Here is a 72,089-nt window from a genome sequence, read left to right as displayed (position 1 = left end):
ATTCCCACAAATGTTTTAGTAGTTACTGATCTTGGATGGTTAAATTCTCAGTATGTTCCCGCAAATGTTGTTCCTACTATCTCTAATTCTGTTACACCATGTGACTCAGCCCAGGTAGTATGGGATAATGCTGAACCTGCCAATGATGTGACTTTGTGTAAAGAACCTGAACTGTTCTGTAATCATTTTGCATCTGGTGCTGTGCGAGTGAAATGTGATGATGAGAAGCTGATACGTGCCAGTGTTAACTCTGGCAATTATGATGATTCACGGGAAGAACCCGAGGTGCCAGGATGTGATAAGGAAAGAGAATGTCTTATTGGACCTACTGCCTATAATGAGGATAATGTCAATAACAGTATTGTGTTAGAATCCAAACCTGTTTTTACACTGACATCTTGTCATGGGATAGGGACAGCGGACATTGTTATTGCAGATGTTGGCATTAATACTGGTGTAGATAATATGCTTACTAGAAATGGGACAGATGACAATGTGATTAATTCTGTTGTGCTAGAGAAAGACAATGTTTCTACCCAGGTAATGTGCTCGGAAGATGCTGTACCAGGTAACTGGGAGGGAGGGCAGAGTGAAGATGTATATTCTGTGCCTGAACCAGCTGCATACAGAGCGATTGAGCATGTGGGGGAGACACATAGTCCTGACCAACGGGAAGTAGCGAGTGACAGCAATTCTTACTTTGTTGCTGGGACCTGTAGTTCGAATGTTCACCACTCAGATCTACATCTGAGTTCTGACCATTCGTCTGAGTTTTCCATAGAGACAGGGGGGTCAGTTGCTAGCCCACACTCACTTAGCCAGCCGTCTAACGGCTTAGAGGAGATAGATGAGGGGCCCATACTCCCGGCTACTCTACATCCCCAGATAGATGAGTCCAAGGGGGAGGGGAGTGTACTGTTATGTAGGCCCCAAGATAAGAAGTGCATAGGGTGTCCCACTGACAGGGAAGGTTGTAACTGGGGAGCAGGGCAGAGTGGAAGTAGGTATTCTGCTGTGCCAGCCTTAAGGGGTTCCCACTTAGAAGTACAGTATCAGGAATTCCTGGCCATTTTTCCCTCAGGCTTTCACTTAGAAGACATGAGGATTAGAGACAAAGTGCACACTGTAACAGGGTTGGTACATGAGAACGTGATGCAGGCCCAGACCAGCCAGAAGCAGTGGTATGATTCCCCTGCCAGGATGATAGAGAGAAATTTTCATGATAATCGGTTGAAGGCTCATAATGACAGTGAGAGCCAGCTAGCAGCTATTACAGTGGACCCAGGGGGAAATTAGATGAGATGATCTTGGGCACTGACCTGTCAGTCAATGCCCATGCCATCTCTTGAAGGGGGGAGATGTCAGGATAAAGCATAGATCTGATATGCTGAAATAGAATATTGGATGTCAGGACCCAAATAAATCTTTGCATGAATACCTAAATTCACCTGATGTTCAATTCAGATAAAGGTGTGACCGAATGAGCCCAGGAACAGGTAATTGAGTTAGGTAAACCCTTTGTGCAGAGACCAGCTTTAGATATGCAGATCAGACATCCATTGTATTTGATCATGTATTTCCCTAGCTAATTTACTTCCCTTCAATAGGTAGTATAAACACAAACTAACCCCTAGGTGTAAATTAGAGAGCTTGCAGTTATTTACAAGGGATAATTCATAACTGCAGGGTAAATAGGTTGTATCAAATGAATCCATTGATAAGCTAGTGTAACAGTAAAAGACGCAGAGTCTGATGTAATGGTGTTTGGAGGTTTTTACATCCCAGTGTGAGGAGATAAGCCTGCCACTTTTAGCAGCTTCCAGGACATAGCACTGTTTGCTTGTGACACTTGAATAGACTTGTAGGTACCGCTCAGCATGTGGCCTGGCTCAATGAGGCCAGGGGATAACATAGCCTATATGTAATACTGTATAGACAGAAAGAATTCCGTTTTAAAATATACCACTTAAAATCAATAAAAGCAGAGATCAACCACCTATTCCTCAATAGCATGAGGAAGGGCAGCTCATATGTTAAATTAAGAATTCTGCCCCACAGAAAAATGAAGAAAAGGAGTGGAAGCTCTGCGAATGCCCTGTACTTAGGCATGTTTGATATGAAAAGATGTACAAAGTCATAGGGGATTGGTTAATGATAAAATTGGATCGATGTAACGCTGTCCAGGACAAATATATCACATTGTAGAATTGGTTAATAAATCAGTCAACAGGTAAATTTGGTTTGAAAAGGTGTCCCAGGACACAACCCCGATTAGCATTAACCCTGCCCCTGTGAATGCCGCACCCATTTGAGGTTGCTTAAAAATCTGTGTTCTGAGGGAACAAATTGTCAGACTTTTGGGGATCAATCTAATTGAAGGACTGTCCATTATTTCTGCCTGCCCCAGGCATACAGATTATTATATGTAAGTAATGCTCTGTAGGTTATCTCTTTTATTTTAAACTGTTTTGCTTGTTATGTCAAATTTATTATTTGTTTATTCCTTATTTTTCTTTATATCTGAATGCCCTGTACCTTTTGTATATTAAATCTAAAATTTAATAAGTTGCGTCCTTGATACTCTAAATAATCCATAGCCTTTATAGAGGAGATTGCTCGTCCAGGTAAACCCTTGGAATGCCAGTGTGAGATTTGTTGATACATTTGATTAACAAGCTGTGTGTGCTTGTATGTACATTTGTGTAACAGTCTGGAGGTGTGAAGAGTTAACCCTGTGTGTGCTGGTGGGAGTCTTGCTAGTTTGTGGAACTAGGAGCCTGTGTGCCAGTGTGGGATAGTATATTGGGGTCCTATTGCCCGTACCCAATAGGTGGTGGCTGTACCTGAAGTGTCGGGGGGTGTGAGAGCGCTGTGTTTGGGGGCGATTCCGTAGGTCTAAGAACCTGTGTGATAGGTGAGAGAGACTGCGGGCTGAAATCGTGTGTGACCTCATACAGCAAACACCCCAACGTCACGGCAGCTGGGAGCGCGTTCGTGACAGTCATGAATTGAACTCATGACCCCCAGTGCTGTGAGGCAGAAGTACTAACCACTAAGCCACTGTGCTGCACCATGTAGTATGCTTCACCCACTTTCATCCTCCATCTCTCCCACTGCTTTGTGACCTCAAATCCCCTTGCATTGGCTCACCCACATGTCAACCATTTGTCTGAGGGCAGCAGACAAATGTAAGATTGTAGATTGTAAGATCTATTGAGGAGGGTCCTCTTCCTTCCTGTTCTCACATGCACCTCCTCCTTGGGCGCTCTGCCCATTAACTCCACTCTTCCATTGCTGTTGCACCACTATACCTGTTAGTTGCGCCCACACTAATGGGCAGAGGTTTTATGCGCTGAATATACCCTTTGCACCCCAGTAGCTGTGTTGATAGTTGTTTATTTTCTTATTGTATTGTTATACCATGTACTGTCTTGTTTTCCATCTGAACAGCACTGCGGGCCTCGTGGCACCCTATAAATAAAAGTTAATAAAAATATTATTAGTAATCCCTCTTTTCTCTTCTCCGTAGTTGCCAAGAATGCATTTCATTAAATAACATGGGATCATATCCCAATTCATTTTTTTAATTTTTAATTTATTTTTTTTTAAAAAAGTGAGAAAAATGGCTGCTTGTTTTTAATTTTAATAGGAAAATACATTTTGCAAATGTTGAGCACACTTTGTGCTTCCTTTGAATCAGGACACATGTTTGGATTTCTATTCCAAAACAAATATCTGCAATTTTAAAAATAAATGTTTTAGATTATATCCAGGACATAGAATAAGACAAGTTTGAAGTTAGTAATGTTTCCTTTTAGGGCAGTGTATACTATATATACCTGTTAGATGTGCCCACGGTAATGCTGCTATGATTCTCAAGGGTATATTTACTGCGAGTTTAAAAAAAGTGGAGATACCTATAGCAACCAATCAGATTTTAGCTATTTTGTAGAATGTACTAAATAATTGATAACTAGAATCTGGTTGCTATAGGCAACATCTTCACTTTTTCAAACCCGCAGTTTAGTAAATACACCCATCAGACGCTAATCCAGTGTGGTCTATATGGATGGTTGTGTGGCTTCAAGGCAATTTGGCTTGTTTGTGGTACTGTGTGTCTTTACCAGATCCAGAGAGGGTTTATTTTGCCAAGATATTTTTTTCCCCAAATGTGGAGCTATGTACGTAAAATAGATTTGTAATGGGATCAGAACATTTAAAAGGGAAACTCATGATTTTTTTCTTAATTCACATTATCCAAATTAAAATGATAGAAAATGTATTATTTTACTTTTCTGCTGCCCTTAGATAGGAAACATGTAACTGTATTAAAATTGTTCTTAACCTATCTAATTGTTAGCTGGAGACTTCAGTTGATATGTATCTATTCAGTTCTAGTCAAAGCTCTTAGACCCTGTCCTTTCATATACACTGCACTAGAACTTGACAGCCACTAGTTCTATTAGTTATTTTGTTTGTGCAATAGTGCTGTACCTCAGCAAAATTTTAAAATTATTCGTATTGGAGAGATGCTGATGTACTTAAATGTTATTTTTCTACCATAAATCTGCAGAAAAATAATATTGCGACTCGTTTTGAGTTCATATCTGCTTTGCTGTTCTCCTACCTGCCGAACCTGGCATGGAGAGATGCTAGAGATCTGATTTTCAATGCCTTATATTTAGCTAATAAATTAAACTTGATAAATAAGCCACAAGAAAATACTCCAGAGTTTATACATCTTATAGTATAACTTTATAATATAAAGACACAAATTGCTGCTATCCGGGGCTACATATTATTTGCAAAGCCAAGCAATGTTTGAGCTTTGTTTTTGTTTCATTTCCATGGTAACTGTTTGAAAAGTGCACTGATAAATTAATAGTTTAACAAAAGAAAGTAGGAACGCAAGGATTATCTTTACATTTTTCAGTTAATCTCTATAAAAGGTTGTGACTTTTGTATTCATATTAATTTAATTAATTTATTTAAAAATATTACTTGGTAGTTGTAAATAGTCTATTACCACTTTAAAACTACTGTACTCTGTAGTACTACAGAGTACAGTATACTACTATATTGCAACCTAGAGGGCAATGTGACCATGCAAATCCACCGAAATCTATGGACGTGGGTGGGAGGATGCTTTGTACACACTCCCGACCTCTGCAACCCTAGAATCACACAAATATATTAGCCATGTCGCTGATATTGATCCCAAGTCTCGTTCACTTTTCCCATACACACACATATATTTGAACTATAACGTAATCCGGCAACCCTCAAACACATCGCCTGTCTCCCCTCTCTTCCAAAGTCCTTTAAATGTGCCCTTTGGAATGCACATTCTGTAACAAACTTGGCTCCATACACAATCTCTTCTTCTCAAACAACCTCAACCTTCTGGCAATAACAGAAACATGGCTCACACAATCAAACACTGTCCCATCACTTAGGTTCTCTATATGTGATGCTGTGATATATCAACCCCCACCCCTCAGACCACACCAACAATTTCTTGAACAATTCTTTGCATGGCTCCTTCACTTCTAATCTTCCAACATCCCCACCATCATCATGGGTGATTTTAACATCCCCATTGCTAATCCATGTTCCATTGCCTCCAAACTACTCTCTCTGACCTCCTCTTTTGGCCTCTCCCAGTGAGTTGAATCCTCTACTCATCAAGATAGCGACTGCCTTGATATTGTTTTCTCTAGACTATGCTTAGTTTCTGATTTCCTTAACACTACTCTCCCCCTCTCAGATCATCACCTTATCAGCTATGCTCACCCCCAGGATTTTAACCTCTCAGCTGTCAAAGTCTACCAAGCCTCCTCATACTTGTAGAAATCAAAAAACGCTATTAATCTTCAACAGTTTTCCACCTCTCTCCAACACCTTTTTTCCCCATTTTATTCCACAAATGAAGATGACATATCTACTCTTTTCCTGCTCTACCTCCTGTCCTCTTGATCCTATTCCTTCACAAATCGATAGATCCCTGTCTCCTGTGCTCACTCCACCTCTAACTAAAATCTATAATTACTCTCTCGCTACTGGTAACTTTTCTAGAGAGAATTGCCTACACTCGCCTCACACAATTACTTTCTGCAAACAACCTATTGGATCCTCTTCAGTCAGGCTTTCATTTGCAACACTCACCAGAGACTGCATTGACTGAGGTTGTCAATGATTTAAACAGTGCTAAAACTACAGGTTATTGCTGTCTTCTAATTCTCCTGGATCTCTCTGCTCCATTTGACACGGTTGACCACTCTCTTCTTATATAAATGCTACAATCACCCTCTTATCCTCCCTAGGTTACCCTATTACCACTCTTTACATAGTTCACACAAGACTGATCCCTCTAAGCCCCTGAACAACATTGCTGTGTGACTATATGGCCCACCGTTTTTTCCAACTGGCAGACTCTATATCTCTTCTTTCTATACAAGAATGGGGCCCTGTAGTCAGGTTTTGGAGAGATATTTTTACATTCTGGGCAGGATAAGCAATAGCTTTTTACAGCCCTATGCATTCTTGGCCAATAACAGCATAGTAAAACTATTTCCCGAGTCTTATCCTCTCCTAAATGACCCCCACAAAGATGTGTGTGTTCAGTTTCCAATATTAAAAGGCACGTGTACCTGTGGAATTAACAGTTGTTCAACTTTCCTTCCCTGAACAACCTCTGCCCTATACAACAAATCCCCTTTAATAAAAAAAAAATACGGTACACATTCTGCCGGCCTGGCAGTTTTCACCATTAACTTTTACCACAGATCTAAAGGCAGTTTCTAGGTTAGCATCATTATGTTGATCCCTAGCAAAGTCCTGCAATGAAATGAGTCTTGGAACTGGGAATCAGTTCTCAACTTTCTCTGTTAACCCCAAAGTCTCCATGACAATGTCACTGGTAAATGATTGGCTCAATTTCCCCTTTTGTTTCCTTGGGTGAGACTTGGGATGAGTAGCGATTGTGTACCTGTATTCAGCATCCATAGGCGATAGTTCTGTTGTCTCTTTTCCCAGGCCCAGTGATTTGGACAGGTTCCTTTAAGATTGAACTTTCGGACAGTGTGTCAGTTACCTGTATTTCCAGCTGAATCCGGTCACTAAGAACCTCCTGGAACATGGGAAAGTCTCATCCCAGGATAAGGGGGTGCAGTAGTTTTAGGGCTATAGTAGCCACCACCTCAACCATTTGGCCTTTTAGGGTAATTGGAGTCTGCTTGTACTACACAGTAGCTTGATGAATGCACATCACCTTCCCTTTAGGTAACCTTGCAGACACGTCTTTTGGAACCAAAGGACTGGAGACTAATGTCAACTCGCTCCCCGAATCCACCAGGGCCGAAACGGCACTCCTGTTCACCAGGACAGGCACTTGGAATAATGGAAGGACTCCCCATGGAGGGAGACATAGTGCAGCAACTAGGAAAGGCTGATCTCCACCGAGCCATAGTACAGTCCATTGGTTCCAGTTGCTTTGGACATTCAGCACGGAAGTGCCCAGGTTCATTACATTCAAAAAACACAGGTGGAGAAACTTTTCTTACTGGCACCACCAGCCGTGGTGTCCACTTTGGCTTGAGCAATAGCTTTGGATTCTGCTCTGGAGCCTTAGACATGCGTTGCAGGGCTAAGTAACGGTCTCTCAGCTGCAAGCTATACAGTATGGGAGGGGTTGCACCTCAATGGGGAAGGTGCAGCTGTTTTGGGGGAGAATGTGGTTACATGTCTCTTGAAGATTTTAATCTAAAAGCTTGTGGGAGTGTGAAGATAAATGCACTATACAAGACAGGGAACAGGGCTTTGATAATAAGGAGAAACATGAAATTAAAAGTGTCCGTAATAATAATAAATGTATGGTCTAGAAATGTTGGGAGTCTTATTAGCAAAATAGGTGGCCTGGAATTAATGATATTTTAAGAGAATTATGACATAGTGAACACTATTTGGGTGGATGAAGACATGCATGCGCCGAGCCGCCAGAGATTGTGCATGTGGTTGCAGAGCAACCAGACGTGAGCGCGCCACAGGAGGCGGGCGCCCGTCCCTGTGTGGAAGTGAGCACACCGGGACGGCGCCTGACATATACTTTATGTGCACGATTGGGATTATCTGTCGAAAGTAGAGAGAAGACTGAGAAAGGTAATTGCTCTTTTAAAGATAAACAGTATTTGTTAACATCTATGATAATTTGGACAGCTTAACATATTGTGCAATTAACATTCCCTGTTTTAGTACTGCTTGAAGTAGCTAGAACAGCACCCCAGTTTTCATTTAATTTCATTACATTCATTAAATACATGTGGTTGAGCTCAATACTTTAGTCTTTCTATGTTAAAAACTGGTTTTGTGACGAAACCCTTAATTTTGGTCCCCTCCCTATCCAAATCATGTTGGGTAATTCTCTTGGGTCAGATTTCTACTAGCTGCTATTGCTTGGGGGGGTGATCAGGAGCAGGCTAGGCCGGTCCCATAGTGAGCTACCTTGGGCTGGGCCACCTATATTATTTTCATTTAAAATATTCCTAATAAGCTGCTGAGTCGAGTCTTGCCCCCCAGGCTAAAATTTGCCAGCCCTCCCCTGGGGATACTTGTCTTTAAAAGCTGAATGTAAGACTCAACTCATTTAGAAAGCATAATAATGATCATGTTAAAATTCATATTGAGTTCATGTTTATATTTAGTATAGGACTGTCAGGTAAGACTTTGTATTGGTCAGCTTAACATATATTGCAATGTGTGGAACTAACATTCGCTGAGTACAACTTGAAGTAGCTGGCAATAATAATGTATTTGGTGAGTGTGGGGATCTACTTTTTAATGTGTGTATTATAAATTTGATGTTACATTATAATATATGGTTATATTGTAATATAATGCATACTTGCCTACTTTCTCCTTGTTTTTTCAGAGAGAGGGGCATGTCTAGAGGACGGAATGGGGCGGGGAGGGGGGCGGGATGCTTCCAATCGAGTCATTTTGACCCCACCCCCGTGACAGAAATGCCGGTTTGTTGCGGGGCCAAAATGACACAATTCACAGCAAATCGCGTCATTTTGGGGTGCCAGGTGCGGGATGCGGGAAATTTTCCAGCTCTCCCGGGAGTCCGTGAGACTGACCCGAATTTCGGGAGTCTCCCGGACATTCCGGGAGAGTTGGCAAGTGTGATATAATATTAATACAAATTATCGGTTAGCATGTTGGGCAATTTAAAAAAAATCCTTCTCAAGAAAATATAACACAACACATCAAATAGGAATGTTCCATGACACTGGGGGATGGATTAGAAGCAAACAGCATTGGGTAATAAAAATTCAAGAGGAAAATTTACAGGAAGAGGTGTATGAACATACATAAATGTAGCAAGAAGACTTTCCTCTGGGGTTATACCATGCCTCAGCCAAGTATTTTGCTTTGTCAGTACAGGAAGCAGAAAGAACTCATCAAATGTGTTGACAGACATAGGAATAGGAATCTGCAAATAAATTATTGTCATATTTCCTGAGATTTATATCTCTAATAACGCCTTCTCTTCTAACTAAATTGTTCTCTGATTAAGCAGAGCTGCTACTGCTGTAACCTGAAAGATCAGATTGATGAGGACAGCGAACTCCATTTTCTCAGCAATGTGAGATATTGAATTGTGGGTAAAAATCTAGAATGCAATTTAATTGCATTTACAAACACTTATTAAATGCATCCAACCGTAGAATAAATGCATATTAAGTGCATACATAAACATACTGCAAATGCCAGTGCTTATCAAGTAGCCTAAAACAGGAGGAATTACACCTAAACAAGATTGACAGATACAGCAAATGGCCCAGCATCCATCCATGTGTACTAAAGGAATTAAGTTCACTAATTGCTATTTCTTATATTTATGGTGTCCCTCATAACTAGGTCGCCTCCACAAGATTGGAAGAAAGTAGATGTGATACTAATCCTTAAATGGGGAACAAAATCGGAACCTGGGAATTATACTGTGAGACTGACTTCAGTTCTGGGTAAATTATTTAAAGGAATTCTGAGGAATATGATTCTGAAATATATTGTAGAAACGAAGGATCAGTCATGCCTCACAAATATTAGTCATTTTTATGGGTAGGTAAGTTTTAAGATGAATCTTCGTAGTGCAACTGATTTCGACTTTACAAAAACGTTTGATACTGCTCCACATAACCAGAGTTGGATTAAGGCTCTGGGGGGCTGGGGTACATAAGACAGGGAGACACCTATGGCCTAATATGGCTATCATTTTAGACAAAATAGAGCAGTGTGAAGCAGGACATACCTCCCAACTGTAATTACAGTCGGACCAAATCCTGACTTAGCGAGACAGTCACCCAAATGTGGGACTGCCCCACCTGATTCAGGACAGTTGGCAGACTGTCCTACTTTCTCCTACCTGTTCTTGTCACTTTCACTCCCTGTGGCTGCTGGTGTCTTTAGCTCAGTTGGTGTTTGTTTGCATCCTGGAATGGAATTTGGAAAAAAGACCAGTACATGAAATTTAGAAAGCTCCAACCAGTCCTGACATTAAATAATTTAATAATTAAACCTCCCTCCCTGCAACCAGCCCCAACATTAAGTTAATAGTATTCCCATTTAATACATAACCCTATTTCCTCCCTCCAAACAGCCCCAGCAATAAATGAGCATTTACATTTAATAAATATAACTATTTCCCACAACCATCTCTGACATTAAATCATTTATATTCACATTTAATAAATAGCCTTCTTTCTCCCCAAACTCAGCCCCACATTCAATTAATAGCCCAAACCATGCCAGCATTAAATTAAAGATCTCAACACCCCACTTTAAATTAAGAGGCCCCACTATTAAATTAAACTAAATAGCCCCACCATCATCCCACAAATAAATTAATAGCACCCACCATTAAATAATTAGCTCCCAACCACTCTGCCTTTGGGCTACTTGGTTTAGCTTGTTGTAGTTTAAGGAATAAGCTGACTTTAAAGCATCCTTTGGCCCTCCGTCTCTAGCAGTTGGAGATGACGAATGACTCTTCACTTCAGGATTAAGTCTCTCAAGGGACGTGTTCTACCTGGTTTCCCAGATCACCCATTGCTTGCTACTAACTATATGATTTCACTTGGACTCTACCAATCCTGCTTACACCTAGTGACCCCCTTTCCAGCTCTCCTTCCTCTTTGTTGCCTTCACATTTGTTTATTTGTTCTAATATTAAAATGCAAATGTTTTGATATGGTCATTGTCTAGCTACATACTCTAAGGTATCATGTCAGATGATATCTTTTTTCATATGCCTTTCATGCTTTCTATGTAGCTTTGCATACATTTTGTTGATTTTGTACTCAGACATTTTTTCTCTCTAAATAATTTATAAAAGAAAACGTAATAAGCTCCCAACCACACGCCACCATTAAATAGCCCACCCCATCCCAGAAATAAATTAATAGCATTTACATTTAATAAATATAACTATTTCCCACAACCATCCCCGACATTAAAAATAAAATATTTCAATTTAATAAATAGCCCTTATTCTACCCAAACTCCCACACATTCGATTAAAAACCCCCAAATGATCCCAAAATTAAAGGTGCCATTACCCCACCTTCAATTAATAGACCCCACATTTAAATTAAACAACCCCATCACCCCACAAATAAAATAGCACCCATTAAATAAGTAGCCCCCACCCATACTTCATCACTACTTAATAGCCTACTTCTCAACTAAATTATATTAAGACCCCTCCCCCCCATACTTACCTTGTTCCATCCGCACTGTGTTGGAGAGGCAGACTCTTTTGTCTGCCTCTCTTGCAGCTCTGCACACATGGGACGGCACCTGTCATGTGGTGTGCATCACATGCAATATGTGTTAGTGATGGTCATAGGAGACAGCCACACATAGAGGAAGGAAGGGAGGGGGGACAGATCATAAGATCCACAGACACACAAAGGAAGGTGATTGGTCGCAGAGGAGGAGACAGCCACCAAGTACCACACTGTACCCTGCTGACACCCCTTGAGCTGGTACAACGAGAATGCCTGGTGTGGGGGGCCCCTGAGAGAGGAGGGCCGGTACATGTTCCACAGGCAACCCCCCCACTAATAACCTGGTACTTAAGATGAGAGTACTAAGTATAGTTATAAACAGGAAATATTTAGACTGGGTTATTGAGTGTATCCACAGACATAGGTATTGGGTTCTGTTTAATTTATGTTACTGCCATGTTTGGAGTAAGGAAGGAATATTTCTCCCCTTTGAGGTTAAATTAGCACACTAGGGGTTTTGTTTTGCCTTCCGCTGGATCAACACAATTAGAATTTCTGAAAGTTTTAACTTGATGGACCTATTTTTTTTTAACCTTATTAGCTATATAATTGACCTAACAAATGAGATAGTAGAAGTTAGATTATATGCCTAAAAATAAGAATGCAATATCAGGGGCAATCTCTTAATAACTTTTATTTTACATACCGCAATTCAGGTTTGGTTTTCGTAATCATTTTGTTCTTAGAAGGTCCTTATGAGCCTTCTAGGATGTTATTTCCTGCCACCGTATAGGGCTTTTAGGTTTCAAAAAAAAGAGCTCACAGAAATCCATCTAAAATTCATGGGACCACATATTAGTAACTCCTGGTGTACATTACTAGAGTTTAACCCTGTATTTCACTATTTCATTGGGTTTAGTGTTGGTCACTTATCTCTTTTACTCAGTCCGCTGCTTGTTTGTTCCTTTTCTTATTGTCTAGTTTGCTTGCAGAAATGTACACTGATTTCACCTAGACCCATTAAACAGTTAACTGATATTGCAGTATCTTTAGATGTGCTGATAAGGTCTTGGTGAGTTGAAACAAGGCCTCCTGTACAGTGCCTGTGTTATGTTATGACCAAACTGGATGAACCTGTTTGAGCTTCAGAGAAAAAGAACACTGCTGATAATTACACAATTATGTAGGCTTCAAGGTGCCAGTGTAACAGCATTTTATTGATCATCAATGTTTATTATAATCTGACTTTCTTTATAAAATCAATAATTGCTATAGCAATAATGGAAAAAATTCAAGGCCCCTATATATCCTATTTTGACTATATGCTAATGACGTGCATTCAAAATTGTATTATTTGGTATGTACAAGCAGCTAGACATTAAAGTGAAAGAACACTGTAGAATGGGAAATTACAATTCTCATCTCCATGGGACACTATAGTATTGTTAGTCACTACCCTAAGGCTATATTTAGCATGATGCTATCCTGGGGATTGTAAATAGATATGTCCTAAATAAGTAATTGTCCTCATGTTCCCATATCCATCAGCTCCCTTCATTGTTCTGAATGGGGAAAAATAGTAAAGACACAGTTGCAAAAATTAAAAATAGTTGCCCCAGGCATGTGGCTATGTAGCCTTCATGATAAATGTAGCCCTGGCTTGCTGCACTTGCCACTATCACAATCTCCGTTTACAACCAGAAAGGCAGCATGCTTTTCCATCTGTGTGACTGTTGAAGAACCCATAGCTGACTAGCAATTACTGTTTAACAGACAGATAAACATGTATGATTAAATCACTTCTGTGATATTTCGAATTCATTTAATTTAACAATACTATAAGATTCAGTTATTACCACCATATTTTTTTTTGTATTATACTGCTATTGAAAGTTTCATATAGTAAACTTTACAATTTAGAAAATGTGTTGGGCAACATGTTTAGCATTTCCCAGCTATGCATATAATACCAGATATAACATAACAAAACACTTGACTCAACATTAGCAATATGTGTTTTGCTTATTAGTAGCACCTTACATTAAGTCAGTAATACTAAACTGTGCAACAGGTAATATACTAAACAATACAATTAGCCTTCATTTATTGACCAATGTAATTGTAACTAAAATATGGCATTTAAGGTATTCTGCTATTTAATGACAAATCTTGTTTCAAAGCATCCAATTAAGATGTCTGTTAGCCGAGTCCCCTGTAAGCTGAACAATCAAATATTAAAACCTTTATATCATAAAACAAAAAAAGTATTCATATGGCAATGAGTTTCTATCTCCAAAATATCTATTCACAATGTTAAAAATTAAGTAACCTGTTGTAATGTAAATAACTACTGCACTGGTGACAGTAGCTTGCTACAGCTGCTGCTATTTTACCACGCACATGAAGAGTCTGTACCTAGTTGAACACAATGAAGATATATAACTAACACGCACGCACCTCTCTAGATATAACAAAGAATGCTAATTCCTGGACTAAAGATAGTTAACTTTGTAAACTGATTTTCGTAACTATTACTGTAGCCATGCATGCTGCTAACACCTATCCCACAGCAAGAGGTGGTCATGTTATCATGTCCCTTTAACTAGGAATGTGGTCATAACAACCCTGATCATGTGACCCGGAAGAAGGAAGAACCTTCAGCTCCATGTGTACGGCGTGCAGATGCAGAGACATAGACATGTGTACAGCGTGCACATGCAGAGACCAGAGACACGTGCATCTTGTTGTTTCGCCCATTAGATGGTAGGTGGGTATTAGTGGGGAATATGTGTAAAGTGGTGTTGGGATTTCTGAAAGCTAAAGACATTTAAGAAGAATCTAAATTCATAGTTGCCATTTGTCTCCAATGGCTAATCCCAGGTTTTCAGCATTTATTCCTTAGCTTTTGGACTTTGACGAATGCAGTTATTAGTGGTGGTAAGTATGAGCCGAATTGCAATAGAAATGTTATGATTCTACCCAGTGGTCGTATTATATTTGATATTTCAGTGATCTATGTCTGCATATGATGTTCATTGTTTACATCTTAAAAGTGTTAGGGCTCTTTCCAACTGGCTTTGCGTTTGTGTCAAAAAAACGGAAGTACAAAAAAACAAAACCCCAAAGCTATAAACACTATGTATTTATGCTTCATAAGTGTCTAGTATGCTGTTAATATGTGTGTGACATGATGATGTGTGTTTGTGCAACCAGTGCAGAGCTTTTCCCATTGTTTCAATAGCCCATTCATTAAAGTTTTCAGCACTTCTGCTACATGATGAAACCATATTAAAATGAATGGGCCATAGAAGTGGGTTAATATATTAATCATAAAAAGACAGTATGATCCCCCAAATCCCCCACCCAAATTCCTTAACCAATGTGAAGCACTAAATACAAGGATACTAGTGTGGGGTTACCCTGCTGTAGTGAAATCCATGTACAGATTAGACAGACACAGCTGGTTTGTTTATTTAATGTTTGTTTTTTGTTTTTTTAATGTTTTGTTTAGTGCCTACATATTATACAAATCTTTAAGGATAATATTTAATCATTCTGAAATCCATATGAAAATCTTCCTATTGTAATTCACTGGGGGGAAAAAGAAACTTTGCTTGGTAGGAAGGAGCCCTGCTGCAACCAAATACAACTGGTTTCCCTTGCTAGTTGTGATGTGATTGGTGGGTGGTGAGAGGAGCCCCAGTAACGCCATTCTTTTATACCATATCATTAATTTCAGTGGGAATATTACATGTAGCACACAACTTAATTGAAATATGGTTCATTGGTATTTGGAAAAATACAGCACAATGGTGGTTTAACAACTCCTGTTAACCACTTATATTGATTATAGACATTTTTTGTCAAGTTGTGGTGATATGATTTGAAGGCAATGAAAATGGAACAAGCAGTCTTAAAAAAATAAAATATAAAAAATACCAGCAGTGCAAATGTATGTAGACGCTAGTATGAATGAATGAAATGGATATGGTCACTTAGGGCTAGATTTACTAAGATGCGGGTTTGAAAATGTGGGAATGTTGCCTATAGCAACCAATCAGATTCTAGCTGTCATTTTGTAAAAGGTACTAAATAAATGAAAGCTATAATCTGATTGGTTGCTATAGACAACATCCCCACTTTTTCAAACCCGCAGCTTAGTAAATCTAGCCCTTAGACTTCACTGGGTTTTAACAAGCAGTTGAGTGATTTGCACTCGCATTAAAAAGCGCCAGTGATTAAGGGCCCCTACATTGTTCCCGGAAAGGTCTTCTAAATGTTGGCACATATGTGAATACATCTACTTTGCCCTCCCTTAGTACTTTTGACATTTTTATGTTCATGTGATTAATATTTATTCCCCACTTATTGGCATAACCATGGGTTCCTATGTCTTGTAATGTCATGGTTACTTATATAGCCATCCCTGCCTCTGATAACGCTTTCACACTGCTGCCATAGGATTTTAATAAAATAGATTGTAGATAGAGCACAGACATTTAAAATACATAATTTACTGCTTAATTCTGTGTTCTGTAAATTGTCCTCCTATGATCCTGGTGGATATCATTTTTTTCCTTTTCCTTTTCGTTCCTCCTCGCACCCTGTGCCCCCTTCATTCTTTTGCCCCTCAATTGCTGATTCCTATCACCATTTACCCTCCGTTTCGTTACTTACCATAATTGGCCTTCTTTTATTTCTTCTGTCTTCTTGCCAATCCGGCAGTGCCTGGGACCAAGCATCCTCCTCTCTCCCGCCGCTGCTCACTGAATATGTCGGATGTGATGACATCACGCCTGACATAAGCAAGGAGGATGCTGGGTCACGGGCGCCGCCGGTTTGGTCATTTTGTTTTCCCCTGGCCTCGGCACCCCTGGAAGCCCCAGCGCACACTTTGGGAACCGCTTCTCTAGGCTAATAAGACCTTTAATTCAACAATGGTTTTTACCTATGGGTGGTTTAACTTTCTTCTACAGTCGTGGCTAAAAATATTGGGACCATTGCAGTTTTTTCTAATAATGCACCATTTCTTTCAAGAAAATTATTGAAATTAAAAAATATCTTTGTATCCCCCTTATCTATTTTTTTTCTTTTCTGCAGTATAATAAAATGTTGAAACATAGTTGTAGCTTATTCAACACAGAAATCCTTAAATGTAAATATTGTGTCACTGTGTGTACTTCAGTGAGCATAGAGAAAAGAAAGCCAGAGAATTGTCTGGGGAGGTCACACGGAAAATTGTTGGCAAGCATTGTTGACAATCTCAAGGCTTCAAATCAATCTCCAGAGACATTGATGTTCCGGTTACCTCCGAACGTAATGTTATTAGGAAGTTTAAGGCCCATGGCACTGTACCCAACTTATATGCACTTAACAGCAAGAGATGCCTGAATGGGAGAGTGCAGCTCAAGATTGTTCGATTGGTGGAGAAAGTACCTCGATTAACTGCAGTACTTATTCAAGCTAGCCTTTAGAGACAATATATGATAGTTTCACCTTGCACCATCCATTGCCACTGCAATGAAAGGGAGATATATGGTAGGCAGCCCAGGAAGGCCTGAATGCTGAGATAGGGGACATAAGAAAGTCAGACCGGAGTTTGCCAAAACAAGCTAAATTCCCTCTGGGAGAATGCCCAATGAACAGATGAGACTAAACTAGAGTGTTTTTTTTTGTAAAACGCGTCATCCCTATATTTACAGGAAGCAAAATGAGGCATAAATAACACCTTTCCTACAGTCAAACAGGGTGATTTTAATGATGTTTTGGTTTTGCTGGGCTGTATCTAGCACTAGGTGTCTTCAATGTGTGTATGGTATCATGAAATCTGGAGGTAACCAGGCAATGTTGAACCCAGTATCACAGCTGACCCCAAACACATTTCAAAAATATTTTTTCAAGACAAGATGCTGGACTGTTTGTGGCCAGCAATGAGTTCATGGAGTAAATTTATCAAACTGCGATTTTGGCAAAATCTATGATTTTCGGCGCCATTACTGGCTAGATTTAAAATGATGATTTATTTAATGTTAAATTTTGCCTTTAATTAAATTGACATAAGTCTGTGCAACAATATTGCAGAAAATTAGCGATTTGCCATAACTGCACTTTATATATTTAACCCCAGATCCAAATTCCATAGAACACCTGAGGAGAGACCTGAGCACAGCAGTTGGCAGAAGGCATCTTCAAATCTGGGAGAACTGGAGCTGTTTGCACATAAAGTGAAGCTCATTCATGGCTATAGGAAGCTTGCTAGCAGTTATTTTCACCAAAGACCCATACAACCAAATATTAAGTCTAGGGTGTCAATATTTTTGTCAAAAATGTGTGTGTGTGTGTAATATATATTAATGGGTGCACGCAGGGGGGAGGGTTTCTGGAGACCCAGACTCCCCTCCGTTAAAGAAGTGCCCTACATATTGGCACTGTACTATACAGCAGCCGCGGCGCTGTCAAAGAAGCGTCTGCGGCGGTGCTGTATACAGCACCGCCGCGGACGCTTCTTTGACAACGCCGCGGCTGCTGTATAGTACAGTGCTGCCTAAACTGAGCTGCTGCTTACTTATTTTGTGCTCATAAAAAGTTGCACTGAAATTTAAATGTATGTGACATTTACATCTTTAAAGTATAGCATTGGCAGTTTACTGCCAGTATAGTCATCAATGTTTCACTGAAGGTGTTTTTGCTGCAGGGTAGATGGGAAAACTTGAGACGAGTCAACACTTCCTTCATTACTCCAGCAATGTCCCTCATCATGGATCTGCACTCGGCAGCGAAGAACCATCTTAAAGGGTTAAAGAGGTCATTTGCCCTGAAACTTGCTGCTGAAATACTGTCTGTTGACTGTGGACTAAAGCCATGTTTCCTTTATGATTTCAGTGCAGCAGGTAAGTTACAGATCCAGGCATACCTTCAGGAGCTTCAACAGATGGGTTTCATAAAGGGACCTCTCCATGTTCTTAACATGTCAGAGACTATTCTTATTATCCGTGTGTCAAGGGCAGTCTCTTGCCTGAGTACATTATTACAGAGTCAAGATTTACATGTAATGGATGTTTCTGCCTGGCTTCAGCAACCCAAGATATTTAACCAAGATCAACTTTGCCATATCCGATGTCATCTTTTGGACCTCTTAACATATCTAAGACCTTACCTGGATGAACAGCCAGGAACCATCTCACTAGGAGACATCATTTGTCCTGAGTGGAACCTCTGCACCATGTTTGGTTTCCTTCTGCATTACCCAGCTGTTTACTGGTTCGACACCACAAAAAACTTTGAGAATTGCTTGTCTCTTATCCCACTGAAGCGTTTCATTGTCCAGACAACGTGTTCTAAAATAGACTTGCATACAATGCAGATGTATTCTTTCACAATTCCAGAGTCAATATATTTTTCTTTGCAATTACCACTACAGGCCTGGAGCAAGGACCTGAGACACATGTTTCATGGACAAGATCATTTCACAGACCTTGAAATCCTCACAGAAACTGTAATACTACCAGCTGTTGCTCTGTAAAAGATCATATGAATATTGTGAATGGTATAGGTATGATTGCTCTATCACTTACACAGTCCATGCTACATGATGCTCTCTCTATTGGTTGAATTATTTAAAATGCCTATTGGTTAATTTGTGATGAATTTGCTGGTCTTTAAAGTATTTCCTAGTTTAATATATAAATCATAGCCTTTGATATGTAATTGGATACTAATGTGGAATACCGGCTCCTTCCTATCCTATACAACAATGTATTTTAAATATCTGATGTGTTCATATTAATGGGGTGAGTGGAAAGAAAATCGCACTGTACAGAAGGACAGATGGGTGGTAACAGTAACAGAGATGGTCATGGAATGTGGCTACTGATCTTGCAACAATCAAGACTGACATACTGTGGTTTATTGTTTGAGCTTTGTGTACCAATCAGACATTGCTTTTATTGATGGATATGGTGAAGTGCATATTTGCACCTAATGCAGTTTTAGGATTTTTTTTTTTAATTTATGGATACAGTGGAAAACCAGGTTAAGACTTTTAATATTTTCCGAATATTGTATGTCCCTTTGTTTGTTTGTTTTTTATTTATTTGGTTCCATATAGTAGCGCACAGTTCCTGTGGGCAACATGAGTAAGTGTGCACACCTTTAGAGCACAAAAAGACACTGTCAACTTATATCAGGCAAAATGGCTAAACTTTTGCTTACCATGCCTCTCCCCCACCCTTTCTCTTTTGTCTCCCAAAATAAAGGCTTGTGCTTTGCACCATACCATAAGTAAATAAAGAAAAACACAAATTTGAGCCTATAAATTAGTTCAGACATTTAGGAAAGTGCCAGGCAAATTGCATGGGACATGTTGCCAATGCACCTTAAAAAAAATAAAAATTTGGTGACTTTTTTTTTTGATAAAAAAAAATTACTGTGTTGGAGTAACATTTGACATATACCATTATATTTTGTAAAACAAACATTTCTTAACTTATCAGACTAGTTTTTGATATTTTATTGCAATAAAACCCATTTTGCCTCTTTGGAGAATATCCTTGATCTTGTTAATGGACTGGTTATTTATGTGCAAAGCACACCTCGTGGTCTGATGAGATTAAACCGTGCGTTGTAAGTGGGGTCTTTAATGCCAATCCTCCGTTTTGTTTTTTAAAATGTGCTACGCGTACTCTCATATGGGCCATGGAGGGTGAGTGAGGAGCTACTACAGGGGATATTTGTATGGGTCCTTTAATAAGGCAGGCCAGCAGAGCGCATGTGAGAACAACGGAAGGAAGATGAAATGACCAGGAGCAGTGGAGAATGGGGGCCTCAATATCAGGTTTGAAGATTTGACTTCACACATTCATGGTGTCATTCACTCAGTCCAAACTTCCTAATCCTACTTGCATTAATTAGCCACCAAGTGGTAATGTATAATTAGGGAAATAATGCAGCTACATGGTGAAAATGATAAACCATTAAAGATCAATTAAGTTCAATAATATTCACTGTCCTTTTGGGATATCTTTAGAACCATAACAATTCTGCAGAAATGTGTTGGTGTTCTTTTTAATTATTCAACTACCGATAGGTTGGGCACTGTGCTTTATAGACTATTCAAATAGAAATTACAGAACACTGCAATACATTGTTAATATGAAAACAGGCAAGTACATTTTGCATGACTTCTTTAGTAGCTACATCCATGTTTCCTTAGATAACTATGCCAGAAAGCATTACCGTGAAACAATGTTTCTTTCTAAAAAAAATATATTTAACTAACACTAGTAACTTCAGTCAAAAAAACAAGTTTTGGTATAAAATAATTCTATCAGTTAATAAGCTTGAGGTAGTTTGAAGTTTCAGTATAGATAACGATCCACATCCGTAGAGAAAAGGAATGTCAATACTACAGCAAACAGCAGTAGGAAGATCGGCGCCCAGCAAGAGCAGCGTGTCTGTGGGGAGACAGATTATTTGGCATGGAATACAAGCATTTTATAGGGACAGTTGAGTGTTTTAGAGTTCAGTTTGTTTTATTGCTAGTAAAAAAAAAAGAGTATCTAATGACCATTTGGCCAGCAGGAACCCTACAAATGAGCACCCCAATTAAGTAAACTGGATTCAGAACATGGGCAGTGGCCTGTTCTATCCACCACCAGCCCCAGCTACCACTGCAATTCATATTAATATGTAAAAAAAACTGCTTTAGATCGATAATAAAGTTGCTTGGAAAACTTTAATTGGGAATGAAATGCAAAGTTCTATCTGGTCCAAGGGCTGCTTTGACTAAATGGAACAACCCAAAACTAACTTTACCAAGATACCTTTAGTTTCCATTTGTGAGTTCCCTTCAACTCATTTCGGCACTGCTGCAATTTTCTCTGACATGAATGATATTCTTCAGTTATCAACTCTATTTCAGTCTTCAGACCTGCACACTGGCAGACACAACAAGATCATAATTAACATTGAAAGACTGGAGATTTGGAGGAAAAAAAAATACAGTTAGGCCCCTTACCCACTGAAGTCAAAATACATGAATTTTTTAAAAGCATGTAAATGAGTATAGGAATGGAATCCATTGGTTGAAATCACCTCATACCAGCTGACATTTGCCCTTATGATCAAGATTGCTGCATTGTGGTGCCGTTTTCCCCTCAATGCCTGCTCTCTTTACTTGTGTTCACCACAACAACGAAGTGGGAGCAATGGAGTGTCCTCAGTTGACCACATCAACTACAAAACAGCACATTAACCACCGCATGCCAACTATAATTACGTATGACATGCAAAGTCACTAGTGTTCTGAAGCAAAGCCAGTGGCTAGCCAGCCTTACCGTAATTTAATTAATTTGAAGATTTAACATTAGCTAAATCAGTTCACTCATATTGCACTAGTCCACTAAAAACCTCCTCTCCTATATACAAGTGAATTAGACGAACGGTCAGTATGATTCTCTAGGAGTTTCTCAGCGGCAAATGGGTACATATTTACCTCTTTCTCTTTTGTCATTAGTTTCTCCATAACAATCTGGAATTGATCACTCTGCAGTGCTTCATCTGTATCCCGCACTTGTAATGTTGTGTCTTTATCAAAATTTGAAAAACTTCTGTGCTCTAATGCTGCAAGTTCACCTGGAACAGCAAAGTAGTATTTCGGGTGTTAGACTGAAAGCTAGAAACACCAAATAACAAAACCATTTATTAAAAAAAGGCTATTCCTGATTTGTGTTATTTACTGTAGTATTAAAACCAACTGAGCATTTTGTGTAGAACCAATCCACCTAACTCTTTTACTTTCTCAAATTCCAGGTATCAACTTCAATTTTGTTGCTGCTTGTTACAGTCAGGGAAATTAAACTATTTGTACTGATGTACCTACAACTAAAGCGGTAAAGGAAAATCGATGGAAAGGGAGAAATGAGAGAGTCTACTCCAAGAATAGACAGGTTTTCAGGAATACTATTGTAAAAATGAGCAAACAGTGGACTCTTACCTTTTCACATTTGCTTAGTGTAGTTAGTGACTAGATTATTGGCATCTATGACATTAGTTAGGGTCTAAGTAACGGAGTTACAGGAAAGGAAATCCATGTAAAGATACACAAGATATTCCCTTTAGTCCAGTTGTTTTGGCAAAATTGTGGAAAACTACCCTCCACCATGTGTTGGTAGAATGTTGTAAGATAATTCCTTTGTGGAAATGGAGTTAAATTTTTTGTGAAATTGTTGAATGGCTCACTTATTATGTGACTGAAATAGTCTCCCCAAAAAACCCACAAACTTTGTATACCATTACCTAATGAATCGAATTTTCATAGCCAAAAGATCACTCATTAACCAATCTCTCACTTATTTGGGCCAGTGTTGATAAAAGTTGAATTCCTCTTCTAAGGGGGGTATTCAATTGTCGGCGGGATTGCCGAAAATCCTGCAGTCCGCGCACGATTACCGTAATAACCGAAAAAACGTTAATACGGTAATTTACTCGCTGGATTTCAGCTCGCAGCTCCCTGAGAGAGATTACCGTATTAACGGTATTAGTTTTTGTCCGTATTCAATCGTCCGCTCGAACCCGCGGACAATTGAATACCCCCCTAAATGTCACTAGAATACTGTTTTCTTATCAGAGATGCAATCAAAATTCTTATCCATTCTCTTATAGCCTTCCAGATAGGAGGAGGTTGCAGTATTCTATCTGACATTACCCTAACCCAGAGGTGCTCCAACCCAGTTCTCAAGAGCTACCAACAGTTATAATTACTGACCCAGAAAAATAGATTAACTCACCTCTGCATGATTAAAGAAATCGTGAAAACTGTTGGTAGCTCTTGAGGATTGAGTTTGGGCACCTCTGCCCTAACCCATCTGTTCCTGCTTCAATCCATCCTAAATTAGTAAGTCACCACCCCACATTTGCCACCACTCTGCAAAACCCTACACTGGTTCCCCATATCCTTCAGACTATAATTCAAATCATTCAACCTCCTCTGCAAAGCTTTCAACACCACTTCTTCATATATCTCATGTTTAATAGTCTTCCTCATGCACTCATAGATTTGTCTTTGATAATCACCTCTCACAAGACTTCCACCTATGCAATTCCCGACCATCACTTCAGTTATAATCCACAACCTGCCAAGTCACTCATATTATCATTTGCTATGACACAAAACATATTAAATATTGAACCACAATAAAACTGTTGTGGACCATAGGGAAAATAAATATGGAGTCACTAAATGAGGTATTGGCTATAAAGAATGAGAATATTGAGTCATTTGGCAGTTAAATGGTTGTGGACCAATGATAATTCTAATAGTTTGAGTAGTGAATGGGTTATGCAACATATTGAATAATATAATCAATAGTGTGGCATACAGTGGCTAAACAGTATTCACATTTTATTTTCTTACATCACGGAATCATAATGTAATTATTTAGGGATTGTTACCATCGCTCCGCATGTAATTCTGATGTAAAAAAATAACTTACACTGTTTCCTAATGAACTAAAAATAAAAACACAGCAATTAAAAACTGTTAATTTTTTGTGATATACCTAAATAAGTCCTTATGCAATCAGTTGTCATATAAATTGTTTTTTTTTTATTTTACATGACAAAATATTGAGTGCTGAACAATGGTAAGACTTAATAAATCAATTTTAATTCCAAGATGGAAGAAAAAGTGTGAAAATGTGAAAATAAAAAGGAAGAAATCTTTGCATAGCTATGGTATATGTTGATCACAGGGGCTGATTGTATGCTGGACACTAGTGTATGTTATAAGGAGTGGGCATGGGACTAAGACTCTGCACTAGGACTCGGGCCTGTAGCTACACCACTGATTGTAAACCTCATCCAAAGACTTATCACATAATCAAACCTACATATAAAGATATGAAACCCATTAACATAACTCAAAACATATAGCAGTAAAGTAGTTCACAATGTATTAAACTTGGAAGTTTGTATGTGAAAGTATGAATCCTATAATTAGCAGTATAATAGTAGCCACTAGAGGGACTCGTACAACCATTCCAAGAGGAAAAACTGTCCTAACTGCTTCACATTAGATCATTGCAGCAGATGGGAGACAGAGATATTTTATTCCATGTAATAATTCTCTTATTTTATCAGAAAACTGACAGCTTAACTTGCGATGCATGAATAATGCAGCCAGGTGGGGACGTGTTCATTGTGTGGTTGTGTATTTCCTTGATGCCATTTCATCAATGTAAATGGTGTTTTGATCTTCCACATTGACTGTTGTTGATATAGTTACTTTTCTAAATGTTTCTACCATTTTGTGAAGGGAGCTTAAATGCTTTCCAAATATTCACATAGCATTGACACAATGTATGTTTAGATGTTCAATGCCAGGCGTTCAAGAGTACTTGGCAGTCATTTCGGTGTAAGAATTACTACTTTGCAATCAGGTCATTGTATAGTATATAAACCCCAATACATTATATACATAGATTTTCATTTGGTTTCATCATTTATTTTGAAGTGCATTTACAGGATAAGAAGCTTGGATGCAGTCCTATATCTCTCTCCAAAAAGTATTTTCATAAATAACAATTTAAAGTAGTCTGTAACTTAAGAACGTAGATCATTTTTATTGACATTGGGCTTGAAGTGAGTATACAGAAGTACCAACCCTAAGTGTAAGTATGTAAGTATATCATTTTGATATGAGATGGAGTTCAAAAATTCACAGAATAAGATACATGCGGAACTAGTAAACACAGAACTATATCTTTCAGCATTTATTCACACATATGCTCTGAAATAGAAAAAAATTAATGTGTGCTTTAGTAATGGATTTTTAAATGTATTTTCTATGAGTTGTGTATTACCAATACATCTATTGTACTAAAAGCATGCGTTAGTGAATGATAAACAGAGCGTACTGTCTCCTAAAGTGCTAAACGCAGCATTAAAATTTTAGAACGCAATGGGAATGACACAAAGGGAAACTATTCATTCTGTTTTAATGTGATTTTCAGGCAATGGTTCAGCGGCTGAAAAGCACATTAACAGCGGATAGGTGTGAACAAGCCCTAAACATCAACCACTAATAATAACTTACTTTGTAATGCATTCATTTGTGTCCGCATCTTTAGTTTTTGCTCCTCTGCATTCCTCAGTCTATCTAAAAGAGAAGAACTACCATGGTTAGCCATCTACAAAAAAAAAGTTTTTTTTTGCTGGAACATAGTACTGTGTATTTTAATTGCATTTTGTTTCAAAGAACACTATTTTTCCATTAACTTTCCAAAGTTTTCTCTGTCAAGCACGTACTGACATTTTAATCAGTTGGGATATCTAGTCTCTTTTAAACAAAGCCACTTTAAAAAAGAACTTTAAAATATTGGAAAGGGAAATGTCATAACAATGTATTATAGGGACACAATCACAATATTAAAATAAACAAACATACAGCACTTTTGCTTTGTTCTGTATGGGGTCGCTCACTGTTGACATTATCCAATTCATTGGGTACAGTCTGTTCCTCTCATCAGATAAAGTGAAAATTTTGTCTAAAGTGCACTTTTCTCTTTTCACTTTCAGAACCCATCATGCTGCTGCTCCACCTCTCCCTCCCGTTACTGCACTCACCGACTACATGGAAGAGTGCAGTGTGACAATAACCTGCGTTTCCTCCTGCAATCATTGCATTAGCAGCAAAATCACTGGAAGGTACAGAGTTCTCCCTTCAAATAGATCTACTTGTGCTGCCAGTCACCACGTAACTAATACAGTGGTTGCAGGAATATGCACTGGTGACATGTATTACACTGACATCTCTCGGTGTTACGTGGGCCATAACAAGGAAAGGGGGCCAAAATGCTACCTAAACACTATATATATTAAACAAAACCTGGTTACGGGTGTAATGCGCAAAGAATAAACTCTACTTTCTCCAAACACACAAAAAAATATCAGTGCATAGTCTCCTGGTACACACTGTAGGTCACTTACAATATGCTCAAGATGTGGGCCGCAAATGTCTTTGTTTTGCCCTACTGCGCTTATCTGGAGTGCCCAGCGCACCTCAATGTGCATACCTACCTTCCAGGCTTTGGAAACGACTATCAAAGCTAATTTGTGGGGAGGCAGAAATATCTGAAGATGCACAATGTGCAAAAGTCTAAACTTCATATCAAAGTGCAAAATCCTTCCATTTTAAAACCACCTCTAAGTATAAATAATTTCTGTTTTTCACCTAAAATACGACTCTGTTTAGCCCCATTTAGGTCTTAAATTAATCATGGTGAGGGAACATTGTGACTTCCTTTGTTACATGTGGCATTTTTGTGGGCTTGGAGTTTGTTTTACATGAACAAAGTGCACCTAGAAATGCGTTTTTCTGCTTAAGTATAACTGGAAGGTGCAAATGCACCCCATTATAAGTATATAAGATTGGATTTCCTTTTTGCCTTGGAAAAAGCAGACCTAGCGAAACGCGCGTCGGCGTCCTCGCTGTCTGTCCACTTGATATCTCATTCTGGCAGCTGCTATAATACCCCGATATACCCAGAGTCAGTTCGGTGGTATTCTTTAGGTAGTTCGCAATTCACTCCCCGTACTATTCAGTATTCAATACCTTTATGGCTAATGGATAAAACTTATTAATCATTCATCTTGGTACTGATTGGCAATACTACAGCCTAATTCAACACAAGGGGATAGGTTAGCTAGATGTGGCTACGAGCAATAGATATAATTGATGTAACAAATACCACAGCGCTACTATAATTCCTTACCAGCATAAGTCCTAATATTTAAAGAGATTACATATACAGATAGCGAGCACTTTTATTCATTTTAACCTATATTTCGCTCAATTTTAACTAATACTTAATAAAAGTTATATCTTACAACTATAAATCTACACGATCATCAGCAAATGTCAGTGCACCTACAATATAACTTTCTTCTTCTAATAAAGATTTGATTTCTGCCAGCTCTGATCTGGTGGAAAATTCAACTACATTTGCAGATTAGAAACGGCTGTGCAATCTTCCACAAAATGAGGAATGCCCTTAAAAATGATCCTTCTACAGCCCTTTATCTAAATTCAATAATCTCACTCCCAAAACAAAATCTCATTATTGCACGGCTTTGCAAAAACAAGGCTAAATTATAATTGGCAAATGGCAAGGTATGCCTGTGCAAGATTCAGCTCCTCTCCAAACTCCTATCTTGCTAGCAAACCCATGCACTTTGCGGGAACTCTAAACGCACCAGAGTAAATAGAGGCATGTGAGTCACCAAAGAGAATTCTGTACCGCACACAAATAAGGTCCTCTGTGTGTTAAGAAATCTATTGCCTTCCTTTGGTTTTACCAAAATTGGACATTCATGTTATTACCATGCAGTTTCTAACAGGGCATTGTGCATGGATCTAAACTATGGCACAATCCAACAACATCAATACATTATCACTCTAGCGGACAAAAATATGGTCTTGCCCACATATTTATGAGGGGACAATCAACAATTTTCTTTTTATTCTGCTCCTTTTCCATTATTTTTCTAGGTATAACCCACCCTCCACCAAGTACTTCCATAGAAATGAATTGTAGAAACCTTGTAAAGAGATCTGTTGCTCCTTCTGCAGCTCAATGTCCTCCTGAAGCTGCTCATTCCAGGCCTGCAATTCAACTTTCTCTTTCTCCAGGCTTTGTAGGCGATTCTGAAGTTGTTGACATTGTGAGTCTTGAATTTCCACCCACTGAAAACAAAAGAAAAATTATTATAAATGCAATTGCAAAATATGTGTCTGTAATGGCTGCATTGTTTGTGTATAACTTATAAATACAGTATATGCAGGGGAGCAGAAACAAAGAGATATATGTCAGAAAATGTCTCTAGTCACAGTACTGAGAGGAGCTGCTAGTGTGCCCCTATTACATAGCGTTGTATTGACATCACACAATAACTGTAATATTTACGCTTGTAATAAGGCTCTACTCCTAACCCTAGCATACACTTTCTGGCAATCTTTATATTAATCATTGTAAACCTTAAACAATAACAGCCCTCCATTATAGAATCATACTAAATTTGGTAAGAGACTGGGCAAGTGCAATACATTTTTTGGCATTTCCATTTGGACTAGTGCAGAGAAGAAGAAAATTGCCACTGGATTTTTAAATGTATGAACATATGACTCACATTTATGAATAAAGACAATATTCTCTCTTGTGTATATATATCCCAATTGTAAAGGGCTACGGAATTTGCTGGCGCTATATAAATAAATGTTGATGATTGTGTATACAACACTTTAATGCAGTGTTATATTTTATACAAATAGGGTAATACAGCTATTATCGTAGCGCCATACAGTATGGAAAAAAAGGACATACATATAACAGGCAGACACAATAAATATAGACATGAAAACAAAGGGTAGGGAAGCCCCTGCTCATGAAACAACATACATTTTAAGTGGAAGCAAGAGGGGAGAGTGTGCTTAGAATGGAGAATGGGACAGTTGTGAGGGTGCTCTACCAGAGGCGAGGCGAGGCGCAGGACAGAGGTAGATCGTATGAGAGTGGGAGAGTATTTAGATAGGAGATGTATGAATGGGTAATGCAGTTTAGGGCTTTGTAGGTAAAGGTGAGTAATTTGAATTGAACTAAAGGAGCGGTTCGATATGTAGGAAGTAAACCAGGAAAGAACTGTGCACGAAGACCATTGCATTAATGGTGTGTAAGAGAAGAGGATGATCAGCTTGTGTCAAAGCAGCAGAGAGGTCCAGGAGGAGGAGTATAGAGAAATGACCCTTACACTTTGCTGTAAGTAGATCACTAATCACTTTTGTGAGAGTGGTTTCAGTGGAATGTTGGGGGCGGAAGCCTGATTGCAGATAGGCGAGAATGGAATAAGAGGAGAGAAAGTGAGACAGGCAGTTGAGAAATAGGGCAGTAGTTGGAAAGAGAGGCTGGATCGAGAGATAGTTTCTTTAGAATTGGTGAGACGAGCGCATGTTTAAAGCAGGATGGAAATGTGCTAGTGAAGAGAGAAAGCGGATGAAGAGGTGAGAATGCAGTAGGGGAAAGAGCACAGAAGTTGTGAGGGAATAGGGTTAAGGGGACAAGTTGTAGGGTAAGATGATGAGATGAGTGCAGAGACTTTGTTTTCAGTTACTGGAGAGAATGAATTGCGGATTATAGGAGGAGGTGGAGTTTGGCATGAGAAAGTGGTCAAACAGTGAGAATTTTGTCTTTGAAATAGGTAGCAAAATTATGGGTTTTAAAAAGTGGCAGTCTGATTACGGCAGGACAGTGCAGTCATAGGAGAAAGTAATTGTTTTAGTGAAAATTAGAAGTTGATTTGATCAAGAGTACTTGGGTGTTACTGTGTATGTGTGCATTTTGGTGCAGAGGGAGGACATGAGATAAGGTGAGCCTGAAGGAAAGGAGGTTGTGGTCAGAGAGAGGGAAGACAAAACTGAAGAAACTAGAGATAGTGTTAGTAGTTGTTAGTCGCTGCTGCTCTAACACTGTGAAGCCACATCTCTACACTATTGCTAAGCAATTATTCACACCTAGCGAAAATACTACGGTTTTTGAGATTCGTCTAACGCAACATACACGCATATGCTTTTTTTTTTGAGTATGTATCTTTCTGTATACCTTTATATGCATCAAACTCTAAATTAAGTCCATACTGGACAACTCTATTTTTCACTGAATTCTTGTGTTGGGTCAAGCTGTGTCCCCCTCACAACTCTAAATCAGGTTGAGCATTTAACATTTTTTCCCCTGCAGCACAAATTGGGTTTTCCAGGTGCAACATTTGCTCCCAATATCTAGATTTAATACAAACTGTAAATCAGCCCCAATGTGAGCACACCCCTTTTTTGTTGGTAATTACACTCTTGCTATTCATTATTTTCTGTGGAAGTGTGTAACCAAGTGAACAGTAAAACAAGACATAAAAAAAATAACTAAAGTATAACCTAAAGATAATAAAACTAATGCTTCCTTCCATCATAAAAGTAGCTGGGCTGATGCGGATATCGTGCTTGAGCACAGTTTTATGCTGTGAAGATGTAGTTGCACACTTCCTCTGCTCTCAAGCAACGAAGTCTGTTGACCATAGAAAAGCAAGTAGTATAACCGCTCTACCACAGGTCAGACCACTGGGTCCAACTTGAAATAAAAACCCAGGACTTCTGAATGTGCTGTGTAAGTACACAGTATCTCACAGTAGAATCCCTAGATCATAGATGCCATGTTTTTCATATAAAATAAAACATTCCTTAAATCAGCAGAAGTATGCAATATAATTTTATGCTGTCTAATAATGTTTATATGTATGTATATTTGTATCTTTATAAAAATAACAGAAATCAGTATATTTTATGAACACTAGACTTGTTGTTTTGGCTGACACAGGATTATTCTTGCTATACTCTTGAGTACCTGGAGTTTGCTCTGAAGTACATTCATCTCATTCTTTAGCTCGCAGTGTTCGTTTCTCAATTCCATCCAATCTTCTTTCAGTTTTTCATATTCTTCTTTCCATAATTTACACTCATCCGTTGAGACCACTAATGACATCTGTAATATTGGATGCATTATAATCTTGATTGATAAAAGTTACAATATTCAAACATTGGTGCAGGCATTTAGAATAATGACCACTGGTGCCTGCTCGCCCCTAAACAGCAGGAAAAGCGGCGTATACTAAAGTATTGTGCATCTGAACAGCAGAAGTGGAAGGCCCTGGGATCAATGGCAATGTACCCAGGGGAGGGCTGGCAAATTTCAGCCTGGAGGCAAGAATCGATACAGCAGCCTATTTTAAAGGTAAAAAATGCAGGTGGCCCAGTGACTCAACCCAAGGTAGCCCACTATGGGACCAGCCCAGGGGCAGATGCCCCCTCTGCCACCCCAGCCCAGCCTACCCCTGAAAGTACCAATGCCTGCACAATATTAAGGGTGGTCCTCTCACATCATGTTCCATCTAAAACATCACATGAGGAAATTATTGCTTAATGGTTCATTAATTGCTTGTCCTACATTGCATCACTTTGAAATGTTGGCAGCGAGTCCTGTGGCTGAATCACTTATAAATAACTTATTGTATAACTTTATTTAAAGGTAACAGCGCAGGGCACCAGTTTGTATCATTGCAATGTGCTGATTTTTATTATATTGTGTGCACTTTTTTTTAAAGGAAATGTATTTATTGCTGAGACAGAGCCAGGGAAGAGATTTGTTTTTGTTTTGAACTTTGCTAGAGGAAATCTCCAATCAGGCACATGTGGGAAGGGAATCTATTTTACTGATAGCAGGAAATGCAAAGTAAGTCTTTCATATGAAGTGACAAATTGTCCTCAAGGCCCGACAGGGGATCGTTAGCTGTGTGCAGGTCTTGTTAGACAGACAGGAAACCTAGCAATGTAGACAGCAAATCTGAGGAAATCAGGTTGATGTGGAAGTTAAATTGTGTTGGATGCAGGATTAGATTATATCCTGATAATTTATCTGATGAGATGTTCCGGTCACTCGATAGGAAGGGTCTGTGTTACCCCCTGCTGACGTGTGTCAGACTGTTTATAAAAAGCGAGCTGTTTGAGCATGTAAAGTATCATTTCATTTGTACCTTTCTGGATGTCGCTAGTACCTTCTACTAATGGGTGTAAGTGTCCTTTATTAGGACGCTTGAGCTAATAAAACATAATTTTGCTTCAAAACCTGCTTTGATGACTACTTACCCTGCTGTAAATTCCTGTGACCTGCAGATTAGACCCAAATCTAATCCGTTCTCCGGTTGTTCTGAGGTGGACCCAGTATTCCAGTACCAACATTTTGTCTGCTACCTGAAGCTCTGGTCAGTGTGATAGGCCAGAGGGGAACAGTCCAGAGCAACCCTGATCCAAAGGCAAGAGGTCAGGTATACCAGGCCAAATCTACCAGCAAGGGGGTACCCTAGCAGCGAGAGTTACCAAGAAGGAAACGGTTCTAGGTGCCGGTGTAGGAGCAGGCCCCTCCTATTGCGACAGTAGGGGCGTATTTGGGATAAAGAAAGGGGATGGTGGCAAAGTAAGCCCAGTCGATCCCCAGCAACAACAGACAGGGTGGCACAGGTGACCATCCTGTCACAAGTCCCATCTAGAATAATTGCAGGTGATGTTTCTATTTTACCAGAGTGCTCATAACGAACAGAAGAGTCAAGATCACTAGACCATTTCTGGTAGCATATGCCCTCAAGTGACATAAGAACAGTAATTTACTAAAGGTAACCAGGGTGGCATAAGTGCTTCATCCTGTCACAGATTTCTGGTGGCATCAGTGGGATAACCCCAGGCAGCTTTTCGTACACCAGTCAGGAGAGCAGAGTTATCCAGGAGAGGAATGACTGCAGCCAGGAGAATGCACAGGATATCTGATTTCATCAACATGTCCAGGGCAGCCATTGAGGTTCTGAGCAGTGGCAAGGGTTGACATCAGCCATTCGCCAAACAGGGAGGAGATGAAAGAGAGGCTGAGGCAATGGCACCGACAGCATGGTACCCAGGCGGAAGGAAACTGATGGAAGCAGTGGCCAAGGCAGCGGCCCAGTTGACGACAGGAGCTTGGTGAACCAGACCCCCCAGACAGTAGCAACCTCTTCTCAACAGACTGTACCCGCAGAACCAGCCCCTCTTTCCTATGATAAGCGCAGAACCGCCGGGCTAAAGATCCAGCTGGCGGCCTTAGGGGACAATGCGACTGCAGCTGAGCAGGCACAGGTCAAAGGCATGGCGCCAAGAGTGAAGGGCGCCTGCCATGCAGCCTAGGGGGGAGGCGTTACATGCAGCTCTGGCCAGTGTGATAGGCCAGGGGGGAACCGTCCAGAGCAACCCTGATCCGAAGGCAAGAGGTCAGGTATACCAGCCCAGGTGTACCAGCAAAGGGGTACCCTAGCAGCGAGAGTTACCCAGAAGGAAGCGGTCTGAATGCCAGTGTAGGAGCAGGCCCCTCTTATTGCAACAGAAGGAGCGTATTTGGGATAAAGATAGGAGGCTGTGGCAAAGTAAGCCCAGCCGGTCCCCAGCAACAACAGACAGGGTGGCACAGGTGACCATCACAAGTCCCATCTAGAATAATTCCAGGTGATGTTTCTATTTTACCAGAGTACTCATAACGAACAGAAGAGTCAAGATCACTAGACCATTTCTGGTAGCATATGCCCTCAAGTGACATAAGAACAGTAATTTACTAAAGGTAACCAATATGCTATTTTCTTGTTCTATGTTAAAAGTGGTGGCCATTATATTTTATTGTAAGTTTATAATACATTGTGTCAATCTTTGTAGTACTAACCTGAGTATTTTGTAGTCGTTTCTCTGTTATTATTTTATCATCTGTTAATTTCTGGAGGGATTCTTTGGCCATTTCCTGATAGATCTGCTTATGTTCCTCCATTTCCAGCAAAATTTTCTTCACACTTGTCTTTGGAAAGTTCTATGAAACGAGAAATAAATTGGTATATTTTTAACATTCTATGTAACTCGCCTTATAGAACAAAGTATATATAACTGTAGTTACACTAAATGGCAAGTATGATTTGGCTTAATATTGCAGCATGAGTGACCTAGCAAAAGCCAAATATTAATCCAATTGAAACTTAATGTATCCATATATGGACAGAACTAGCACTACGTCCAATCTGGCAACACATGGCAGAATTAGGGCTGCGCACAGTTGCAGTAATTTCCTAGCTGGGTCCAATCAGGTATTCATTGGGAGTAGCATCCTTTTGGGGCTTACACCTGCTGCAACTTGTTCTTACAAAAGGTCTACAAACAACCTAATTGGCCAAAAAAATTGCAGCATATCTGGGTACCTTTAGAACCTACAAGTCCTTAAAGTTGGCCTTACAATGACTATTTTCCCACAATTCAAGCCTCCTAGAATCCGGAGGGAACGGTTTTACATTATTCGCAACTCAAGACCACATAAGGAGTCCAGTTCTTTTACTTAAAAATTCATAAAAAACAATTTTAGAGTGCTATATGCAAATTAAGATTGTTGGCTTCGGGGACAGACTCATGCTCGCTCACGGGCAGCTTCCTTCTCCAGCTCCTCTACACTCAATAGGCAGGGAAGCTGTGACATAAGGGGAAGCCTCTGGGTGCAAGCAGGAGTCTATCTCCACAGTCAACAGCTGGAATTTGCATACAGCACTCTAATATGGCTCTAACTTGGGTAAAGAGAGCATCAGGACACTGTGTTTTTTAGGGCATACATAGTGCACAAGGCACCACTAGGTCCTCCTTAATTGGACCGACAGTAACAATTTATTGGTATATGTATTGTGTAATAATCTAAGGCAATGGGATTGCCATTTCCTGGGAAAGAGGAGAACACATTGGCAGCAATCATACAGAAAAAGTCACAGGCTAGCAGATGTGGTATTTTATTCGCAGATTGCAATTTAGCAGCCAACAGCTTGATACAGGTCTGGCTTTAAACAAACATTAGACATGTCTCTCTATAGAAATGTCAGGGCTGAAAAAGTGTAAATACGCTTGTATCGTATTGCCCAATAAGGTCATTTTAGACTTAACTGGCCACAGACTATAGCATGTATGGGCTAAAACACTCTTGTGTGGCAGTTCTCTGGCGGTTAGCTGCCTAAAAGGTCCAAATAATATGAATGAAGCCATTTACCAACTTTTACAATTTGCCAAAGCAAATTAAAGAACAACCTTTTACAATCACACAAAAACAATTGCTGGTTGCTTTAGAAAAAAAAAAAAAAAGTCACATAAATCAGAAGAGTCACTTATGTACCCTATCTACCACTAGTTTTGCATTTTCTAGAGCCAAATCACTGATTCATATTAATGTGGTGGTGGTGGGGGGACCACAGGCAGAAAATATGTGGGTACATACAGCTGACAAGGTATTTCAAAACAGGAGTTACAGACTAACTGCATATAATAAGGGCACAGGAACAGCAATTTGTATCATTAATGGAAATTATGGGGGAAATAAATGAGCCGCAAAGTGTCTCCGGAATGTCCACGACGGAGATTTCACAGAAATCTCTGCTCATTTTTCCTCACATAGAGGTGTAAGGAAATATGAGCTGAGATTTCTACTGTAATTGTTGATATAGCACGTGGCGCAACATCGCCGGCAATTGAATTCCCCTCCAAAGTCTGCACAATTTTGGTCCATTTCCGATTATGAGGTAACTGATAAAGCAGACTGCTGAAAAAAATGCATTTAAAGAGCATAAACCTGCATTCATGTACAAAGCGATTTAATGCAGCAGATCAACAACTGAGTAACATTCTGCTCATAAGCTTGAACTCAACATTATATGTATAACACAATAACAGGGAAGACTATGGAAGGTCACGTGCCCAGAAAGTGGATGTACGCATTTGGTTGTGTAATTCTGGCACTTATGTCAGTCAGCCTGCACTAGGAGAGAAAGAACAGGGGCATTGTAACATAGGCCCATTACAGTAAAGGCGTGTTTGCACAATCGAGAACAGATGTAGACCATGAAAAAGATTCATATATGTCTGAAAAAGCCAGATTTGCGGGTGGTCAGGGACAGGTGCAAATAGAGGATTATAATAATGACTGTCTCCGGAAATTGCACCTCTGACTCTGATTGGGGCTTTTGTCGTTGCTCGGGCATATATTATGGTATTATGTGTGCATGTTAAAGCAAAACATGTTTTTTCCGTACACTAAACAGGGAGTTGTTTCAGCTGTATTAAAGAGGATTTTTAAGTTTTACTGAAGCATAATAGTGAATGTGTTTGTTCCACAAATATAACAGACCTGACATATAATAAAAGAGCACACACTAAATAAAATGAATAAAGAAGAAAGGTGAGCACATTATTTGTATTTTGGAAAAATAGGATGCAAATGTAACAATTACCATGGCAGAAAAGTAATGAAAACATCAAATAAACAATATAACAAACAGATCTGTGGGCACATTTGAATTGTTCAAACTTCACTCTGCACTTCCCTTACAAATTAGGCACAATAAACATACAAGAAAGGGACCAGTATAAAGAACAAGAGGAGAGCAAGTCCCAGATTCAGCTTAAAGTGCCAATTATAATAAAGTTCTAAATAAATTCTAAAATATCAAGCATAATAATAACAATATGATGCAAAAGTCATGTTAATATATGCTAATATATGCATATTCTTCTTTACATAGTCATAGAACTCCCCTGGGACTTAAAAGTGTTTATATAATCGAATGCCACACGTAAGAACGTCACTAAATCGAGCTCTGAGCCCTGCACAGGGAAAAGGGGACAAAGTGGGTGCGTGTATGGTGCACACACACATATATATATATATATATATATATATATATATATATATATATATATATATATATATATATATATATATATATATATATATATATATATTCTCTATGTACACGTGTACACACACACAATTTTATATATAGACCTTGTTGTTTGAATCCAACATGGAATGCTGAGGCACATTTATTTACCTGACTATAGAAGAACATCTGATTTTCAAGATTTGCCACTTTACACTTTAAATGGTCTTCATTCAGCTGGGCCTGCAAGACATTTAAAGAAAATGTGTGTACATGTTTATTAATAATGATGATTATAAAGATCAATCATCCAGGCATGTGCAATATCTACAACAATGACAATCAAACGTATGAATAAACGTGGGAAGTGATGTTTTACCATTTGTGTGCCAAAGTACATTAAGGCATGAAAGCGTTAATAAATAGCACCCACCTGCTCTGCTAACACAGCTTAACTGATTAACCTAGAGGGTTTTCTTTCAGGCATGCTTCCTGTCTCTTCTAGCTTCCTTTTTACGATCATACTTTGCACAAACCCATCACAGAGGAAGCTATGACAACTAACCGCTCAAACCAACATATTATTTCACACATGGCAGCCTCTGTATCAGATAACAAGTTTTACTTTCATGTAACAGAATTATGCTGAACTTACTGAATGTCAGGTGATCATGTCTGCGCAGTATGTTTCCTTTGCGAGGATGTATTTTTCAATATGCAAACACATGTCTCCATTTCCACCCTCTGCAAATTCTACAGACATATTTTCTTTTTGGTGCATTTGGTATGCTTTGTGGGTATATGTATATTTTTAATTTAATAAACCATATGCAACTTTGTTTAGACATGCTTTTCATATGTTCATCCAGATGGCGGTTGATTGAATGAACCTACAAGGGTGATTGCATTCAAATTGGGCATGTTGCATTCCATAACATGTCTGCACACAGAAGAAGTTGAGGGGGAAGGGGGGAATGTGAATGATTTCCATGGATCAAAAATACATGCAAACCACAATGGTGAATAATCCACTATTTATAAGGAAAAAAAAATATTGTTTGATTGGGATAATGTGCGCTATTGAAAGGTTTTGAAAAACAGAACATTTTAACTACACTGGGGAGGATGTGATAAAATGATTATCTTTCCTTATAGTTAGGTACTGTTTTGGCCATTGAAATGCAGTGCATCACTACCAGAAACCCCCACACATACACATCCCTTCAAAATACAATAATTCAGCAGTTTATAAATGCACCCATCTTATGGAATATACTGCATAAAACACTCTAAAACAATTCTTTGTTTGATCAGCCAATAAAACTCCACAAAGATACATTCTAAATAAAAATGGACACTGCCTTCTGTTTAGGTAAAACATTGTGCTCAGAAATAAATCTTAAGTTATTAGCTAAATTACTAGTGTAGTCATTAGAAACATAGAAAAAAAAAAACAGCTTTGACTATTAAACTTTAAATGGTATTTTTTATTGCTAATGCATTATGTATTTTGCTGAAATTCTTGTATCCTTTCATGTACTTCTTAATGCAAGATGAAAAAAATTAAATAAAGGTTATATTTAAAAAAATAAAAGCAATGTAAAACACAAAAATTATAACGATTAAATATTACAAATACAAAGCAAATAAACCATTCACTATTTTCAATTCTACCCTTGTACAAGTTAGTTGATGCTGTTGGTATGCTCCGGTTTTCTCCCACACGCCAAAAACATACTGGCAGGTTAATTGGCTGCGTGTGTGTGTTTGTTAGGGAATTTAGATTATATTACAATGGGGAAAGAACGGATGTGAATGACATATTCTCTGTACAGCACTGTGGAATTGGTGGCGCTATATAAATAAATGGTGATGTTAATGGGACACAAAGGATCGAATTTATGATTCTCAGTGCAAAACGACTTGGTTTTACACCACTGCACTTATATGATCCGGCCAGCAGAAATCAAGGTGGATGTCTTTTTCTGCCATCGGGAGACACCTCCGCCAACTAGAACTCCGTCTAGCTGTGCGGAGAGGTGGAAAACAGAAATCAGAAGAGGCATTCTGTGCAAACGTCTAAAGGTCACATCAAATATTCAACCTCCTTCCTCTTTAGAACCACTCTTTCCATTAAAAACAGTGAGAAGAGATCGGAACTGCTGTTCTCACATGCGACACTTTTGTTTGCCCAATTTAGAAAAAAAAAAAGATCTTCAGACAAAGTGCTCCTAGAAATGTAATACTTAATCAAAGGAAGGTGCAAAATGTGTCCCATTAAAAATAAGACACCTGGTACAAACATCAAGGGCTAGATTTACTAAGCTGCCGGTTTGAAAAAGTGGGGATATTGACTATAGCAACCAATCAGATTCTATCTTTCATTCATTTAGTGCTTTCTACAAAATGACAGCTAGAATCTGATTGGTTGCTATAGGCAACATCCCCACTTTTTCAAACCCGCAGCTTAGTAAATCTAGCCCCAAGTCTTCTTGCGGAGTGGAAATGGCTGTGTGATCCATCGCACAACAAGGAACTTTGTAAAAATGTGCAATTTCCACCCCTTTATCTCATTTCAATAATCTTGTTTTTGCACTAGTGCTAATAATATCTTCAATGCGCCCATGGGGTCAGTAGGTAGAAATGGAGGCTTTCCATGTAGAATCCGCATCAATGGAGATGCAAGAAATGGAAATCGACAAATATGTAGAGTGTTCCGATTCGATAAGAGCCACAGAGCTTTTTTCTTTAGCAATGCAAGATGGTTACATTTTTACCACATTTTATAGGTGGAAGCAGTAAGTACTTGGCCGCTACTTTTAATGGAACAAGTTTTGCTCGAACCAGGTCCATTTTATTGAGAAAGTATAGCTAATATGTGCAAATAAACCTATATATTTTTAAAAATAAAAATCTAAAATTGTGGATATATAGGCAGCCTTGAAGTTCATTCACTTTTAAGAGTTTTTAAGATATAATTGAGCATTAAGCAAGCAGTGTTGTAGGATGTTAAAAAACTGAAAAGTTTAAAAAGATTTAAAAATCGGGAATTACAAGCTTGAGTGTAGGCATAAGTCTGCACAATATTATGCACATTTTGTACTGTGAATGCAATCTAGACAGTCAGAAAAAAAAAAAAATGACACTTCTATAGGCACTACAAAAAATAAACATGCACATATTATTGTAGGAAGTCCTCATGAATATATTCACATATCTTCACAAATTCCTCCTTTCTTCCACATGTAATAGTTCTGTATGTTGAAGAATGTCTGCTGACATTGAATAGTCACTCTTTCAATATTCTTATCAAGATTTTTCATTCAATCTCCATATAATTGCAACATGTAGAAAAGGGAAAATAAAAATCCCATAGTATATAACATAACCATAAAGAGTCTGTTCAGGTGGATGATGAAAATGTATAATGGTGGAGTGCATCCATTTACACATGCTGTGGTATAATAGGCGAAATTGCAGGAACATTTTTTCACTGCTGCAGCACTTTTGTGTGTGGTAAATGATCCCTGGGGAATGCAGCATGCACACCATACTATTCAACATCTTTCAGCCCAAGACCCAAATTAAGGATAATGTCAGACATTCACTTTCAACACAAGTACTTTTCCAGTTAGAAACTCAATCACTCCTGTGGTATCACTTTTAAGTAAAAGGGAATTCTCTTCCCTGTAGGGGGCTGATCAAGCTCAGAATACCTTTTATTCACTATCTTCAGTGTTTAACGGCCCCCACCTGACAGGGAAAATGCTATGCCCCTCCATTTCAATGTGTCACTGGAAAAGCACTAGTGTTCAAAGTGCCTGCCTGACACTACTCCTGCTCCTGGCAGTCCGTTCCAAACTCCATAGCTCAGTTTTAAATCGTAAATAATTTCCTTTCAAAGGATGACTAGAAGTTAATTATGTTCCATTACTTAAGATATAATTATAATTAGGTACTTTCATAAAATATGAAATATAGTGAGTAATGGGTTTAAAAGTTAGCAGTACAAAATGTTGTGCAAAAAGAGAATCATGCAGAAGTACAATTAGGACTAAAACATAGGGACAATTTTTTGGGGGTTACCATGAGAGATGATCAAAATTGTTTCAAAGTGGTTTTCAAACCTGTTTGAAAGTTTGCAAACAATTGTAAAACCTTATATTAGATTACAGACCAATGTGCTACCATGCCATACATCAATGAGTGAAATTCGGCACTGATCAATTGCCCATTGTGGTTAGGTTAATGACCCCTACAATCTACAGAGATATTTAATAGTGGTTATTATAGAAGTCTGTTTAATTAATGAATATCAGTGTATTGGCCCAGCTTGTGCTCAGGAGTTACATTTTGGTATTACTATTACCTTGCTAGAGGGGTTTTGCTTTTTACATATCTCACATTTGTATCTTTAAATATAATGCAGCAACAATCACCTTCCATGACTTTTCTGAGGTTTGTACGAGCACATTGAGAAGCTCCTGTAAGATGCACAGTTTCTTCTTCAGTTTCCGCTCCCTATGATGTGCTTCCTGCAAAATGAGACGAAAATAAAACAAGCACAAATTACTAACTAAACAATTTTCCAATAACTGCTGAGTGTAGCTGATAAACATCTCAAAGTGAAGGTTTAAAAACTCCCTTCATAGACAATACATAAAAACTAGATAAACTTAACTATAACAATAAGTATAATGCTGCTAGAATTTTGTAGTGCACACACAGGGCAGAGAAGGTGTTACAGGAAAAAAAAAGAATATATTGGTACTTTGTTATGAAGTTATTAACCTGCCGTAGAAATTCTGCTATTGGTCAATGATGTTTAGTATGTTATAAAGGATTAGAAAGCAATATGACAGCTCTCGCTCACACTAGTAAAAGTACATATTAAGAAATATACAGGTCACATGTATAGGTTTCATTAGATGGTTATATTTCCCCTTTAGTAAAACGATCAAATCTTAAATGATAATTTTATAGACAGTCTTCATTTAGTTAAATAAGTCACACAAGACATAAGACATAAGGACTAAAACTTCCCACATTGTTCTCAACAACTCTGTCCTGTCAATTGTTAAATAAAATATGTTCCCCATGGATTGGTTTCATACTATAGATGAATAGCTATATTTAGAAGGCATTTTCATAGTGAACCATGGTTTACAATTGCTTGATGGCTGTATAGCATTTACGTTCTGGACCCCGTGTAGAGTTGGATGCATAAAATATGAATTTCACTACTGCGCTTGCTCACAAAACAGAATTATGCCTGGGTGTGTATGTGGAGTTAGTGACAGCTTGCTCATTCCACTCCTTGTGCTTACAGAGGTGGATCTGGGGAGGCAAGGTGTGCGAACTTAGGCAAAGTACAATAAGTGAGTGTTTACGTATATGTAGCCGACAGAGACCTGGAGGCAATCGCTTGTCAGGAAACTATCTGTTGTGGGTGCTCAACCCCTGGTGTAAGATACAAATTAATAATGAGGACGAAAAGCTGAAAGTCAGCATACTATGCGCAATCTGTCTTTTTTTCAGACGCAATTTACAGTATGCCTGTGTTTTAGAGGGAGACTGCATCCAACGCTACATAAGGCTCTCTACATTCATATTACTACAATGTAACTAATGGATAGGGTATGTGCCAATTACTCTGTGTGGGTTCAGTTATCTCAGTTAAGTCTTGCCTCACTTTATTTTGGGAGGGGAGTGTGTGTATATATCACTTAGCATCTGTTGTATGAACTAAACTTATGATGCTGTTAAAATCGGATATATTTTTTATTGTATTGTATTGCAAGCTGCCAAGTCTCTTGGGGTAGAGGATGTATAACATACATAATTTTAGATTTGACATTAATGAACGTTGTAAATAATAATACTACCAGATTTTTCAGTTCAATAAAGGATAAATTGGAAAAGTAAACTGTTATGCGTAGTTCCACATTCATATTCCTGGAGTCACTGCTATACTATTCAATATTCCATACCATCAGGTAATCAACTAGTGAATGACGGTCTTCTTATTGTTTTTAGAAAAAAAAATTATACTTACTTTTTTTATAATGAAGACTAAGATTGTATCTTATTGTTCCTGCCCCGATTGGCCTAAAATGGCAGCATGTATAGTCCCAAAACATACTGTTCCTGACCAGCAACTGATTTCAATCTCTCATAAACTTGTATTATCCAGCGATTTTGAGGGTCAAAACTCAAAGCGTAGGCAATGTGTGGTGATTTCAAAACACCCAGAATTTGGTCATTTAGTCAAAGTGGCCAGAAAAAAAAGCCGGATTTTTTAGACCTGCTTCTTATTGGCAAGATCATCATCATCAATTTATATAGCGCCACTAATTCCACAGCGCTGTACAGAGAACTCATTCACATCAGTCCCTGCCCCATTGGAGCTTACAGTCTAAATTCCCTACTATAGACACACACTCACACACAGACAGAGAGAGACTAGGGACAATTTTGATTGCAGCCAATTAACCTACCAGTATGTTTTTTGGAATGTGGGAGGAAACCGGAGCACCCGGAGGAAACCCACGCAAACACAGGGAGAACATACAAACTCCACACAGATAAGGCCATGGTCGGGAATCGAACTCATGACCCCAGTGCTGTGAGGCAGAAGTGCTAACCACTAGGCTTAAACAGCATGCCATCTTGCCATTTATAATATATTTATTGATTAAGGGGGCAAAGTTAATCTAGAATTAAGTTAAGGGTGGCGATATTATTATATAACATGCTGTTGATGCAATCTCGCTATCAGAACCACCTCTATTATTCTGGCCTTTTTCCGGCAGTTTGAAAAACTACTACTAGCTATATCTCATGCTTTGTATTCTTATAAAGTCGTGACAGCAATTTGTAATGTGGCATATTTTAAAACAGCGATTTTCCAGTGACTTTATGTCTTCCGTACATCTACAATTTACAAAATAATTGCGGAAACCCAACTATTTCCCCTAATAACCGCTCTTATTGTGTGTGCCTTCATTGTCTGATCCCTTCAACTGTACTCCAAACAGATCTGTGTGCTTGCCTGAATGTCAAACAGCTGGATCTGTCCAATTTGGGAACACAGTCATGAGAACAAATTGGAGACGTCAATTCAGTGCTGTCTATTTATAGACATCTACTTTCAGAAGAGAACAACAACAGAAAACAAACAAAACACATTTATATGATTGTATATGCATTACAATCCATGTGATTTATTTACTAAAATGCAAAAATGTCAACAGAAGTAATTATTATTGAAAATAATATGTGCCTGTATTGTTTTAACCAGTGTGTTACCCATATCTGGCGTTTTTATTTACACCTCCCAATAACTGAATGTGTGGCCCCAACACTAGAACCCAGAGGAGATACACGAGGAACAGTTGCTTAGCAATATAAGGCTAGTATGCATAGATGCCAATTGCATTTTTAACAAGCAGAGTGGCACTTGTTTTTGTCCCCACAAGTTGCGGGGAATTATTTGCTGGTCGTAGGTTGAAGGCTTTTGGGCTTTACAAGACGTGTGTCAAGCTCAGGTCTCTCTCGCCCTTGCTTATCTTCTCTCTTTGTTTTTGCTGTTATTTGTTTATTTTCTTCTTCTTTGTTGGACTTTTTGATTGTTAGACGTTTTCACCGGAATTTGCGTGTTTATTGGAGACGGAAGCCGGAGTAGAGCTGCCGGTGAGTATGGAAAACATTGCTTATACTGCATGGGATGGGGGTAATGGCTGTACGGGGATTGTAAGGGTTTATATTTTAAACGAGGTGTAAAGGCGTGAATGGTGATGCAAACACCTGTCTAAAGTTGCAGGATGGTGCAGGAGTACAATGGTAAGTTCTGCTGCTTAGTCCAGATGCATTTTTGGGGACAGGTCTATAATCAGTGTGTGAAATCATATGGGGGTATATGTGTGCAGCTAAACATGGTCTAGATGAAGAGATGCATTATTACAGGCAATCAGTGGGATTTAGTTATCTGGGGTTATCAGAAATAAAGGGGTGCTGGGAGCCACAGGGACTTTATATGAGTGAGGTGCAGTCATTCTATGGTAGATTTTGTATTGAAATTCAGAGTTGTGGTGAGCTTGTCCACACTATGCCCTTGGTGCCCCAATAATTCAATATTAATGTTGAGGCTTCAAGATTAGCTTCATGTCCCTTACCATTAGGCAATGAAATGTTCTGGTAGAGACAAATTTCTTCAAAACACAACTGGGCTGCACCCAGATGCTGACTTGTCCAGAGCCTCCGAGGGGTAAAGGAGATTGGACACACTAGTAAACTAAGTACCTGCAGATCACCAGCCTCTTCAGCTGCAATTCTACAAATCCTTGTCTCTGCCTGACAGGCCAGGTTCTTTTGTTTAGTCTTATGTGGTTTAAACTAAACTTGCACACTATACCTTAAGAAATGTACAGAACATCCACGGTCATGTCAGAGCCCTGAAGACTTTATGCTTTGGAAGGTTCTTGTATTCTCTAAATTCACTGATGGAAATGCAGGCCTTGATAAACTGCAGCATCAACGAAACCTACGTTTTTTGAAAGCATTAATGGTTTATTGTGTCTGTCCAGAATGGACCGTATCACAAGGGGCCTGATTCATTAAGGATCTTAACTTCAGAAACTTCTTATTTCAGTCTCATGGACAAAACCATATTGCAATGCAAGGGGTGGAAATTAGTATTCTGTTTTGCTCATAAGTTAAATACGGACTGTTTTTTCATGTAGCACACAAATACTTGATAGCTTATTTGTACGCTGGAATTTAAAGTTGATATTTGTGTGTTACATGAAAAAACAGTCAGTATTTAACTTATGTGCAAAACAGAATACTAATTTGCACCCCTCGTATTGTAACATCGTTTTGTCCAGGAGACTGAAATAAGAAGTTTCTGAAGTTAAGATCCTTAATGAATCAGGCCCAAGATCCTCTAATGCAGCATTATCCATCAAAAACCATGCTGACAGGATACTTGGATAATGATGCTAAACATAAGATGCTCCTTTTAGGGGCAGGGTCGCTGCTAGTGTGTTCAGAAATGAATCGGTTCCAGCCCATAACTACAGACATGCTGGAAGCTTCTATAGATTTGCAGTGCTTTGCCAAGGTTTAGTTTTTTTTGTTTCTCCGATTGTCCAATAGATCAGTTTCATGTGTATGAAGTCTGTTCTGGGGGGAGTATGCGTTTGCCACGGCATAATAGTCAATTTGCCACATGAAGCTAGAGGCAAATGTGTTAGGCGCTGTTGCTGTACTGTATCTGGTTTTATTATACTTATTTACTATTCACTGTTCTCCATTAAGTATACATGCTATTATGTATTATAGAAATCTTTATATGTATTTATTTAAGAATGAACAATAAACTTTGTGGTCTTCACTACAATTACACCCCTGTCCCCTGTAAGTTGGGCTTTTTTTGGGGCTTTTTAGGATTGGTTTGGGCTTGTTTTTCCACTTAGCGGTTGCTTCTTTTTTATTTCAGAGTTGGCAACCCTGCTGGTAGTTGAAGTGTGTGGGAAGAGTGTGATAGTGTGACAGCCAGGGACCCGGGATGGAGGAGAGGAGGTCACGGGATCCCCCAGCAAAGTTGGGAGCCGGTCCATGGCCTGCTGCCACGAGGAGCTAAAGTATATCATAACTGAGGGTATATGAGTGAAATGGGTAAAATTTGAGGGAGAAATTACCTCAGGAGTCCCCATGTTCAGAGAGCTACAAGAAGGGGAATTACCCCATAATAATAAAGAAAAGCCCCTGAGAGTAAAATAAGGTGGGACCCCAATAAAGAAGTGGCGTCACTGCCAAAGCAGTGTAGAGTCAATAGCGGCAGCATTGAGGGTCTGCCATATTTAGTCCTCATGTCTAGAGAGGGGAGAGCATGTAAAGAGACCATATGGGAGGTTTGCTGCAGTGTTCAATGTGAGCCAGAGGGTCAGAGAGGACACCAGATAGGGTGTTATAGCCCTGAGTGTAGATGTTACAAGAGGACACTAGTGAGAGTGTCAGATCTAGTGAGCAAGGCTGAGATCGCACTGGATGGAGAGGGTATCAGAGCCTGCGCAGAGTCCAGTGAGGGTGAGAATCCCAAGATGGGAGCATGTGTACTAAGGGATAATGCGCACCGAAGAGGAGGGGTGATTAACTGTGCTGGAGTAAGAATGGAGATGTACATATTCATTTTAGTGTTATTTGTAACTCAAGAGTTTATATTTGTAGAGATGTCTGGTGTCCAAATCATAGACACATCTGTTTGCACTGCATGTGCAGGGACCCTCTGGTCATTTATACCCATGCCAAAGAACTAGCCAGTTTGACAAAACATCACCTCTACTTACCATGAGGTATTCAGAAAGCTGGATCAATTCCTACAAAAACAAAAAATAGTTATATATGTAAATTATGTAATTTATTATGCTGGTTTTCCTAAAGTGTTAGAATTAATTAATTCTTCTAGCACAGACTTAAAGCCAGGGCAGGATGGCTTCAAACCCATCTCTGAACACACATTTTTGTAAACATTCAAAACAGTTAAATGTTAACTGCTAAATTTACTGTCCCGATTAGATGTAAAACTGGCACATACAGTGTAACATGTCAAATGACCAAATTTGTATACAACTTGGCCCCAAACGTGCATTTCCAAGTTTCACATTCAGTGAAAACATGTAGATAAATATGAAGGCTATAATATTTAATAAGCTAGTATACCATACCAACTAGAAGAAGTTGGCGTCTGGGAGCCGCCGGGGAGAGGTGGGCGTTTGGGGATCCGAAAATCGCATTATTTTACAGCGGGGGCGGAGCCAAATGTGGCGATTGCTGGAGAATCGCTGCATTTGGACCCAATTCTGCCCAGTTCACCCGGAATCCGGGAGTCTCCCGGACATTCCGGAAGAGTTGGCAAGTATGTAGTATACCCTACACTTATAACAATATAAATAAAACATGCACAAGTTTAATAATGGTGTCCCTTTGAGCCTTACATCGGACCTATGAAATACACCATTATTTTATGTTGTACTGCTCATATGGAAAGAAAATCTGTATATACTTACACCATTCAAAACAGATGTGGCACAACTGTAAAGAAAATAAAAAAGTAACTCACTAAATAAAGCTGGAAATGTATAGAAGCAGTATAATTAGAGTGAGAGACAATGAAAGAACCACAAATGTAGAGGTTTTCATGCACTGCATGCATACTACACCAACTTACATGTATAAAGCAATGCATATATTTTAGTAAACAGACATCTCCAATTGCTTTAGAATAAAGTGTGTATAAAATGTATATAATATATATATATATATATATATATATATATATATATATATATATATATACATACATATATATATATATATATACACACATAATTAACTGCAGTATAACACCTTACTCACTCAGTTTGTTGACTTGTGTCCCTCTTCAAACATATCACTGGTGTTTCCTGGACTGTTTGAACTTCTGTGAATAAATATATATATATATATATAGTAATGATTTTGCTGTACTCTACCTACCTATTTACTATAGAGTATTTTTGTGTTAACTGAACAACATTTTATCACTGTACTAACAATACAAAAAAAGTGAAGCTAGTTACCAGTGTCTTGCAATTGCCTGATTATAATATAGATCAAATGACATATAGTATATTGAAACACTATAATTGTCCAATATATAATATAGCTACTGTTGCATAGTATATAACGCAACTCCTATTGCATCTCACACAGCAGAGCCCTCCCCTGTATAGTGCTCACCTTGTTTAATTATTCAGTATATAGCACAGCCCCTCACACTATCCCTATAAACTACAGCACTCCAGTAGACACATCAGACAACTTTCCACTATATGCAGCCCCACATTGTCTATTATATAGTATAGTCCTCCAGTACATGTAGTCCCCCATTGTCCAATATATTCCATACAGTATATATAGCTCATGCATTGTCAAATATAAAGTATAGTGGCTGTATTCACAATGGACAGCTCACCAATAAAATCATTCTGTCATGACAATCATTTTGAATTACTAGTGATTGGATATGGGTGCAGTATTCAGTAGAAACAGCAGGCGTGCTAACCGTCTACAGTTACAGATTCTTCACTCTCTGCTATTTCCAATTGGTTGCTGGAGGTCACAGGAAGGAAAGAACTTTTAATGCTACAGCCAATTAGTCCTCCGGCTACTAGTAAATAAGACTGGTTTTAGGTGTAAGCACTAGTATGTTTTAACTGGACCACAACAGTGGCAGTTGTGGGAAAGAGGGAAACGGGGACACCCAACAGATACAATGCCCGGATTGTAGCCAGACGCCCTGGGTCTCAAAGGCTGGTAAAAGTTGCTACAGCTGCAAACCCTTCTGCTACACCACAGGTAATCATGGAATTCAATGACTACAAATCTAGTGATGATGGGGCCTGACTAGCCCTGGGCCCAAATAGATGTATTAGGGGAGGGGGGCATCCACAGTGAATTAATAGGCCTACCAGTTATATTTGTGCTGGGCCCTGCAATTTCTGGTGGAGGCTCTGCTGATCATACCTTTGACGTTACTTCCAGTCATGCAACAGTACAGACAATACACACACGCGGTGAAGTTTAATTGCTAACTGCAGAATATGGGGTCAAGCATTGCAGTTAGATGTGTGCAAATCTATACAGAGTTTTCGAAGTATCACGATGCGTATGCTTTGCGTAACGAATTGCTGGATTGCAAGCCCAGGCGGAAATGCACGTTGGGAAAAATAGAAATATCACTTGCCCTGCCTTCTATCACTATATACCACTCTTTTAGGGGAAAATTCACCATGAGGTATCTCCAGAACATCCACAAGCGGAAAATGAGAGGAGATTCTACCATAAATGCGCCACGTCGCTGGCAATTGGATCTCCCCATTAGGGTTGCATTTTTAGTTTTGTATACAGCCCTTTGTGGTCCTGATCTGAATAACACTGCAAGGGACTTAAAAAAGTCTACTAGCAGAATGTAAAGTAGTTTAATTTGCAAATTATTATACCGATTGTATTTTCAGGGAAGAAAGGGACTCTAGAGTAACTGAAGATATTTTATTACTGCTACTTGCTAAACAGTGCTTTCAAAGGATGTCCCCATTTATTTTATTTTTTGAGTTCCAGTAACTTGTAAGGACTGAATATACTTAGACCTTTCTGTGATGGATTACTAACTATATGCTCACCAAACTTTCTAAATGAAAAAAGTGTAGCGTTCAACAGTAGGTAACGACTTGAAATCTCTTGTAGTCAATGTACGATGTTTATATACCCGTCCATATTACATATACATTTTTCTGGATTTTTCTATATGCAGGAGGAGATTGTAAGCAACTTTGCAGGATCTACCCAAGTACAAACCAAGAACTTCAGGGTCATTGTCTTTTCATGACCAAACCTGTTTATTTGTTTAAATCAATATTTGTCCTGGGAGAAAAAGGCAAATTAACATTAAAATAATAATAGTTTTGTAACACTTTAGAGTGAATAATTTTTATTTTATGGGTATTGTATAAAGACAAATGCTAAAATATGAAAAATGTTTTTATATTATTCCCATAGTTAATTTCCCAAAATTAAAAGAATCCCAGACATGCACCCTAAAATTTAAAAAGAGCATATTTTAGCCGTCAGTTGTTTTCACTCTCAGTATACCACCCACTGCACATGGGTAGAACAAAATCTTGGTTAGGAAGAAAGGTGTAGGGCTAGGAACATTTTAAAAGAAAAAAAAAATGCAGGTATCCTATGGGCCTGTCCCAAGGCAGCTCACTATGGGACCAACACTCTCCTGCCCCCCAGCCCAGCCAGCCCCTGCCTTAACTTCTATGAAGGTGTATTCATTTTATGTTTTCATGTTACAAGATCCAATTTTCAACATATAAAATGGATCTTGGAGTTTAGGTAAAGTGTTCTTTTAGCAGTAAGAAACCCGAACTCATTTTGTAGTTCCTCATCATTATTTCATACATTTCCATTACTGATTTTCTAATTGTATTTCCCACACACAGGTTCTCATTGATGTGCATTTCATGATCCACATTACAACATTTTTATTTTAAAATTAATATAATTGACACACATTTAAACTACAAAGTTGGTAAAAAAATGTGGCCACTTCCTGATCCAGCAGAATACACCATCTACCTACTAACATCCAACCCCTCCCCTTCCATTGGCTGTGGATTAGGACTCAAGGTAATTGGGGAGAATTTGAGGTAAGCACCACAACTGAACTAGCTGCATTACAGAGAAAGTGTGTTATAGAGATTGTGAGTTGTAGAGGAACAGCCCCCCCCCCCCTCATACTCCAAGAAATGTGTAACTACTGAGCAGCAGCTGCTACAAGACCTGGCAGTTGAGGGGCCAAAAAGCTGCTGGACCCCATGTAGCTACCACATTTACTGCTTCGGACCCTGCTCACCGCTGCCATATAGAACGGTGCTCGTGGTTGGCAGGGAGCTTAATGAGCTGAGCAGGAAGTGCAGAGCAGCTGTAAGTCAAAGTAAGTCAAGGAGGGGAGAGTGAAATATTGTGAGCCCCTTAAAAATTTGACGATGGGGCTTCTATATTTCTATTTACACTCCTGCTCCTAGGTTCACCATCACACCCAAAATTGGCATCCATTGCAGAATGGCTGTATATTCTACTAGGATATCAAAGTGTCCACATTATTTACATAATAAACTTAAAGTGTTAAGTTCCCAGAATTCTTTTATTACTCATTTTGATTAAACAGGACAGATATTGCTGTGTGTGGGCACAAACCTAATATATCTGACATGACTCACCAAATTGTTCACATATTTGATCAAGCAGATGTGAACATTTTGATCAGTGATTAGATTTCTGTGTTTCAATCAGTGTTATTTCATATGCTAGTTAATCTTTGTAATCAATTCATTGTTTCTGAACTACAAAATTGGTCACAAGTTGATTGTTTTATGGACAGATACAGTACACTAGACAGATTATTAAAGAATATTTAAAAAACAAAAACAAAAAAACCACAAGCAACTAATACACTGTATACAAAATCTGGATTCAGTGTCTGAAACAGGCAGCATACTGCACTATACGGACTGCTTATCCCAATGCACAGCTTGCCATTCTTCCCAGCATTTCCTAAGGAACAGTCAAATATCAGTAGTGTTATTGGTACAATAATCTTACCTCGGTCACTCTTGGGTATATCTTTTTGGTTGGTTTTAGTGTGTAAATGTTCAGAAAAGATGTCTGTTATTGCATTTCTACAGTCAAATGGATAGGTCTTTGAGCGATTATGATGCCAAGATAACTGAATGTTTGAAATAAATAAACAAAACAAAAATATTACACAACTTTCTACATTTTTGCATATATAACTCATTTTGTTGGTTCTATATATCATTATACTCATTTACTATTACTCATATACTATCACTCATTTCAGGAACTGAAAATGATACGCATCGGTATACTATTACCCATTGACCCCATTTTGCAATTTCCCCAGAAGGGTCTATGAAAGCTCACTCAAGGTTTGGACTCTTGCTTCTGGTTAGAGCAGCAAAACTTATCTGCCACAACCAACCTTAGACCGCAAAGAGGGTAAATCCACTCCAATTATGGCACCTCTAAACCAGGGTTTCTAAACTTGTGGTGCTTGTTAGTGCTGGGGAGCCTCAGACAGATTCAAGGGGTTTTTAGCTTGTTCATTTAAATCTCAAAATAACAGTTTACTGTATCATCAAAAAATAACATTTTCACAAAACAAATTCGTTTTTCTAAAAAAAAAAATTTTTAAAGGGCTTAAGGCGTTCTTGGTATACATTTAAACAAATTTTGGGGTAAAAGGTAAGTAGTCACTATTGTAGGGGGGTACATTATCCAAAAAGGGTGTGACCCTTCTGTAGACAACTTTATGGATAGGGAAACTATGGCTTGTGACTTAATGTGACACTAAACCCCAAAATTAACCCTTTAAATTGTCCAGTACAAACTGTGAAGAGCAAATAATTTTTTTTAAAGCTAACCTGACGGTCCCGTACAGCTGTGTTAAAAGAAAACAGTATTACCCCACCCCCCACTACGCTACAGACAAATTGAGCTACTTCCACATCTTCAGGAGTATCCTATTGTGATCTGATGCAGGGAAAAATGTAAGTTGTTGTGACAACACTGCAAAGAGCTCCTTCTCTCTGCTTCTGACATCGAACTGTTAAGTGCTGTTCTATCAGGGCCCTAAAGGCATTCACGTTGACTGCCAGCTTGCTATAGGTCATACAGAGCCTGCTCAGCAGCTCTGCTAAAGCACTGTACTCCTCTGCTTATCCTTCCACGTGTTAATATTAACTGCATAGGTGTACCCATATTCACATCTACAGCTTGTATATTAGGATACCATGCCTGGCACTTTTTGAGGAAATATATTATTGAGATTTGAGCCTACCGATATTATACACATATGATTTGTTACTACATATGTGTTTTTTCTGGCTTGTAGGTTTCATAATAATTTTGGTTAACTGATTAGTGGCCCTATATTTTGTATCGTCTGTCATAGGTTGGGCTAACAGCAGAGAGACACTATTTGTGATCATTGTAATGCTTCAATATGGCAAGTAATATACCTTAGTAAAATGGTAGTACTTGGTAGTGAGCTAATAACAAGTAATTTTTTATCAGTCCACAAAATGTTATTAATTGTAGAAATAATTCAGTTTTGCCTAATAAGGTCCTGCATTTAAATTTGTCTACATGATAATGTGTAGTAATAATTCTGCCCGCAAAAAGTAGTAATGTAGGATGATCTGTCATATCTGCATGGATTCCTGTAGTGAACTGTGGAATCTGCAGGGTGTAATTATTAGAAGATGCCCAAATAGGATTTGCCAAAGCATCTAGCAATGTCAGATTAATGATATCCAGAAGTGACATTGGTGATAAACATGTAACATGATAAACATTTAGATATTTGTTTTCTAAATACACAGCACAGTCAGACAAGGAAAATAATTATAGTGGTGCCATTTGGTGTCAGAATACAATCCTAGAAAAAGTCTCTTTGGCACTAAAGCACACAAACTTTTTTTTTTCTTTGTTAATACTTGGGGGTATATTTACTAAACTGTTGGTTTGAAAAAGTGGAGATGTTTCCTATAGCAACCAATCTAGCTATCATTTATTTAGTACATTCTACAAAATGACAACTAGAATCTGATTGGTTGCTATGGGCAACATCTCCACTTTTTCAAACCTGCAGTTTAGCAAATCTAGCCCTTGGCCTCCGCAGTTCAATATGGCCAATGCACAGCACAACATTGTCTTTAGTGATGTCACATGCCTTGATGTCCATTGGTGCAAGTTCACACCAGCCAATAAGAGAAGTTGGGTAGAGTAAAGAAGTTATTTGCAAAGTACAGAGCAGATGCACCTAAGTCTGTGGAACAGCGCATAAGTCAGCTTTCATTAAGGAGAGCAAAAATAATAAAATGAGATAACTGGGCAGAGAGCATCATCCTAACATATCAATTCCCTATTTCTCAACAACTAAAGTAAACTAAACGCCTTAAATATTTAAGGGATCATCTACTTCAGGAGAACCCACATTTTCTGCACCTTGTGTAGGATTTTAGTTTAAGTCTCTACCCTGGGACTTCAACCAATACATAGTAAGAGCTGCCTGGCTGCACAGTTGCCAGAGGACCCAAGCCATCCTAGAGACAAATGATTGGTAGTTCATGGCACCTATTCAATCAAGTGCTGCTTTCACTTCCTCATTGCCATCTGTTTCAGATTTAGATCTCCAGCATCATATTCTGCAGTATTGATAGCTCTTTCATAAAGATAAATAGTTGACTCTATTAAGGGAAAACTACGCTATTATTTGGATGAAAGAATGTAATTCAGAGCTTTCACACAGATAATGTTAACATTTACCTGATTCCCTGATTTTTCTTGGTCTTTGTTTAGAAGGGATCTACTTGAACTTTGTTTCACAGGTGAATATTTGATATTTCTCCATGACTTGGGTGGAGATTTAACTTGTTTCTCTCCTGATTCTTCAAACCAAAGATGTCTTCTCCTGAAGAATTCCTGCTCACGTGGAGAATGTCTCTCCTGCTCTCTACCCCAGCTGGGACTATCCTGGCGACAGGAAGTGATATTGTAGCGGCTTCTCAAGTGTTCATGAAATTCTAACCTCCTCTCGTGCTTGTTCTCAAAGCTCTCAGTGGGAAGCTTTTGGCCCACTGAGCAATTTCCACTTTTAGTAGCCATGACTTAATTGAGGGTAGACCATCAATATTTTCTTATTTCATTGATATGATAGCTTAATTTTATCCTAAAAAAAAAAATAAGGACAATAAAGAATGACATTTTCAAACTCGCAATTTCTTCTAGCGTGCAAATATTTTAATAATGTACATTTTGGAAGCCTGTACAAGGTATACAATGATTTCAGGTGCTCTGAGACAAGGCAACAGTTCCATTCCAATGTGATTTTTTAATCCTATATGAATTCAACGATTTCATACTCTGCTGCTACATTCACCTTTTGTCTCCCTAAACAATACATATAAAATATTACTGATATTTCCTTTCAACATAACACCAATTTCCTAATCACCTCACCAAAGTTTTAATTTTTACATCAGTATGTAAGATTCAAATGCTAATTTAATAAAGATAAACTTAGTGCAAAAAGCTTGAGATGGAAAAAAAAGTTTTAGCTTAGATATACATTTTTATGTACACTATTAGGCAAGCTGTTTTTTAATGCATAATTCGATTGATAAGCAGGGGAGTATAAAACATAAAATAGTTAAATAAGCCAAAATAACTAGAGGACGACACAATTAATGCTAAAATATTAGACTGCATACCTCCAAACTTTCTCAATTTTTGCGGGACTGTCACCATTTGATGAGACTGTTCCGTCACCTTGATAGTCTGCACTTTTGTTACAACTTCCTGGAAGTTGGGAGCTATTTCTTCACTCTGAAGCGTGGTGATTTAGGGAATGGCTATGTCCCTTTCTTCCAATGTTGCAAGGTAGGTTAAGAGGGCATGTTTCTAAATCATCTAAGGGACTAGTACCATTAAAACAATAAGTCAAATAATATATTTCCTTAGGGGTTTCATGCACTGGTGGAGTAATGTACTCGTCTATACTAGTTCCTGGTAGCCTGGGAAATATTTACATTTGATCCAGTAAGAATCACTGATACACATATGTACATTTAACATCCATCCACATAGATATTTTTGTTGTTTGTTCTAGATGCATTTTGGCATACTTGTCTACTCTACTGGAATGTCTGTGAGATTACCGTATTTTGGAGAGTCCTCCCGCACTCCCTCTTCGCTGGCTCTCCTGCTCTCTCCTACCTGTTCTTGCAGCTTTTACTACATGCGTCTGCTGGTGTCTTAAGCTCAGTTGTTGTTATTATTCGGATATTGGAATGTTGGTGCCTTTGTTGGAGAGCAGAAATAAGATCACAGGACATTGCAGGAGAGCCAGCGAACACAGATAAGCCCATTTATTGGTATCTTTAGTACGCTTAATCACATGAGGAGTGTGCTGTGTGGTGGTGGGATCCACATTGGTTACAATACATTATATTATTTTATTACACTATATGCGATTTTCTCCTGTTTTCTTGATATACGAGATAATTCCATACATTTCCGAAGTGCATTGGAGTGGTCCAGCATTACAGATCTGTTGATGTGCGCATGTCCCTATTTACATCCGGTACGCATATAAGAATAATTGTGTTCATGGTGATCTACACTATTAGGCGCCTATTCCTTTGTTTTTAAAAATATTTTTTCTGGACTTACCATCTGCTGGTACTAGGCAGCCACCTGTACATGCGGAGTGACTTTATAATATATTTATGCTTGTTATACACTAAACTGATAATTAAGTAGAGGGCCGAGTGTATTTGGACTTAAAACACACACATATACATATATATATATATATATATATATATATTATATATCCTGGGCAGGTAAGAGTTAACCTATTGCTTCACCGGGCCAGTGTCTGTCTGTAGTTCTACACACGCATGAGTCGGCTTGCTGGCCGATCTTTAAAACAGGTATAAAATCACAATCATGAAGACCTGTGAGCCTAGCTTCAGTCTGGGATATATGTGAAAATATTGTATAAAATATATTTATGAATTGAAAGACCAGGCATGCAACAAATATGAATAGTTTTTATGAGGTGGTAAGTTGTAAACTGGATGTTTGTAGTGCGATGGAGCGGAGATATTTGCCTTTGATACTGTTACATATAACAAGATGAGAGTAGTAGGTCTAGGGGAAAAAGTATGTAAGTGGGTAGAGAACTTGCTTAATGATAGAAAACAAAAGGGTAGTTATTAATGTAACATATTCAGTTTAGACTAAAGGAGAAGCAGCACGTGGATCAGTATTGGAACCTACAATTTTCAATCTTATTATAAATGACCTTATAGATGTTCTAGAAAGCGAGGTGATCATATTGGCGGATAACACACTAATCTATCTAGTGTTATTAGCACAGAGCAGGTTAGTAACTTACTACAGAGAGATTTAGCCAAAATGTCAGATTTACAAAATAACTGATGTAATTTAATACAAGGTAGGTCTCCTGGAGTCCCGGGAGAGCAGGCTATTCTTCCGCATCCTACTCACTTCCTAGTAAAGTGGTTGGGATGGGGGCCTCTACAGTGCAATTTGTTACGAATAGCAGCATTTTGGTCCAATACACGGAACACCGCCCTCTTGCGAACATAGAATTCGGCAGTAGATAATAACCACTTGGCACATCTAGTCCCGGAGGGGAAACAACAAGAGTCTGCAAGTATGACTTTAAAATATAAAACAACCAGCGCTCAACTTTTTAAAATGCCAGAAAATGTAGCTTCAACATTAGGGGTTTCAATGAGTAATAGTCCTCTCGTATTGAAATCACATCAAATATGGGACTATTGTAAGTCTTTTCAAGACCACCTCAAACCATTCCCGTATAACGCCTCTCTGGGACAATCCCATCTTTACAACAGGGCAATGCTTTTCTCGATTCAGGGTTTGGAGGGAGAAAGGTATCGGGATGGTGAAAGATGTCTTAAATATAGACCAATGTATTTCACTACCTATCTTACAGGAGAAATTTGATTTTCCTGATGTTAGCCGTTTCGCTTATCTTCAAGTAAAACACTATGTTAATTCCCTTCCTAAATCCGATATAACGAGACCTCTAACTCCACTGGAATCTTTATGTGTACATTCACCCCTACAAAGAGGAATCATATCCACTTTATATAATATTCTCATCTCCTCTTGCTTCAGAGAATAACCCTTTTGGTTATTCTCTGATAATGTAACTTTGTAATGCCTCATTTAAGGCTTAAATGAAACATGAGAGCTATGGGACATTAGGACTGTCTTTATCATATAGTACTTTTATGTGTTCGAGGGTTTGGTTCTTTTTTTGGGGGGGGTATATTGGGCAAAGTGCACCTTGAAAAGCGTTCCTCCAGTGAAGCAGGAAACTGGATCGCAGTCATCTCAGAGTTGGTCAAAATCAAGTAGTTTTGTGCAGGGAATATAGCAATGCCCCTAAGAATATGCCATCTTTACCACTTTATCTCATTTCAATGAGCATGCTCTGAAGATGAAGATCTTTAGGGGACACATACTCCGTGCTTTGCAAGGAATGCCCTCATTCCACCCGTCTTCCCAGAATGACCAATGCAAACTTTTATTCTGCCGCAAACGCCATCTTACTCCACAAAACTCTTGTGCATTGGCAGATGTCAGGTGACCTTATATGAATCGAGAAGAAAGGCATCACAAAATTGGGTTTTGTGCTTTGTAAATGAGGATTACATGGGGGCATTTTTGGGGTCAGGGAAGAATGTATTTTCCTAATGGCCCCATGATGCCACTGGATTGGTTTCCTGCTTGGTTTCAACACTCTCTTGGCAAAATACACACCATTGTGACTATTGGGGAGCAGAGAATTATATAGAAGATTGGTCCAGGCTGTTTGGTTAGCAGCACTCTTTTCTTTCAAATTCCCTGTGACCTTATAGCAGTCATTGTGTGATTTGTGTGTCATAATATCAAGCTAAGCGTGTCATACAAATGTATGATTAAATGGGAAAGAATGCTAATATACAACTTCAGGCAGATGATGCAGTGGTTGTAGATCTTTACATATGTGTGGCTCCTAACTATGCCCCTCTGAAGACAGATCTGTGACCTGCAGGTAACGTTAGATATATTCTAACAGATAACGTATTTGTCCAATGAAAATGGAAAATACAAACTAAACAAAAACAAGTGAAATTCAAGCAAGGTGAACAAGTTCAACCATATTCAAGCCTAAAGGCTGCACTTTGTAATGTTTTTAATGGTTTTCCATGCAAGCAGTAATATTTACAAGTGTTAAAAACATTCTAAAATGTAGCCACAAAGGTAGTCTCATCCTTTAATGTGTAAGCTTTGTATTTCACCAGATACAAACAGATGCACTATAGTTAATAGTGACCAATCATTTAATTCGCTAACTTATGCTACATGATCAAACCTAATATTTGATTGGTAGATTTAAATGCACCGTGAGTCTTTAGTTGCAAAGCTCGTGTTCAGTCACAAATTAGGTGGCATCACTCAACTATATGTGTTCACTATTAAAACCTTTATATGGCCTCAGGTTACATAATAGCCGTCTGAGTACAGCTCCCAACATTGAGACATACAGAATGGGGCAAAATAACCCACACCCCAGATCCACCCAAACAGGACCTCCCTAAAACACCCACTTTTGGCAAAACTCCAGCCATCTTCACATAAGCTCCGCTCAGTTTCAACTTCCAGTTCCAAAGTGTAAATAATAAAAATATATATATATATATATATATATATATATATATATATATATAATTTCCTATTCTTGTCACCATTAACAGAACAATATTAGATAAAAAGTCTTTGTCAGTGAAATTTATTGCTGGCGCTAAATCATACTAAATCGGGCGAAGTGAAACAGGTTTCAACTGTCACCTTTTGATAAATAGATCCCTATATTTAGGTGGGTTTTAAGTATCCAGTGTCATTTTCTAAACAAGCAAGAACCACATGTGATAATGAATATATTGTCTGCTTACTTAAATCCACAACATAGAAAACTGGTCTGACAGCTTCATGTAGTATGAATACAAAAAACATGTCTTACCTTATTCCTGCAGTTGGTCTGAGATACTTTTGATTGAACAAAATCAATGAAAAAGAAGCACATGATCATGCTTCCAAGTAAGCAACAAGTCAGTCTGCAGGTTTCTAACAGAGACAATTCCAACTAGTTTCTACAGTTGTGTGCATCCCTAAAACAATAAAGTGTTTTGGGTCTGGTCACGTGGTTTGTGTGTGGGTTTTAATTGGCTGTTGACATGTAGGTGTAACAGATACATGTCCCCTCTTGCCATAGGTTCAATTTGCATAGCCTGTCTTCTTTATTTAATACACACTGTAGCTTGTGTTTATGAATCAGTCCATTGCACGTGTCACATGCACCCTGGGGCACAAACTGAATGAACGTTTTGCAGTATTAGTTTTCAGTTTAAAATCATTTCTGCCAGGTGGTGTCTTTAGAGCACTTACAAATAGCTATAGAAGTTTGCATTTTTGTAAATATAATTTTACTTCAGTGAATTACTCCTTCTCACAATATTCACATTGCATAAAGAGTTTGTGCTTCCTAGTTATAAACTTTTTGTTTTAATCTATGTTCACGCTGGATATTTGCAGGGAGTGCATTGAAATAAAAGCTCCTTTTTGTAAATGCATTTGCAACTGACATGCACTTTTTTTTACTGAACTTATTAAAAAGTATTTTTTAATACAAGAAAAGCACAAGAAAATTGTGTCAAAATAAATACAGGTAACATGTTAGTATAGGGGGTCCCAAATCCAGTCCTCAGGCAGTCCTAACAGTGCAGGTTTTCCATATATTCTTGCTGGAGCACAGGTGAATTCATTACTGACTGACACATTGGAACAGATCCACAGGAGGTAGTAATTATCTCACTGGTGACCTTGAAAACCTGCACTGTTAGGACTCCCTAAGGACTGGATTTGGGAAACCCTGTGTTAGCACATGAAACATAAAGCATACTAAGGAACATTTATATATAAAAAAAAACTTTTGCACAGGTAACCACGTTAAAAATGCACTGTATAAAATAAAATCCAGGTATCAAAAATAAAAAAAAGATATAAAATAAATAAATGTACTGTAATGCATAACACCCAATTCAATTATGTCATTATTCTAGATTAGGTTGGAAACTGAAAGCATTCCTCTGTCAAGTCAGTCAGAGGTGCTCAAACTCAGTCCTTAAGAGCTACTAACATTTCATGTTTTCAGGATATCTTTAATTGTGCACAGGTGAGCTAATTTATTTTTCTGGGTCAATAAATATCCCATCTGTTTCTATAGACATAAATCTTGAAAACATTACCTGTTGGTAGGTCTTGAGGACTGGGTTTGAGTACCACTGATCTAAGTGGTTGTTATTGGCTGCAGTGTGTTTTTGGAACATGTTTACTGTCCTATAGTTTTGTGGGGGTTTGTTTGCACTTTTCATGGGTTACCCAACTGTGCTGACTTTCCCAATGCCTCGATAGTCAGGGTCCCATTTGGCTTTCAATTGTACACTATACATCACTAACATTTATAACTGTTAATAAACTTCCAGCATTTCTTTTTACTGAACCAATTAACCACAAAATATTTCACAAATCAAAAGATGCTGAGATAAACGATATCTAGTATACTTTTAATATGCATAATATTGTCTATGTTGGGTGTCATATCCATCTACTAGTTCGTTTTAGTGGAATATGTCAACAACAAAAATAGGTATATTTGTTTGTCGGAACCGCAACCTATTTTCTTCAGTCTAACCACAGCTTACATCATTATAAACATGCAACTCATTTTCTTGTCCTCATTAAATATAGCATAAATGACGGACTATAATGATCTTAGTTGATATTGCTCTTGTGCTCGGTCCACACACACACATATATATATATATATATATATATATATATATATATATATATATATATATATATATATATATATATATATATATATTTTGATAAAAACAAATGACTAAAAAATTTAGCATAAAGATAAAACATGTAAATCCCCTAATGATTCAGTTCTTGCCACATTTACTGAAAGTCGGGCAGACAAACTTTGTAACAGATCTTCAATTTGCAGCACAGTTTCCAAAGATGGATATATGGAAAAAAGGTACATATATATGGTTAAGTTGATTGTCATTAATTAAAAGAATGTATTTAGATACATACCAGTAGCCATAGTGTTGAGAGATATGAGCAGTGACCATATGTGACCGTGTGACAATTATTAATGACAGTGACAGCAAGTTTCTTTGAGACTGTTATCTAGCCACAACATACAGCATGAGCTAAGATCATCTGGTGCTTTCTTAGCTCTGCAATAACTGATAATCTTCATTGCAGCAAGTGTGTGAATTCAGTGGGGTTGTTTTCTAAGAAAGGGGCTGATTTAGTTAGGAGCAAATTTTGCCCAGGTGCAGACTATGATGTACTGCAGGGTTTCCCAAACCCAGTCCTCAGGGCTCCCTAACAGTGCAGATTTTCCGGATCACATGTGACCTAATTAGGACCACCTGTGGATCTGTTACAATGTGTCAGTTAGTAATGAATACACCTGTGCTCCAGCAAGGAGATAAGGAAAACCTGCACTGTTAGGGAGCCCTGAGGACTGTGTTTGGGAAACTCTGATGTACTGCAAAGGGTGCAAATGAATACATTTAATTTGCTCTGCGTTTTACATATTCCCCCTACAACATAAAGGTTTTTCCTGGTAAAATTGTTGCACCCAGTAGCTGGATTTTTTCCTAACTACATGTGCAGTAAACTACAGCATTTATCTTCTATCATGTACAAGGCAGACAATAGGCACATGTCTGACTGGTTGCTCTGGATTACCAGGGGTGCCGAGGGGAGGGAGGGAGGGGCAGTTACATACTACTGGGGCCTGGGTTGCCTTGGGGGCCCAGGGAGCCGCAGTCCTGTAATTTTTTTTTCTCGGTTGGAAAACAAATTGGAGGTGTGGAAAATGTTAAGAGGGAGGGAACTGTTAGCAGCTCCCAGTCCCTGGACAGCGTGTGACATCATCAGCATCAAGGAGAACAAGGAGGAGGAGGAGGAGTTCCAGCTCAACTTAGCTAGGTGTACTGGGTTGGGGTTGTGGAGGTGTTAGGCATACTTGCCGACTTCTTGCAGTCTGCATCCGGGAACTGCCGGGGGAAGGTGGGCGTGCGTAGGGCGGGGCTCAGCTAATTGCGTAGTTTTGGCCCCGCCCCTGTAATGGTGCAAACGCGTAATTTTACAGCGAGGGGGCGGCATATTTTATCTAATTTTGCCCACTTCACTAGGAAGCAGACAGATGCAGGAGGCTGCCATACTCTCTTGGGAGGCCGGGAGTCTCCCAGACATTCCGGGAGAGTTGGCAAGTATGGGGTTAGGACGTGTCTACTGGGAGGGGGGCTTATGGTGTTTCCTGGGGTGTCCTGATTTGTCTGCGTGGATTATGATGCGTCTGGGGGAGGTTTAATGTGACTGTGGTGGTGGCGTAATGTGGCTGGGAGATGGCGTGTTAAATGTTATGTTTCAATATAATGCATGTCTTATATGATGCATGCTAAAAAAGAAGAGGTGCTCAAACACATATATATATATATATATATATATAAAATCAAAAATAGATAATACAGCGCGTAACTCCAATTTGACCAAGAAGGTTCAATAACAGTCCAAGTTGGACATAGGATTTCCTATGTACAGGAGGCAGCCACAGTTCCCACAAAAGCCAGATGGTGACCTGGAATAATCTATAATAAAACAAATAGGGAGGGGCGCCACATAGTATAAAACTGTATATATTGGAAGGTATACAGAAGGTGTGCCATAAATAAGAAGCTCAGTCATCCATATGAGTGAGAGAAAGAGATAGTTTCTATAACACTCAAACAGCAAGGGTGAATGTAAGTAGATGGATTAGACGCTGGAACTCCTGCACCTCACCAATATAAGATGCGCGTACCAGATAAAAATTCTTTAAAGCTTATCTGTATAATAGATGATGATTTTTCACATAGAATCCACTCCGTTATCACCCCTCAGATGTACACTAGGCAGGAGTCATGAATAGTGCTTCTGGAGTCCAGAGTGGATACTCAGTAGTAGCCAGATTATGTAGACGGAAAAAGAATCATATAGTGTGATACTATATAGCACCAATTTTATTACATACAAAATGCAGATTTGCACTTACATGAATAAAAACAATGCATGCTTATCTGGGTATCTTTTAAAAGGAAGGGGATGAGACCATCACAAAGGAGCTTCATATAAACACATCAGCTATTTCCAACTGCTCCGGTATACATCACCGCTGATGAGATGTGTAGTCACAAGTTCCCTCTTTACCGCAATGTCCTCTACGCGTTTCGTCTTGTAAAAGACTTCCTCAGGAGGTAAAGTATTACTTGTGACTACAATTGGTGCTATATAGTATCACACTATATGATTCTTTTTCCGTCTACATAATCTGGCTACTACTGAGTATCCACTCTGGACTCCAGAAGCACTATTCATGACTCCTGCCTAGTGTACATCTGAGGGGTGATAACGGAGTGGATTCTATGTGAAAAATCATCATCTATTATACAGATAAGCTTTAAAGAATTTTTATCTGGTACGCACATCTTATATTGGTGAGGTGCAGGAGTTCCAGCGTCTAATCCATCTACTTACATTCACCCTTGCTGTTTGAGTGTTATAGAAACTATCTCTTTCTCTCACTCATATGGATGACTGAGCTTCTTATTTATGGCACACCTTCCAATATATACAGTTTTATACTATGTGGCGCCCCTCCCTATTTGTTTTATTATATATATATATATATATATATATATATATAATATGTGTGGGTTTTTGAGCGACTCTTAACTGTTATATAATACATTATAATAAAACATATAGATATTATAATTTTTTGTATTGTGAGACATAGTAGGAAATTCAAATAGATGCCAGGTGTCTCAGGAACGTCCACAAGACACCTTGCGGCGGAGATTCCAACTGTTATTGTCAGCATTATGCACGGTACAATATCCCCGTGTCACATCGCCTGCAATTGAATCTCCTCCATATTGTTACTTTATGAATAAATTAATTTGGAATTTAACATTTTATGTCATTTTCTCTCATCATTATTGACTTTATGTTTAAGGGTTTTTGAGCGCCTCTTAATTTTTATTGGGTGTTTATCTTTGTAGGGGTTGCAGAGCCCCTAGAGGCAGCCATTTCTCTTATATATTTACAATTTGGTTTCATTATCTGATCATCATCATCACCATTTATTTATATAGCGCCACTAATTCCATTTCCAAACAGATAGATATCTGTGATTATTTTTATCACACATATTTTGGTTGTTATATAATTATATACTGCGTGATCTGTATTGTGTACTGTGTTCACTAATTATTTTCCATATTTTATGTACCTATATATTTTCCAAACAGGACCCAAGATTCCAGCATCTATACAAGAATCTAATACCAGGCTGTGAAAGCTGCAATAACGGGTAGGCGAGCAGAGCACCATTTTAATACATAATGGAGGAACTTCAATTGCTGGTGATGCGGAGCGCGGACATTGTGCCACACACATTGCCAGCAATTATGGTAGAAATTTCTGACAAAATCTCACGGACGTTCCAGAGACACTTGGTGGCTAATTGAATTCCCCCCCATAATGTCATGTGTAAAGACATCACTGTGTGGCCACACCCCCCTCAACAGCACATCCCTTCTCCTACAATATGTGGAGGGGGACCCAGGAAGTTGCTGTACCGGGCCCCAAATTCTTTTTGGCGGCCCTGTGGATTACTGTCCTGTTTTAGGCAACACTGTCCAGCCATTCAGGAAGCCAGACTTGCTGGTAATGTTGTCAGCTATGTCCCATTCACCACCTGGCAGAGTGGTGGTGAACAGGTGGCAGCAGCAATGCAGTGGTGTTTCCATTTCAGAGGGGTGTGACTATGTCCAGATTCACAAAACGTGAATGTTGGGAGGTTTTTTTACTGCACACTTGCACTTTGTAAATATATTGCCTCCATTTTAGACTACAGTGTGAAGGTCCGTTCTGGCTTTGTAAGTATATTTATGCATTGAGCCTCCATAGAATCAAAGTGCTTTAAATGCAGCTATCACATGCTAGCTGTATAAAAAATGAATTGGTTATTGAAATAAAACTCACTGAAACAAATTGAATTTCCCAGAATGTCTGTCCCTGTATGTGTGTGTCCAGTGTATGTACCAGTGCATGTATGTCCAGTGTATGTACCTGTGTGTGCGTGCTGAGTGTGTGTAACTGTAGTTTATGAAAAATGACTTGCCATAAGATGTCCAGAGACAGCATAGCTTCAGTGCATAGGAAGTATCTGGATCCTGGAATGTTGGGGGCCCTATTTTGAAAAAAAAATTGGTGCATGAAATTTAGAAAACTAATAATCAGCGCCAACATTAGAATAATAGTATTCCTATTTAATAAATAAACCTATTTCCCTCCCGTCAAACAGCCCCAGCAATAAATTAAATAGCATTTACGTTTAATAAATATAACCATTTCCCACAACTATCCCCGGAATTAAATAATTCATATTCATGTTTAATAAATAGCCCTCCTCACCACACTCAGTCCCACAGTTAATTAATAGCCCCAAACCACCCCAGCATTAAATTAAAGATGCCGTCACCTTACCTTAAATTAATAGACCCCATGATTAAATTAAAAAGCCCCATCAAAAAATTAAATTGAAGCACCAGCACCCTACAAATAAAATAGTACCCATTAAATAATTATCCCCCACCTTAACATCACCATTAAATTAATAGCCTACCTCCCACCCATGTACTAACACACCCAACCTCCCTACCCTCATATCACACATTATATTAATACATCCCCCCTTCCCTCACACATTATGGCAGCATACCTCCCCTTTCTTCATAAAGCATAGCAGCATGCAGCACACATCCCCCCTCCATAATAGCAGCATGCAGCACACATCCCCCCTCCATAATAGCGGCATGCAGCACACATTCCCCCTCCATAATAGCGGCATGCAGCACACATCCCCCCTCCATAATAGCAGCATGCAGCACACATCCCCCCTCCATAATAGCAGCATGCAACACACATCCCCCTTCCATTATAGCAGCACACATTCCCCCCCTCCATAATAGCAACACACATTCCCCCCTCCATAAAAGCAACACACATTCCCCCCCTCCATAAAAGCAACACACATTCCCTCCTCCATAAAAACAACACACATTCCCCCCCTCCATAAAAGCAACACACATTCTCCCCCTCCATAATAGCAACACACATTCTCCCCCTCCATAATAGCAACACACATTCTCCCCCTCCATAATAGCAACACACATTCCCCCCCTCCATAATAGCGACACACATTCTCCCCCTCCTTAATGGCAGCAAAAATTCCCCCTCCCTACATAATAGCAGCATACATCCCCCCTCCCCTTCATAATAGCAGCACACATCCCCTTCCAGCCCCCTTTGAAGCTTTTGCTTGAAGTCCTACCTTTTTCTTCTTCCTGTCCAGCCGTCGCTGTCTGGCTCTTCTCTGCTCCTCTGCTGCCTAGCAACGTCATGACATCAGACGCTGAGGGGCAGAGGGCAGCGTTCAGAAGGGTGGAGGAGCCGGGTGCTGGACGTCATTTTGGATGCGCCTTGCGGCCGGCAGTCTGAGGTCTGTTAGCTGTCAGTAAAAAGGCAGGTAGCGGGCAGCCACCTAGCCCCCTTGGGCTTGCACTCTGGGCAACGGCACCGCCCGCACCTGCCTAGTTACGGCTCAGTTTTCATGCATATCTAAAAAGTTTCTCACTTTTTTGCTACATCTTTCTATTCTGCAGTGTATCTGTACAATCCTTATTCAAGCAATCTTTAATCAATTATGGATTATTTTTTGAATGATTTGAACTTGATCAAGTTTGTTTGGTTCGGGGGCCCTAAGTTTGTTTGGGATACAATCGTGACTTTTGAGTTAATGCAATTTGAGTTTAACTTTTGCTGTTCAAAGTTCATGGTTTAAAGTTCACGGGTTAAACAAAAGACGTTAAAATAAACTATAAAATGTTGCCTTTTTTCGTTTAAATGGTTACCTTTGCCAGTATTTAACTTTTTCCATTCAAACAATGAACTTTACTGTGTTGAAGTTCGTTGTTTGAATGTAAAACCATTAAAAATACTATACAATGTATCCATTTAAGCTTGAACCTGTTCAAACGAGCCAGAACATGGTTGAATTTAGCTAAAAGTTTACAATCTATGTAAAGTTCAAAACATTTTTCACAAATTTTCAAGCTTTAGGGCCAATGTGACAAACCGGTTTGACAAACACTTCAAAACAACTTCAAGTAGCTCTAATTTTGACTGCAGACATGGTAACTGTTCAGTTGACTTTCATCATTATTGTTTTGATCATTGTATTAAATCTGGTATAAATAAGCCTTTATATTATATTTTAGCTCTGACAATCCACCATGTTTATAGGTCCTGGGTCTAAAATTTTGCAACTTTATATGAACAGTGCCACAAAATGTTGGCAGCATGTTACATGCTGATGCTGATTGGTTGCTAGACCCACAATCGTTACACATAATGTTGGCTACTGAATGAAGACAACACATAATTATTATAACTGAAAATGGCAGCTGTGCAAATCTATATTCATTAAAACAAGGTGTTGAGAGTGAGTATATTGTATACTTTGTACATAGTACCTTACTCAGTGCATGTTAGGCTTTTTCACAGCAGACTAATAAATATTTTATTTTTCACAAGTAGAAAGGATGGTGTCATGTCTTATGTTTTGTAGCAATCAATTAATTAGCTACCTCTTTTTTCACCACAGAACATGAAAATACAGAAGTACTAATGTATTACACTCAACTCATTAAAAAAAATTAGCCACCCCCGTCTTTACAATCCATGTGTTCTACCAAATGCTCTATAAATTACACTAACTTCTATGTTTTTACCTGTGCAGTGCAGTTCAATGCAGTGAAACAATGATCGTCCAGCCTGTGTCAGAAGATTATTTGTGTCCCAATGGTTTTAGAAAAGTCATTATTTTAAATTTCACACCACTTGTCACTTTGCAGTGTGCATTTTTGTTTGAAACAGGAAATTAAGAAAGCCGCAACATTCAGTCTTTCCGCCTCTTCTCTCTTACTCTTTCCTCCTTTCAGTCCTTGGCTGAGGTGACACTGCCATCTTTTGGTTAGCTTAACCCCTTGTCTGCCAACGGTAGCAGGTAATACATATTTGGTTTGTGTATTTGTCACTGCAAAGTGTATATATTGAAAGTGTCCTTAATTAAAGTAGAATCCTGGTTGTCACAGTGAATTTCCTTTCTGTATGAAATGTTCTTGTGGTTATATACAGGAAATAACTACAGTAAATTATGCGTAGCTGCGACGTCAACTTTACTGAATAGCAAGAAGCTTTTTTAAACTTCAGTAAAATGCTGTTATACATGGTAAGTCTGTCCATCCAATTTTATAATGTATGGATGACAGGTAAACAATAACCAAAGATGCAAGTGAACAGGTTTGCCGTATCTTGACCCCTGGCTGTTCTCCAGGGTGCAGTCTGGCTTAGAATGCTAACCTTACCTTGTTAGAATTGGCGGTGGGGGGGGATATGTTTTTACAGCCTATTCTTAAAACCATAAATGAATAACAAACTTTTCCCGCTGTGGTGACAGTTTCCCTTTAAGAACTGTATTTTGAGGCGTGTCAAAAATATATATAATATGTACCAGGATGTTTTGGGTCTGTAGCCACACCAAACAATGCAATGACCTCTGGGTACATTGTGTCTTCATTCACAGTTAGCAGTAGTGTATGATACAGCAGATTTAAATTTTTATTAGCCTATGTACTACCATTTTTTTTTAAAAAAAGTATTTTTATTCAGTTTTCAGTATAACACAAACACAATACATAAAATATCATGTCTACCTAACCCAGCTAACTACCCAAAGGAGATATCACATCACACTTCTACACTGTGTCAACTAAATAGCTCAGAGAACTTATAAAGATATATGACCTGTGTCACACCTCTGAGCCACTCTAGCAACAATTCAAAATGTTAGTAAAAGTGTATTGGTGAACAAAATATTCTGAATGTTCAAACTTTAATATCCCTCTTTATTACTACGCAGGGCTGAGAACTAGCTACCCCCTTGGTGACTTCCAAACCCAGCATCGCAATCCTGATGCCGGTAAATAACAAAATTGAGACTCGAACCAATGATGCCATACCTTGTGATATTTGTATATGGCCTTTCTACTTTGATGCATTAACCATTCATGCCACCATACTTCATTTACTAGATTAGTCCAGTTAGGAACACTGGGCGGTTCAGACGCCATCCATTCCATGGCAAGAGTCATCTTAGCCAAAGAAGCCAGAGTAAATATGTAATTAAAGAGTGGTTTATTATAATCTTCCTCCAGCGGAATGCCAAAAAGGGCAAATTTTCGGCCACAAGACAGAGGCGACAGGGAATGTAGAGGAGATGCGACCCAATATCCCACTCCAAAAGGCATAGGCCACTGGACACGTCCATACCAGGTGTCAAAAGGTAATTAGGGCAGCGCCGTATTTAGGATAGTAATTGAAATGGACCTGTTGGAACTGCAGACCTAAGGTGACATCTCTAGTACCCCTATCATCATACTACATTCCTCATCTGAGAGTACACCCAGGTCAGCCTCCCAGTGAACCTTGAGTAGGTCCAGCCCACTTGGAGACACCTAAGGCAGCAATAAGGCCTATAGCACAGATATAGTCTTGCACAATCCCACAGTTCTCAGTAAATATGTAATTAAAGAGTGGTTTATTATAATCCTCCTCCAGCGGAATGCCAAAGAGGCAAATCTTCGGGCACAAGACAGAGGCGACAGGGAATGTGGAGGAGATGCGACCCTATATCCCACTCCAAAAGGCATAGGCCACTGAACACGTCCATACCAGGTGTCAAAAGGTAATCAGGGCAGCACCGTATTTAGGATAGTCGTAGAAATGGACCTGTTGGAACTGCAGACCTAAGGTGACATCTCTAGTACCCCATTCCTCATCTGATAGTACACCCAGGTCAGCCTCTCAGTGAACCTTGAGTAGGTCCAGCCAACTTGGAGACACCTAAGGCAGCAATAAGGCCTATAGCACAGATATAGTCTTGCACAATCCCACAGTTCTCAGTACATTTTTAACAGGAGTGTCAAGAATCTGAGGCATGCTCCTGGCAAATTGAGACCATGGAAGAATTGTGAATTGGGCAACTGGAAGGTAGATCGTAATTGTTCAAATGACTGCAAGTGATTATCCACATATACCTGACCAATGGTATGTACCACCTGCCCTTCTCCATACCTCAGTATCTGTAAGTGTAACCGGCTCCCTTAAACCAGAGTTGAACCACAGAGGCGTATCTGGGTCCTACCCCTTAGAGGGCATGCTTCACTGACCAGACCACGGATGCCTGCCATATTATAGGGGCCAATTCACGAGGCCTTTACTCAGCCAGCAAATCCCGCAATTTACCAAGGAACGGGGTCTGTCTGCTTGCCCAAAAAATGTCTAAAGGAGGTGTGACAGTATGGACCGCCTATGCCACCCTGTCTGTTGTTGCTGAGAACCAGCTGGGCTTACTTTGCCACTGTTCCCTTACGTTATCTCAAATACACCCTCTTGCTGCAGTAGGAGGGG

General features: G+C 38.9%; 2 protein-coding genes across 7 annotated transcripts; one reads left to right on the top strand and one right to left on the bottom strand.

The window, feature by feature from the left end:
- The first annotated feature begins 14,351 nt into the window (after positions 1 to 14,351).
- C2H1orf74 (chromosome 2 C1orf74 homolog) lies at positions 14,352 to 20,337 on the top strand. Of its 4 annotated transcripts, none has more exons than XR_012688151.1 (2): positions 14,352 to 14,549; positions 17,914 to 18,224. XR_012688151.1 is itself a non-coding variant. In XM_075196228.1 (2 exons), the coding sequence occupies exon 2, from the start codon at positions 18,532 to 18,534 to the stop codon at positions 19,306 to 19,308; it is 777 nt and encodes a 258-aa protein (XP_075052329.1). In that variant the 5' UTR covers positions 14,358 to 14,549; positions 18,486 to 18,531; the 3' UTR covers positions 19,309 to 20,337. The 4 variants fall into 4 exon arrangements, 3 of the variants coding, with proteins under 3 accessions (XP_075052329.1, XP_075052327.1, XP_075052330.1); XM_075196228.1 differs by lacking the exon at positions 17,914 to 18,224 and adding an exon at positions 18,486 to 20,337 and having other exon boundaries at positions 14,358 to 14,549; XM_075196226.1 differs by lacking the exon at positions 17,914 to 18,224 and adding an exon at positions 18,481 to 20,337 and having other exon boundaries at positions 14,358 to 14,549.
- Positions 20,338 to 20,833: 496 nt separating this feature from the next.
- On the bottom strand, positions 20,834 to 69,515 carry TRAF3IP3 (TRAF3 interacting protein 3). 3 transcript variants are annotated; one of them, XM_075196223.1, is made up of 15 exons: positions 69,350 to 69,515; positions 55,089 to 55,491; positions 52,341 to 52,464; positions 48,549 to 48,612; positions 48,200 to 48,224; positions 47,480 to 47,509; positions 41,570 to 41,665; positions 37,302 to 37,373; positions 34,118 to 34,258; positions 31,229 to 31,366; positions 28,383 to 28,527; positions 25,879 to 25,941; positions 22,279 to 22,418; positions 21,608 to 21,721; positions 20,834 to 21,238 (listed from the first exon to the last, which is right to left on the bottom strand). In XM_075196223.1, exons 2-15 carry the CDS (start codon positions 55,425 to 55,427, stop codon positions 21,143 to 21,145), a joined length of 1,587 nt encoding a protein of 528 aa, XP_075052324.1. In that variant the 5' UTR covers positions 55,428 to 55,491; positions 69,350 to 69,515; the 3' UTR covers positions 20,834 to 21,142. The 3 variants fall into 3 exon arrangements, with proteins under 3 accessions (XP_075052324.1, XP_075052325.1, XP_075052326.1); XM_075196224.1 differs by lacking the exon at positions 69,350 to 69,515 and adding an exon at positions 62,532 to 62,662; XM_075196225.1 differs by lacking the exon at positions 69,350 to 69,515 and adding an exon at positions 60,385 to 60,534.
- Between the last annotated feature and the right edge of the window lie 2,574 nt (positions 69,516 to 72,089).

The sequence above is a fragment of the Mixophyes fleayi genome, chromosome 2 (assembly GCF_038048845.1).
Source record: "Mixophyes fleayi isolate aMixFle1 chromosome 2, aMixFle1.hap1, whole genome shotgun sequence".
Lineage (NCBI taxonomy): Eukaryota > Metazoa > Chordata > Amphibia > Anura > Limnodynastidae > Mixophyes > Mixophyes fleayi.
The sequence above is the reverse complement of the archived record's forward strand: the minus strand, read 5'-3'. Positions and strand labels throughout refer to the sequence as shown.

What these genes read in the sequence shown, in the direction of transcription:
- TRAF3IP3 (XM_075196223.1), bottom strand. Translation starts at nt 55,427, where the DNA reads ATGGCTACTAAAAGTGGAAATTGCTCAGTGGGCCAAAAGCTTCCCACT. An exon ending in ACAAATGAATGCATTACAAA is followed by an intron (nt 22,419 to 25,878) that starts GTAAGTTATTAT and finishes TTGCTGTTCCAG; the next exon opens with GTGAACTTGCAGCATTAGAG. An exon ending in CTCACAAATGGAAACTAAAG is followed by an intron (nt 21,239 to 21,607) that starts GTATCTTGGTAA and finishes GTCTCCCCACAG; the next exon opens with ACACGCTGCTCTTGCTGGGC.